The following is a 72089-nucleotide window of genomic DNA, read 5'->3' on the forward strand; positions in this document are numbered from 1 at the left end:
AACTCATTACAGTAAGTTTCCTGCCAGAGCAATGTTCAAAGTACAGCTTGGAGAAAGGAGTGTTGATTGCTCCCAGGGATGCTGGGCCATTATCAGGGGGAAGATAAGCTTGAGCTGTTTATCTTGTGTTGTTATTTTTTACTATGACATTTTTCAACATGCACAAAAGTATAGAGACCAGTACAACAAATTTCCACATCCTGTACCTGGCTTTAACAATGAGTAACTTGTGGTCACTTTTCACTCATCTGTACTCCCACCTGCTTCCCCCATCCCTTGGTTTCTTTTGAAGCAAATCCTAGACATTTTTATTACGGCATCCATGAATACAGAGTTACGTTTGAAGGAGGAAGTAGAAATGCATGACTCTTTCAGTACTAATATCCTACCCCCACTCCTTTCACTTTTTTTGCTGCCCAAAAGCAGTTATATACTGATTCCTGTCAGTGACCCCAAGCCTTGGTTGGCTCAGGGTAAAGACCCAAGACTTCACTGGATCCTGAGTTGACCGAAGGAAGACTGAGCTGATGTGGTGAAAACTCCATCCTGACCACATTCTTCTTATCCTTGGTCCTCATAAAACTGAGAATTATTTGGAGGCTTACTGAGCACTGAATGTTTGCATAAAATAGTAGCTACATTCCACACTCCCATGTACCCTCAGCAACCTTCAGAGAGTATGAGACTTGTCCTGCTGGCTGGGCTGACCCAGGGTTGCTTCTTGTCACTGCTTTGATCTTCACTGGGTTGGGAGCCTAGTTGGATCTGAACATCTGGCTTCTCCACTGCCCATCCCTTCAGCATTTTCTCTCTCTTCTTGAAAAGTACCAACATTCACGCAGTTAGTAACTCAACCCAGGACATTTCTCCTTGACCTCACTCCCTTATAATTCTGTCTACTCTTTTAAAGCAATCCACTATAGTCCACCTACGCCATCACCCTTCCATCCAGGCCACCATTCCCCTCTATCAAGCACTGCAACAGCTTAAGTATCTCTCTGCTAAAGCACCACATTCCCCACCTCGTTCTCTACGCAGCAGCTGAGTGATCTTTATAAAACCTCTGCTTAAAACCGTTCCATTGTTCTTAACACCTACTGGATCAAGACCAACCTCCTTAGCACAGCCAAGGTGGCCTTGCAAAAATGCAAGACCTCCCGCATACTTTCCGTTATGTCTCCTCCCTAGCCCGCAACCCAAACAGCTTTTCAGGGTCTGTTTTCTCGGGTCCGTGTGGTCTCACCGGGCCAGCTTCTTTTCCCTCATAAATAATGAAAGTGACACCTACTAAGCCCTTGCTAACTAACATGCGTTATCTCCTACGAGTCCACAACAACACTAAGACGTCGTTTTCATTTTGCACTTGGGGAAACTGAGGATGGGCACCTTACATGGGCCACACAGCTAGTAAGTGGAAGAGCTGAGACTAGGGTTCAAATTCGAAGCTCCAGAGGCCACGAGCTTAACTAGAGTCCCAGCCTGCTCGCATATCCTTCCATCGCGGCAACCACCGCTCTCAGCGGTCTACGCCTCCCCACTGCACCGGGGATGCTTCGGCGCCTGGGAGGGCGCGTCGCCTGGAGGAAGAAGGCTTCTGATTGGCCGCCTGCAGCGAAGAAGGGCGGTGGGGGGCGGAGCGAGAGTGCGGGGGCGTCGCGGAGAAATGACGCAACGCGACGGCTCCTTAAAGGCGCCGGCCAAGCGCGCGGCGGATGGCGCAGGCGCGTTCCGGGGTTTCCAGCTTCTGCTCTGAGCGCCGAGAGCCTGGTCGCGCGGGCGCGCGAGCGGAGTGTGCTAACGGGACGCGCGCCGGACGCGGGCGGCACGAGGGGTCCGGCCGGGCGGCGTCGGGAGACCCGCCGGCCGCGGAGCGGGCCCCGCGATGGCCGAGGGCAGCGCCGTGTCCGACCCTCAGCACGCCGCGCGCCTGCTGCGGGCGCTCAGCTCTTTCCGCGAGGAGTCCCGCTTCTGCGACGCGCACCTGGTCCTCGACGGGGAGGAGATCCCGGTGCAGAAGAACATCCTGGCGGCGGCCAGCCCGTACATCAGGTGAGGAGGGGGCCGCGCTGCCCAGAGCTCAGGGGCGGGGCGAGACGGGTGTGTCCCCGGAGTCCTAGGTCCCCAGCCCCCCACGACCGCCGGGGTCCCCCACGTTACCGCTCGGCGCGGCGTCCCTCTCGGCAGACACCTCGAGCCAGGCCCCGCGTGCCGCGGTCCCCCAGGGCAGTCCCCGTGGCTTCCAGGCCCGGCTCGTCACGAGACCCCCGCGCCTCTCGGAGTTGTCCCCCGGCCGCCATCCCTCCGCCCTCTCTCCTCCCAGTTCCCACCGCCGCGGCGACAGCCCGGGCCTCCGAGGCCCCCCAGACGCCGTCCTGGGTCGGCCCGGGACCCGAACTCGCGAGCTAGGCGGGGCCTTGCCCAGGGAGAGCCGCCCCCTCTCCCCGGCCCAGCCCCGCTGAAGTTCACCTCCGAATCTACGCGCGGCGGGCCGGGCGCGGCGCCGCCAACCCTCCTGGGAGTGCCCCTCCCCGCGGCGAGGCCACACAGCACCTCCTCGCGGGTGTGGGCGGAGAGAAAGCCGTCTTGGGTCTCCTTGGGATAAGTGAGCCGACCCCCAAGGCCCCCGGTCACACATGACTTTTCCGCTCTCGTGTGAGGGTTGCATTATAGACACACGTTTAAGTAAGCTGTAGCGAATTTTAACAGACTTGCTGCAATCCTCAGGATGCAGTCACAAGCCGAGGACTGTGAAATCCTACCGACTAAAGGGCCTTTTAAAACTTCAGTAAAACAAAGCTTAACCTGATTTGCCAGCTCGACCAACCAGGTTAATTAAAAGGTTATTAAGACAGTGCTTATACCAGTGTATCAGATCTTGCAGGAGGCTGCTGTATTTTCTTTTAGCAACTTTCTTGCAATCTAGGTTGCTCTTTTAATACAAGGGGGAAAATGCTAAAAGCTAGAGAATTTGCCCAGTAAGGTGGTTAAATATAGACTAATAATGACAGAGAATGCCACTAGAATTGACAGGTCAGAAAAAGCAAAATCATGTATACTGTATTCTTAATGCTTTGTCCCAGCAGAGCTCAGCACACAAACCACACTTTAACCTTGTGTGGGGAGAAGTGCTAACTTAGAAGCGGTTCAAGAACTCTGGTAGGGATTGTAGCTAGCAGCTTCTGGCTTCTCCTGGCTCTCTTTTGTAAATCAATTTGCACTCTTCCTTTGTGGACTTAAGGAGGGGGAAATCTTTGTTAGTATGGAGTTTAGATTGCCAAATATGACAGACGTCATAACTGGCAGCTGAGAGGTTTGAACAATCAATTTCAAACTGGAATCAGCAAACCCAAGTCTGCCCTGTTTGGGGAGATGGTTAGGAAAATTACATTAGATGCATTACTGTTGTAGTTCTTTAAATGGCGACCAGTTGGCTCAAAAGAAGTAAATTGTGGATCACCAAACATATGCTGTCTATTCATTTTTCTCCATAGCACTTAGTATTATAATATTCCCCATATTTTACTCATTTACTTTGTTGCTTTCCCAGCCACAAAATAGAGTGATTTTTCTTTTGTTTCCTGCTTTCCCCTCTCACCCTGAAAGAACAGTGCCTGTTATTTTAGCAAGTATTGAACGAATGCCTTCCTGCCTGCTTGCCTGCCTTTCTATCACAGCAGATTTGGACATTAGGGATTGGCTCCATTACGTTTCCATGATAGACACTCAGTTTCACCTAATTGAGAAGAGCACTGGACTCAGAGCTTGAAGACCTGCTTACTTCTTCCAGCTTTGACTCGTATTAGTTGTGAGTTGCTAGTGGATGACTTTTCTTGGCTTCAGCTCACTAGTCTGACAAATAAGGGATAAAATATGCCCACATTTCATTTAATCTTTGATCCATTTAAAAGAAATCTGTAATAATGTTTGGAACACCTCATGAGTCTGTTCACAGGTCTACAAAGATAGTACCCATTGAATTAGGGAACTCTAGTCCAATTCTTTCACTTTCTAAGAAATTGGGGGCTTAGTAGGTGTGAGTGACTTGTGTTCTGAGGTTACTAGTACTTACTGGTTGAACTAGGATTAGCCCCAGGTTAGTGGTGCCTAGTCACCTACTCTTACCATACCAAGTGACAGTGTTGCTTGCATTTCACTGTTCTTTGTGTAAACTCTATTGCTAGCTGGGTTATAATACAATTTAAAAGTTTATCAAGCACTTTCACGTACTGTCTCATTTTGACTTTCATTTTCAACCATCTTGTGCAGTTGGTAGGACAGATATTTTTTGACATTTTATGGATAAGCATGAATCAATCAATACGTATTTCTTCAGTGATGGATTAATTGCTTTAAGTTTATGTGACTGTTGAAGTGGTAGAAGGTCTTGGGGTTTTGGTACAGTTACCCATTTCAAATTTGACTAACCTATATTGCTACCTAGGAGCAAATAAACTGGCTAGTGATTTTTAATATCAATACCATTGAGCTTTTAACATGTATGGCGTTTTGTTTGGACAACACTTTAGAGAATTATATTGAAATGGATTTATATTCTAGAACTTGATGTTTCTTATTTTTCCCTTTTATGGCTTGAGCATTTAGATTTTATTTATTAATACATAAATTGGGTGTTTAAAACATTTGGCAACTTCTGAAGTTTTATAAAAATCTGATCTCGTTTAATGTCTGTAGTTAGCTTTGTTTGGTAACTGTTAGAAGTGGTCTGTGGTTGTGTGGCTTAGAAGCAATGATATATCACTTCCTGTGAGCCCAGCAAAGGGAGCCAGTTCAACTTTGTCATGCTTTGGAATTAAAGCAACTCATTTGGTATGCTTACTACTTAATATAGAAAAGTCTTTTAACCTAACTTGTTGGCTTAACCTTTTCCTGAGCTTTTCTTTGGTCTAGCATTTGTTTTCCTTCCTAGACTTAGCAATCGTACCACATTAGGAAGGCTTACACTATAGAAAGAGAAAGCCAGAAAACTCAGCTTCAGCAGCAAAGCCTTCATGATTAGCTAAAAGAGGTCTGACATTTCTGGGTTGTGTAGAGTATGCATCCTGCAGTCCTGCAGCCTTAGGGGACAGGTGCCCCAGGAAGGAGTCTGGGCCTCTATGGTCTCATTCAGCTCAATAGGTGCGATGCCGCTCCCTTTTCTCAAAGATTTCCCTCATTCTGATCTCTGGATGGCATTCTTTTATTTGGTTTGTTGAGAAAATTAAGTCTAAAAGTAGCCGACAGCCTTTAAAAATGATGAAACTCAATTCATGCATACAACGACCCAGAGTCTCTCCTTTCTCAGCAACCCTGAGACCTTCTGGGAAAAGCTCCCTGAGGCTAATAGGAAATTTCCCTTTCTTTTGACTATTGCAGTTTGCTTTGCTTAGTGTCGGAGGCTCTTCTGATTCTGGCACAGTCCCATCGATCTGATGCAAAGTTCAGACCCATTTCTCTCCTGAGCTGTGGTTCTTGGGGAGTGATATATGTGAAAGGGTTGAAAGTGATCACTGTGTGCTGCTGCAGGGACATTATGGTGACTCTCTGCGGGTTCCCAGTCCTGTGCTCACTTGTGAAGTTGAGGTTTTTCTAGGGACCTACAGCAACATTATTAGCTTGTTTAGCTTTCAGGTCTGAAGAATTAAAGGAAGGAAAGATTCGGAAGATTTTTAGATCCTTGATGAGTCAGCTAAGGAGTAAATGGCTGTTTTTGTTTTTATTTTTTGAGAGGAAGCTGATCTAGTGAGCATGGAGTGAGATACTGGGCCTTGAATCCAGCCTAGGTCATCTTGGACAACTTTACTGGGACCTAGTTTTCTTATCTGTGAAGTGAGGTTTGGTTGGGTTACATGAACAGCAAATCCCCTTTAAGTCCGGATTCAGCTGCTCTCTACTGTTTTTGTTTTTCTTTGTGTGTGTGGGTGAAGGAAGGAGGATCTGCTTCTGTTCTTATAGCTCTATTGTATCATTCAAAGTTTTGTCATGAAATGTTATAGCATTTCCCTTCTCCTGTCATACAGGACTTGGTTGGGTGTACTGCTGTATAAATCCAGCCCTGTAGAGTTCTGTTGTAACAAGCATTTATTTTCTGCTGTTAATCTGGGTATGTTCCAAGGCCTAATTATTGATGAGCCTGTTTGCCATTTAAATCTAAAATTTGACTCATAGATGATGCTGGTGAAACTACTTAAGGAGACTTACATGCTCTCTGTAGGAGGTCCAAGTTTTGTAGTAACATGGAAATTGTCATTACCCTTGTTTTGGACAACTGAAATTTGCACTGCAGTTTATTGTCACGTGGACACTGAAGTCCATGAGTATCATGTGCTATGGGCAGAGCAGGCTCTCAGTTCCCAGTCGCCTTTTCTTGATTCATTTGTATGAATAACTGAACAACCCTTTATCAGATTCTTTGCTTGCTTGTTAATGCTGAGGATACATGACTGAGGCAGCAGCATCCTCTACGTACTGCCTGATAAAGAAGAAAGTCCAGCCGGAAAGCAGTGTGATTTCAGAGTCATGCTCAGTTAATATCATGCTTTCTTTATGTATTTTTATACTTTTTTTCTACTTGTGCTTTGAGTTTATCGTCTTTCATATCTATAGCACCTCCAGAATGATTGCCATAAGGATTTTGAATAGTGATTATAGCCTGTAAAGTTCTTAGTGTGAAGTTTCTTGAAGCTGCAATTTCTGAGTCTTTTATTGAACCTTGCACATTCTTGAGATCACAGTGACTATACCTGTTTCTTGTCATACTCTCATGGTGATGGAAAGTCAGTTGGGCCTGAATATCTTTTAATGGACCTAGGCCTTGTATGTTTTTTATCTACCTACTATAAGGCATCCCTAACAACTGCTTAACAGATGAAATCTGTCCTGAAAGTCTTATGGCTAAATGGTTTAAAATGATTTCCTTTTCTTTGGTCTTATTATGTAGTTGCAATCTTGTTTGATTAAACCTCATTTTTATTGAGTTTTTTAAAAATGACATTAAAGTTCATTCAGTTTTAGATCAAAGAAGTGTTTTGTCTAGGCTTCTAAGAAAACGAAGCCCTTGTAAACTGGAGCTCTGTTTCAGTTTAACACAGATTACTCATGTCAGCCTTAAGATACTTTTTTGTTTCTATTAGACAGTGGTTGCCACTATAAGTAACAGTGAATGTTCTAAATCTGGAGAAGTTTTTGGAAGGTTTCAAATGGTGAAACAAATCAATAAAATTCTTGTTATACTAGTGACTAACATAAAGGGATGCGTAAGGTGTTTAGATTTACCGTAGAACTTTCTCGAGGATTATTTTGCATATTAGTGATATAATTGAAGCAAACCTAGCTCTAGTGATTCTTGGTAAGTCCTCACTCTTTTACCGATATCATTTTTACCTCTACCTGCTCTTATAGTTTATATCTTCTCCTATAAGTCTCCTTCAATGTTCTTGAGTTAATTTTTATTTTATGATTTAGAGATTCAAGGAAAGTACTCTTCCACATAAAAAACACTGGCTACTTAGGATATATTTTTGAATGATCTAGCCTAAGCATCCAGTTTACAAAACCACCTTATCCATTGCTTAAAGTAATAATCAGTTCTTCTCATGATATTAAAGTGAAACTTTAAATGCGTATATACTTTATAAAGAAAACACAATTAGGACAAATAAGGAGTCACTTGGCCTATGAGTACCGTGCAGTAAGTTCTTAGGGAGTTGCATCATCCTTCTGAAGGCTACAAGACTATCATTTTATGTACTGAAGCTGTAATATAAATGAACAATTTGTAAGTTAGAATTCTGGGTTAAGGGTGGAGATGTGAGGGTGTGGGGCATGACAAGTGGCAGGTTAGGGTTGCACCCTTGAGTCTCAGTGCTTCCCTGGGTTCTCTGCCTCCTAAGCCACAATGAGTCCAAAGTAGGAAGGAAGTCACATTTTGGGTAAAAGCGGCAGCTCTAGCCTTGGGGAGGGTAAAATGTCCCAACACGGTGCCAGAGCTCCTGCTTCTGGTGCTTGCAGGAGCAGAGTTAAGTCATCTTCCTAAGTACTCACTGCTGAAGAGTGACTTTGCCGTGGAATGATGATTGAATGTTTGCTGCGTCCATTTCTCTATGAGAGTAAATGGTGACTGCCCTAAATTGTCATAAAATTATTACAGGAATAATAGGAAATAGAAATATATAGTACTTTACCATTTGCTATTGTAGTGAAGGGGAGACCCCCCCACCCCATTCAAAGATATTAGAAAAATTGACTACTTAGGGAAAATAAGATGTTAGTGAGATATTTTGTTAGTCTTCGAGCAGTAAGGCTTTGAAGGTCAGGGCATACCATAATGGAAGATGGGAGGATTGACTTTTAAAAACTGACTGTTGAATAATGGAATCTAGACCGATTAAATATCTTTTGTTTTCCTTTTTGGAGTTAATGTGCTAATGGATACTTAAATGTATGTTTTCACTCATAGATGTTTTGTGATTCTCTCAACTACAGTGTATTTCTGTGTCTTTTTAAGAGCAATTTTTGAAATCATTTGGTGCTTGTCATTTTATGGTAACATGAGTAGATGTATATTACAACATAGTCATATTAGCATTCAACAGTAACCAGTTGCATGTGTCTCTGAATAATTATAAATTGTTGAGTATTGTTGATCTCAAAATATTTGCACTTTGGTCACTTAAATTGTTTGTATTGATCAGTCCCTGAATTGGGAGCAACATTATATTGAAAACTCAAATTTATGATATGAACTTGGTACGAGTCTCTTCTGACACATAGAGAACATTTAATAGAAAGGAAGCTGAGAGTCCAAGGACAGTGGGATTTGGAGAGAGTGAGAATCATTAGAAAGCACAGTCCCTGGTGGTCGTGTTTGCTGTTCTCTTCCTATAGTAGCCACCTTCCACTGCAGAGGTGGAGCCAGAGGCCACCGGACCTAAGACTACGTACGTGCATAGTCTTCCATTTGGTTGGTCAAGAGAACAGTTTCCCACAAACTTCCAACTTCTCTTCCTGCACAAAAGCTAGTGTGCGGATTGTAGACTTACTGAGGCAGACAAGAAGCTTCTCTCAGGTGTGTGCTGGGTTGATTTGTTCTCTTGCTTGGCCTCCTTAACAGCAACTGTCTTGTGTGAGCAAAGCTACCAACTTTGTCCCCTGCCTAAAAATGACAAACCCTGTTCTTGGGAGGGAGGGAGTAGGCGTCTCATTCTCATCACCTGCTGCAGTGGGGGCAGGAGCAAAGGAATAGCCATTTCCTTTATTGACAGGCTACTATTGTACTGATAGGAAAGGGGGGTAGGAAGATAGTCACCACCATCACAGTTGTTGGGACAATCTTCAGAAATGTCATCATGGCCTTAATCCTTATGCTGTAGGGCTGTGTACAAATAATAGATCACAGTTTGAGATTAGCATTGTCTAAAGTTATTGAAATGTACTGTGTGTTATTTCATCACAGCAAAGGGACCTTATGTATAATTAGTGTTGATTGTTCAAGCAGTTAATTACAGGTATAACCATTCAACAAATACGCAGGAGATAACTTAGAAAGTCTCAGCAAGTGCTAGGTGCTTGCGAGAAGGTAGGGAACAACCGACAGAGTCACTGCCTCCTCTGCTCAGTAGCTCCCAGAGTGTTACACCCTCCTGGCCTCTGTTCTGGATGTGTGCCTGCCCTGGGGCATATTCAGGGGTCACTTACAGACAATACGTGGAGACCTACATCTGTCTGTTTATTTTTCTACCTCTGTGAAGCTAGAGAAGGAGATAAACATACAACTAAAGATTTTTAATTTATTTTTGATGTTCATTTAATTTTTCAGTACATCCTGGTCTTATGGGGAGCATCAGAATCTCAGTAATGGGGAAATAATTCATTTGCTGTATTTTGGAAGAGAAGTTTCTGAAAGTCTGCTCTGTCTATTTAGTTGGTCATTTGGCCTATTACTCCTTTGTTAGTTATCCCAATTAGTCACATTTACAGAAACAGCTTTCTTAGAGTAGGGAGTATCAGTTCTTAGCTAAGGTTCTCCAGTGTGCTCTTTCATTCACTGAACTCTGCTTGAGTGTTCACATGTGGCACTGCTGTGAGCTGGAAAGATGGAGTTCCAGGGGTCTAAGTCTAGTTACAGAGCCAGGTGAGAAGTGAAGGGAGCACCCAGAGGATGGGCGTGACTGCTGCTGTGGGCTGGGTGAGGGGTGCCCTCAGGACTGAGATCTGAGGGAGGAAGACGCCGGGGCACCAGAAGAACAGGGAACAGAACCCCGGCAGGCCTGGAGATGGAGAGCACAGGGTGGGTGGCATCGAATCAGGTCAGAGGGGTAGGACCTTGTGGGCCCTGAGTTCAAGTTGGCATTTGTATTGCTTCCAAAAGGGATGAGGCTGCTGCCTCACATATCCCTAAAGAACGTATTGGAAGCTGGCTGGGGAGGTGGCAGGTGTGGGAAAGGGACAAAAAATCAATTGTATGACATAGTTTCATCCATGATAAAGACTTTAGGCTTTATCTTGAGAGTTGTGGGTGGGCAATGATGGGTTTAAGAAGGAGACATATCATCACGTTTGAACATGGTCTTGGGGCTACTCCTATGCAGTGTTGGACATACACTGTCAAAGTCAGGAGTGGAAGCAGCGACCATGTAGGAGGTAACTGGGATATTAAGACAGCAAATAGGAAGTCCTGGACCAGGGCTTGGTACAGAAGGTAGAGTGACATGGCTGGATTAGAGATATTTGGCACTAGGGCGTGTTGATGAGGAAAAGGAGTCCAAGGATGGCTTCCAGGCTCACTGTCAGAGTCTCTGTTGTCACCAGTAGACGATGCCTACTACCACTTGCTGTCGGTTAATAAAGTAGGGACAGTTTTTGTAAAGTACAGAGTCTACTCTCAAATTGTACAGGTTAGTTGTAAAAAAACAAAGTATAGAATAAAAACTGTTTTAATAGTGTATATACTTGTAGCTGTGAGAGTTGTGAGGGGCGGAACTTCTTGGGTGACCCCATATGGAGGAAGCAGTATTTGAACAAGGGCTTGAAGAAGATAATAGGAGCTGGGTGGCTAAAAGGGGCAAGGAGGATCATTCAGGGAGAACAAAGGTATTAGGAATAGCAGGTGTGTGTGTGCTCAGGGCAGAGAACACATGGCTTTGGCTGGACCAGAGGCTTCATGTAGTAATGGCAGGAAGTGTGGATGGACAGGAAGGTGAGAAGTATTCTAGAGTGCCAGGTCATTGGTTTGGATTTTTACACAATCATTAGTTGGTATTCATTAGAGGATTGTTCTAGCAGCAGGCTGGAGCTCACCTTTAAGATGGCTTTTGTTGCTTTGCGACTTTAGAACCGGGAAGGGATGAGACTGGAGCTGCTAGACTGAAATTAGACCTCAGGACAATGTCCTAGGCACTGGAGTGGGTCTCAGGGATAGGGAAGAAATCAACTGAATATTAATTGAACGTGGGAACCAAGAATGCAGCAGTATGAAGCAATAGCAGGTTTTGAGCCTGGCGGCTTAAGGAAGATGGGAAGATAACGATCTCCCTTAGATTTGTTGAATTTGAGTGTATACGTATATATACATTGCTATATAAACACCTAATTATACTCTGCTAGTACTTGACAGCTCCACAGAGTGCCTCTGATGTCTATGAATATGTTTTTCTTCTTGCATGTGTCTCTTGTCTCTACCTTTCTTGAGTTCCTATTCTTGTTGGGCAGATAAACGCATATTCATTCTTCAAGTATCCCTTCCTCTGTAACATTTTCCCAGCTCTGCCAAACAATCACTCCCTCCAACAGGTCGCTTTAGTACAAGGTGTGTACCTTCAGCATGGCATGTTCATTCATTGGGAAGAAGCAACAGATGGATGCCTGGGTGCTTTTATCTCCAGGGCCAGAGGCATTAAATCCATAAGTGGAACTTTCATATATAAGAGAATTGAGTTGCATGCGATCTGTAAGTATAGTCATGTGTTCCCTAACAACAGGGATACATTCTGAGAAATGTGTTGTCAGGTGATTTGTCAAACATGAGAGTGAACTACACAAACCTAGATGGCATAACCTAGCACACGCCTGCACTGTGTGGTCCAATCTATTGCTCCTTGGCCATAAACCTGTACCACATTCTCTATACGGAATACCATAGGCAGTGTGAACATAGTGGTATTTCAGTATCTAAACATACCTAGACATAGAAAAGGTAGGGTAAAATCATGGCCTTATAACCTTATGGGACCACCATTGTGTAGCCAGCCCATCGTTGACCGAAACATCATTCGATGACACGTGACTGTGCTGATGAAGAAATACAAGATCAGAGTCAGGATGCTGTACATACTGCTTCCAGATAAGATCGAACTTTTTGTGATAACATTTTACAGGTTAGCTGAATATGTTTTGGGGGTTAGAGAAGAGAGTGTCTTAATTTTGTATCATCGTAGATAGCATGGTCAGCTACAAGAAGTTCAAGTTCTGGTGCCAAGAAATCTGGGAAAAGAAGAGACCAAATTCTTTCTTCAGAAATAGTAGCTCCAGTGAGGGAACTTTTGTTCCAACATGACTAAAGAATTAATTGAGAAGCATTCATTCCCTTGACAACATTTTGGAAGGCATTTTCAGCTTCGGGTTGTTTGGAAAAGCTCATAGCTGTGGATTATAAATTAAGGAGGTGCCAGAACCAAGAAGTTGGCTTTAGGATTGGGTTGAAAGATGCAAAAAGGAGGCTAATCCTGGAGTTGCCTCTCATTTATTGAAAGAAACGGAAAGGGATGTGTTTGAGGCTGTCATTTTTGTTTTCTACTTGCACTATCTCGAAAAAGAAAAAGAGACAGTTTCTTAACATTCGCTTAAAGCTTCAGGTTGAACTACTTTGAACGGATGAACACAAAGACAACCTTCAATTCATATAAATTCCCACTTTCCCTTGGATTTCTTCAGTCTGCTTTCTTTGAAAAAGGCAAAATATTCTCCTCCTAACTGTTCACATTGGAAGAGAAAACCACGGAAAATGAGTAATAGTGTGAACCTGCTTCTGAAATGGGGTGCTTCTTTGTAGCAAAAAGGGAACCAGATGAGCCAGTTTTTAATTAGAAACAGGAGGCTTGTAAGAGTGCGCCCCAAGTCAAAGGGGCTTACTCTCGAGATGATTATTTGCATAGGGTCTCAGGGTTATAGAAGGAGCCTCTTTTAAATAGCCTCTGAAAAATAATGCCTAAGTAGAAACTCTGGAACTGCTTGACAGGTTGTGGCATGAATGTCTGTCTTATGTGTGCGTTTCCAAAAGGCCGGGGTGTGACCAGAACAAGGAACCAGGCTTGTTTCATTCAAGAGGAATTTTTTTGCTTCACAAGTTGCTGCATCATGATTCTGTCTTTGAATGCATCTTAAAATTTTAAGATGTTATTTTCAAACCTTGTCTTTTAAGAGGCAAATTTTTTTTTTTTTTTTTTGAGTTGGAGTCTCACTCTGTCACCCAGACTGGAGTGCAGTGGCCACTCCCGGCCACCGCAGCCTCGACCTGCCGGGCTCCGGTGATCCTTCCGCCTCAGCCTTCCGAGTAGCCGGAATTACAGGCATGCGCTACCACGCCCAGCTGATTTTTTGATTTATTGTAGAGATGAGGTCTCGCTGCCCAGGCGGGTCTCGAACCCGCGGGCTCAGGCAATCCACTCACCTCAGCCTCCCAAAGGCGTGGGATTACAGGCTGAGCCACCGAGCCCGGCTAAGAGGCAAATTTTATTGACTGCTTTACTTGCAAAATTACAAGAGCTAGATTTAAACATTTTAAAATCTTATTTTATACACACAAAAATTTGGAAAAATCACATGGGCACTTAATTAAGTATGTCACCCCCAGTTGATTTCTGGTTCTACTTCATGTGTAGTTGTGATCTTTGCCAACATATCGTTATGCCTCCTCTTTCACTTGAAGTCATTTCACATCTCTTTCTCGCAGTGCACTGCACAGTCCTCACTTTTGACAGCTGTTTGTTATTGCATCACGTTGCTCTTCCATCTTACGTGCTTTATCATTCTGTTGGACATTGTAATTTGTAGTTTTTTTCCCTTCTGAATGAGAATGCTATAGACAAATCATTGAAAAGGTTTGGGTTATTTTTCTTTGTATTTTTTGTGGGGCAGGCAAACCCGCCTTGGAGATCAGAAGATAAGAAAAGAGATTTGTTATTCTTGTCATATGAGACCAGGTTACTGTCCAGGACATCTATCTCATCATATAAAGCCCTGGCAGATGTATCTGATTTTTTTTTTTTTTTAGATCTACTACTTTTTCACTTTTGGAAATGATTTCCAAACATTGCTCTTTTGCATGCCTGTTAGACTGGATTTTAAAATGCTGTGTGTTTGCTGTTGTAAAAATATCCAGAGCAGGGATTGGCAGACTTTTTCTGTGAAGGGTCAGAAATATTTTGGGCTTTGCAGGCCATATGCAGTCTCTGTCATATATTCTTTTTCATTTTAACAATGTCTTAAAAATACAAAATTCATTTTTAGCTCAAAGGCATACAAAAACAGGCAGTGGGTTATATGAAGTTTGTCAACCGTTCATCTATGGTATTAGATTTTTAAAAGTTTGGACACATAAACTTTTTTTACTCTGAGCAACTTTTTTAACTTTTAGTGCTAATTAGTTGTAGGGCAGAGATTATTTACATGCCAGTTTCTAAAGAGCAGAGATGACCAATCAAGGCCTGGCTCTCACCTCCTTTCCCTACACAGATTCTCCCATTTCTTTTAGGATGTTCTGTTGTATGTTCTCTTCTTTCTCTCAAGTTTGCTTTTCCTTCTCTCCTGGCTTCTTTTCCCCAGCATAAAAGTCTGTGTCCATCTTTTCCAGTGCCTGGCACATAGGAGACATACAAATGTTGAGTGAATGCATCTGTTAAAAGTACAGAGGGAGCATGTATTCATTCAAAGCAACAGAAATCTGTGTTCCCAGATTGCAGTCCTCTAACAAGAACCAAAGAAACTTTCTACACACACACACACACACACACACACACACACACACACACACACACTTTTTTTTTTTTAAAGCAAAGAGACTCTGCATCCTCTTCTAACAAGTGAATGATTTCCTTGGCTTTGTAACCAAGATCCATGGAAGCATAGTCTCCCTTTCTGATGCACAGTCTCATCTCCTGTTTTGGGTTCACTCTGCAGCTAGACTCGTGTCTCATCACTCCATTAGAATGGTTTTTTACAAAATTGTGAAATATAATTGCCAACTCAAGTGAAAACATGTGTTTATCTTACTTGACCTGGCTGCTGTGTTTATCACTGTTGATCATTTTCTTGACACTCGGTTCCTCCAGGCTTCTGTGTAACCTTTTTCCCATTTCCCCTACAGTCTGTCCCTGTCTGTTCCTATATCTTGACCCCCAAGGCTGTCGATCCCACAGCCCACTACATGGCCACCTTAAGCCCAGCCAGCCTGGCTCCCTCTGCCCACAGAGCGTTGCCCTTTGTTGACTGTGTGGGTAATGTACTTTGGCCTCCCCAGGAGCAATTGGGGAGTCCACGGAGATGCCACCTCTTCCCTCATTCCTCAGCATCTAGCTGATGCCCAGGCCCCTCATTTCTACCTCTCAGGTCTCTGGAATCTCTCTTCACCATTGCCACCGCCCTGCTCAAGTGCCAGCTTGTATCAGTTCTGACTTGTGGCAGGCTGTCTCACTGGGCTGTCTGTCTCCGGGCCTGGTCCCCATTAGTCTTCCACACTGCTGCCGCCAGAGCGATGTTTCTAGAGTGTAATTGGATAATGTTTAAAACTCTAATGTCTCCAGAGACCAGGTTGATTCAGTGCCGGGGCGGGAGGAATATACCATCAGCCTGGAGCCTCTTGTGCTTGAAAGTACGGAGGGGCTCAAAAGAAGATGCATTGTGGAAGGATACAGGAGCCAACCTGAAGTGATTGCAACAATTTGAGCAAGAAAATAACAATAATAATGTTGGACCATAACCTATAGAATAAAATGAACATCTATGTGTCTATGCATGGATAAATGAGTGAAAGGAGAAATAAACTAATAAATGCAGGAGAGGAAACAGCTCTTTCTTACAAAAGAATTTCAGTTAGTAGATGTAGAAGTAATAGAAAATGGAGCATCATCACTGAAATACCACAGTAAATATTGTTGCAGGAAGAGCCACCAATGGATACTGAAATTAGTGGGTGAGATTTTGAGGAGAAAAAGATATTTGCATAGTCTTAAATTATCTCCTTTGACATATTTATTAATTACAAAGATAAAAAGAGGCCAGACATGGTGGCTTCTGCCTGTAATCCTAGCACTGTTGGAGACCAAAGTAGGAGGATCACTTGAGTACAGGAGTTCAAGACCAGTCTGGGCAAAATAGCGTGATTGTGTCTTTACACACAAAAAAATTAAAAAATTACCCAGGTGTGGTGGCACATGCCTGTAAGTCTCAGCTACTCAGGAGGCTGAGGCAGAAAGATCACCTAAGCCCCCAGAGGTTGAAGCTGTGGTGAGCCGTGATCTTGCCACTGCACTCCAGCCTAGGTGACAGAGCAAGACCTCAACTCAAAAAATAAAATAAAATAAAAAGAGAGAAAAAGAATAACTTAACAGTGGAGAAGCCCAACAGACACCACCTTAACCAAGTGACCAAGGGTAACGTCGCTAAGTAATAAGACACATCAGATCATGTTGTCCCTAATGTGAGACGGAGAAGGGTATGGTATCATCTCTGTAGTGCTCCTGCCAGAAATGCATAACCTCCATGGAATCCTAAGAAATGAAACAAGCCCAAGCTGAGGGGTGTGGTACAAAATAATTAGTGATCATCAAAGTGTTAGGGTCATGAAAGACAAGGAGTGACTGAATAACTGTTGCAGGTTAGAGACGCGACTAAGGGCAATGTGGGCTCTTGGTTGGATCCCAGAACAGAGAAAGGACTTCAGGGGGAAAAACCAGTGCTATTCTAGTAAAGCCTAGTTAGTAGCTCTGTGCCAATGTAATTTCTTAGTTTTGATAATTGCTGGAGGAAGGGTATACAGGAACTCTACATTTTCTATAAATCTAAAATTGTTTTAAAATTAAACAGGTAAAAAAAAAAGCCAGTTCCTAAGGAGCGGCTCCACTCCCCTCCAAGTGAATTTGAAATCTGTCTTGCATTGAGAAGTCCTTCAGGAGCTGGCTTTTCCTCCCCCCCCTTCCCCATCTCCCCTCCTAGCCCCCCCCACCCCCGACACACAACATGTCTACATTCCACTCTTCGGCCTGGTTAAACTATATGCATTCTCTCATTCCTTTGTCAAAGTTTTATACAATACAGAGCGAATCTCTACATTTAAGACATTTTATTTGGGAAATAAGAATTGCAATTTGGGACATGCACCCAGACTGGGTGGTCTTCAGAAGAAAAGAGAAGGTTGGGAGTTTTCTTAGAAAGAGAAATGTTACATGCTGTTAGAAGGAAAGCTCATGGCACTGGAGCTCTCAGGAGCTGTTAACTTGGAGAGTTACAGCATAGCTAAACCAGTCTTAGAGACATGGCAGGTTACTTCAGCACTGTTGGGTCAGACTGCTCTTGGGGTTACAGCAGGCTGTTTCAGCAACTGGGCTTGTGGACAGTTTAATTCGTGAAGCAGGTGCTGTGTGCCCGAGTGCTTTTTCCCCTTGACCTCTCAACTATGATTTAATTGGGTGCGGCAAGAATGACCCCATTTGCAATCAACTTTCACACCTTTGAATGCACAGTACTTCAGCGCCTTCACTGTCCCCTTTCTTGGTGTCCTTTCTCTCCTCCTTATGTGCCTATGAATTCTCAGGGAATACCCAGTTCAGATGCCCTCTCTGTGAGGTCTTCTCTGACCACTCACTCCCATGAGTCGATCTTTCCTCCTTGGCACTTAGTTCCATGGTGCTTACAGCTGTTTCCTTGTCGTGTCTCCTTGGTCTCCTCCAATCTGTGTTGGCTCCTCAGTCTTTCCTTGTCTTTCATGGTCATGGCTCTTTTGGTGAGTACTGGTCAATTATTTCATAGAATGTCTTCAACCTGGACTTGTTTGGCTTCCTACAGTTAGAGTGGACTTGTGTGTTTTTGGCAAGAACCCAACGGTAGTGGTATCATGTCCTCCTGGTGCCTCCTATTAGCAGGCCCACAAGGTTAGTTTTCCCCAGCATTGGTAATGTCCAGTTTTATCAGGTGATCCGAGAGGTGTCCATTAAGATACACCACTATTTTTCTGTTTGTGATTAATAAGTAATTCATAGGGCAAAGCTTTGAGATTATGTAGTATTCCATTCCTTATCAATTTTCACTCACTAGTTTTAACCACCAGGGGAGGAATATGCTTTGAGCAGGCTGGGAATAAAGGAATTTATGGAACACAGTGGGTACTTTATGTTGTGAATCATAGTGCTGGAGCTTCACAAGAGTGGGTAAACACCTAGATTTCTAGAAGTGATTTGTAGTATTTCACTTTGTTGACATTAAGTCCATGGTTAGAAGTGAAAATTTGTCAGCTCCCCAAGAGAGAGGACTACCAACTAGCTGCGGTCTGATTTCTAAATCCATGTTTAGTACCTAATATCATGCCTGTGCAGTTGGGGCTGTCCGCCAATGCCATTTTCACTGGTTTGGTTATGCTTCTTGGCTCTCCCTCTAGAGACAGCTGTGTTCATGCCTGGCACAGTTGTTACTCGCAGCTGGGCATGTCCACATCCCTGGGGCGCTCCATGGGCACTGCCTTCCCCACTCCCTGTCCTCCAACGTGTGTGCACTGCAGAAGTTTCCTTGTTGTCCTCCTGTTTAAGTTGTAATTCACACTTTCCGTGTTCTCTTTTCAGAAAGCATTATCTTCCTTAAGATACATTTCTCCTTTTTTCAAATCACATGGCTCTCAAAGATACACAGTTGCTATTCTTTCTTCCAGACAGGGATAAAATTTGCTCTGGTTACTCAGAGCAAAGCCAAATACAAAATGCTACATTATATTTCATCCTCAAAGTGGATGATGTGATATCCAAGAAAATGGAAAGTGTTTCTGCGAATTCGCATTGTTACATAATCCAGTCAGGGAGGCGGTCAGAGAAGGACAGAACCCTGGCAGTGGCCTCTTAGAATGGTTTCTGCATCCCGTGTTGTGAACGTGGGTCTGCTTCAGTTTTGTTACCAGGTTGTTGGTCAGTGGATGACACCTGGAGAGTCAGCCCTTGGTTTTACTGAAAACTTTCCTGATCTTAGGATTTTCCCATTCCACATGACTCCTCATTTTCCCAGCAGGGCACCTGTGAGGGTGAGTCCAGAGCAGGGCAGCCGAGTGGGACAAGGCTCATCCATACACAGAGACCTCCTTCCCCGGGCAGCTGGGGAGCCCGTTTCCCCTCTGGGCCTCAGCACAAGGGCAGATCATTGCACTGTGGACTTTGGGGCAGCCCTGAGACAGTCGGACATGGGAGCATTGAGTTCTTGAGCTGCTGACCATGGGGCACACCCTGGAATGGCGTGGGCGGACAGCCCAGCAGCATGGGGTGCAGAAGAGCTTGCAGCCATTCAGCTGGTGAATAACGCTCTCTCTCGACAGTGTGGCCGTTTGATTTCAGGCCACATGAGAACAGTCATGGAGGCTGCGGTATGAAAACCCCTTGTGCCCTAACCTGGCAGTGTGCTTGTTTATCAAGTCAGTAAATATAGATCAAGTGCCTACTCAGTACCTGACATTGTATTAGGTGTGGGGATAAAGCAGAAAGCAAAACAAAGCCCCTGTTTTCATGAATCTTGACTTTAAACATTTATTAGGTGGTGATAAATTCTGTGAAGAAAAATAAAGCAAGGAGGGGACTGGGGGCTTGTGGTTTGAGACAGGGTGGGCACCTCGGCAGCTGCTGGACAGTTACTGGGGCAGAGACTGAGTCTAGGGAAGAATTAAACTGGATGGCTGGCAGTGGGGGGAGGGTCCCAGGCAGGGTATATATTGGATAAGCTGGGGAACTTTTTTTTTTAATTTTAAAGGTGTGGGGTACAATTCATGGTTAGATATACAATTGTTTATTATACAGGTACACTTGTTGATGAGGTGTGCCCCACCCCCTCCCCCGACAGCTTCCACTCTTGGACCTGACTTAATTGGCCTGAGATGGGACCCAGAAATCTGCTTTTGTAAATAAAAACTCCCTAGAAGATTCTGGGAAGCCAGGTTGGGGAACTGCTCCTAAAATCCATTCAAATTGTGTGAGGAAAAGAGTTTTGTTGGTAAGTGGATAAAAACCATAATCTCCCTAGGGAAAGAAAACGAGCAGCAGAGAGGAATGAGCAGAGGGACATTCAGGGAAATCCCATCCAGCCCTTCTTGTAGTGAGAGGCAGCAGGCACCTGGGCCGTTTCTGTTTTTCCTTTCCCTCCCCTGCCTTGTCATCTCTGCTCTGAGGGCACCATTGTGAGGCTGACTGCAGTTCTTGGGCAGGTCCCCAGCACCACACCTGTGCCTTCTCATGTTTCCTTCCCTCGTGCTTCCCTGACTTGGCTTGCCTGTTGGCCTGTGCAGGCCATGCACTATGCTAAGACAGCTGACCTGTGGCTCCCAACCCCAGCCCACATCCTGCCCCTGCTTAGGGCTGGGCCCTGAGCAATGTCTGCATGAATACTTTTCTTCCATGTAGAGGGAATTCCTGGATGGCAGGAGCTGTGAGATGGATAGGTTCCTGTTTTCCCACCCAGAAAAGGCTAAGTGAGAAAAGGCCTTCTGTTAATGGAAACATTCACTGCAGATAGCTATTCGTTATGTTGAATGGGGACTTAAAAGAGCCCTAACACACACACACACACACACACACACACACACACACAACTTTAGTTTTTAGAGCAACTTTAGGTTCACACCCAAAGAGAGAAGGAACAGATCCGTTTCCTAGCCCCTCATCCTCACACATGATGACTCCTCCCATTGTCAATGTCCCACACAGAGTGAACTGTTTCTACAATTAATGAGCCTACATTGGCACATCATTGTCATTTGGAGACCATAGTTTACGCTAGGGGTCCCTCTTGGTGGTTGCATGTTTATGTGCGTGGACAAATGTATCATGACATATATCCACCATTACAGTAACCATCACAAGAGTAGTTTCACTGTCCTAAAAATCCTCTTCCCCACAGATCCATTTTGGATGCGCTTTCAGGAGCTCATGAAGACAAAAAAGGAACAAGGGATGGGGCATCTGTACAACAAACTCCCCACGGGAATGTAAAGTATTTGGCACAGGAGGGCAAAAGAAGCAGCCAGCACGGCCCCTCTTCACATGTCTCAGAGTCTGCTCCTGGGTGATGTGATTCGTTTGAAACCACATGAGTAATGCCATGAATCACCCACCCCAGCATTTTTGTAGATCTTGACTTCTTAAGCACATTCTTTTGCATTTTGAGTATGTTTATTTGCTTTTATTGGAGACAAGCTTTTACATCAGAAGGGAAGAAAAGTCACTTAGACTTTTCTCTGTCATGTTACGTCAAACCCTATTCAGTAATGTCTAAAATGATTCTTGGAAGAAGACCAGGTCTGATTATCTGGATTGTTGTGGCATTTGGACACATTGAACTTCTTTGGAAACTAGTTTGGAAGCCAGTAAGAAGACTATATACCCTGTAGGTTACTCTGGCTCTATTATAGTTACTTAAAAGTTGTAGGTCTCCTTTCATGGATATAAAACTCTGAATGATAACCAACTTCTTTATTAGCTAATAGCCAACAACCTTTTTTCTTATAAGACGTTGTTTTAGTGTGGCCAAGAAAAAGTAAAATCGGTTTTTGTTTCACTTTCTGTTCAACTTTGTTCAAACACAAAGTTTAAAAATCCTTGGCCAAAGGATAGGCGATTGGAAGAAAATGAAACTTAGACTGCATCATCTGCAAGAGGTAGATTATAAATCCCAGATGATGGATGGAGTTGGCTGAACTTCAGCCTCCAGGACCTGACAGTGGATCTCAGGGCTGAGTCTGAATCTGTGCAGTAACTATGTAGCCAGTTCCAGCAGTTTAGTCAAGAAATGGTCAGGGATGGGAGAAGTTTCAGATCTCTTACTTAATCTCTTCTCTTTACAAATCAGCCGACAGGGACAGAGAGGGTAAATGTCTTGCCCTAGAAACAGTAAACCAGGGAAGAATGTGATAGACATGACTGTAGCTGAACACCTGAGGCCCATTTTTTAAAATACTCTCAATTGTTTCTAGTTTTTTTTCTTCAAAGAGTGTTATGAAATTCTCAAAGTCATATTTTAAGATTGCTGCATTTTCTAGGAGAGTTTATAAATTGATATCACATAAAGAATATTAAGACTGCCAAATTTATGTATGACCTGTAGCTTCCTAGGGTCGGGATGGAGAACATGGAAAAGAACAGTTGCTTGATGAGCTGACTCTGGAAACAGATGATCAGTGCTTGACCCCAGAGCTTGGCTCTTCGTTGTTATGTTCCATTACTCATTCAGTACAGTTCACTGAATTCTGTGATATGTGGCAGAGGTAAAAACGATGTGCAAAATGAGAAAATTCTAGCCAAAAAAGGGAAAACTCAGGAGAAAATGTCTTGGTAGGTATTAGAAAAATTAAGGTATATGGAAGGAAAGAAATGTAAAACAGAATGTAACAAAAACTAAAGGTATGTAGAGATTTAAGTGGGGGAGTTGGGGGAATATAAAGACAGTGAGAGGGAAAATACGACAAGCTTCTGGGGTTACTAAATTAGGAAGGAACGATGACAATCCAAGGAATGCTGGGTGTATGACTGTGAATGACAGAGGCTGTGGAGCAAGACTGGGTCACGAGAGGTTGGGGGGCCTGCATGGCCTAAGACTGGAAGGGACTAGAGGCTGCCTTTCAGCTTCCGCCATGTTCTTGGTGCACAGATGACCACACAGCCTGATGCTCCTATGATGCAGTGTGGCCACAGGTGCTGGTCTGTGACCTGTCTGTCCCCTCTCTTTGGCAAGATAAGCACAGACATCCAGAGTAAGAATTCGGAAACTCTTGTGGTGGCTTGACAGTGATTATGTCTGTTGAAGCTAATGATAAAATAATAGGGCATGCCTTTCTTATGTCTTTTACATTTCATTTTTCTACTAATTAATTTTTGTTATATTCTACAAAATATGAATGGGGAATTAATCGGAAGTACAAAAACATATCAAAGGTAATTTGAGATGCACCACTTAACCCCTTGAGACTCAGACCAGCAGAATCCATATCACCTGAGAGCTTGTTACAAATGCTGATGCTCAGGCCCCACCACTGGCCTGAATCAGAAAAATCTAGGTTTAACAAGATCCCCACATGATATATATGAACATTAAGGTTTGAGATGCACTGGATCTTAATCCTTTCAGCAGTGGTCAGATATAATTATTAGAAAGGTCTTCCTTATTATTAATTCTAGTTCAGCTTCATTGTAACTGAGGTCATCGGTCTTTCATGTGACAGCACTTCAAATATTTAAAGACCACAATCAGTCCAAAAACTTGTTTTACAAATAATTGTTGAGCATCACCTTTAGTTTGTGAACTGCTGAGCTAGTTTATAGGATTACAATGACAAAGAGGCCTTTATCCTTAAGGGACGTACGGTTTAGTAAAGGAGATAGTACAGAAGTACCACAATAAAGGGCAGAACTTGATAATCCTATGCTATATCACAGGCAAGTTATTGATGAAGTGCTGGGGAAATTTATAGCAAGAAATTAATTTTTACCTGCGAAGAGGTGCAGGCAGAGGAGCAACCTGTGGCGGGATGGAGAGATCTAGAAAACCTTGTGGCATCAGAACTGGTCTTCCAGAGGTGGGTGGGAATGGAGTGTGCACAGGTAGTCCTGGGGAAGGTCAAAGGCAGGACAAGATGACGGGAAAGTTGGGGGCAGGTGAATTAAACTGTAAGTAAAGTTGCTATTTAACCTTCAGATGTTTGGGTACTTGGAGTGTACACGATTCATTTCCTCCTGGGTTCTGGGAAGGATCACAGTGTATAGAAGTCTGGAGTGGTCATGCTTATGTTTAAAGTGGTCTTTTTCTGTCCTCTGTCCTCTTAGCCATTATCTATCCTCCACTGCCTGCTGAGAGAAAATTGCACTCTTTAAAAGGGGTCCTCTTCCATTGTGAAAACATGTGATGGTAGGGTCATCTAAAAAATAAAATTAAAACCAATCTAGTCATGTGGGTCAAAATCAAAAGTGAAAGGAACAGTAAAGGTCTCCTGGGAACCTTTCACCTATTAGCCCACTTCTCCTTGCTCTCCCACCATGCACTGCATACACACAGGTACAGCTGGCTCTCAGGTGACATGGGTGACTTTAAAATAAGAAGAACTCACATGCTAGCTTGAAGCCCTTCTAAGCATGTTTTGGAGAAACTGCCTTTAACTATGTCAGTGCCTGTAACAGTATGGGTCTAGTCAGAAGAGAAACCACACAATAATTTGAACAAGAAAAGATAAGTATTAAGACTTATTAACTGCAACAGGAAATTGGAGTAATGAGGGGTTGACTAGTAAGAAGTAAAGAAAACTCTAAAAAGCATAGGAATAGCAGATCTATGGAGCAACTACCACTTTCAGACCTGACATGCTAGACAGGTTACACTCAAGGATCACTGACTGGCAGAAAAGCCACACTGGGGGAACTTACTGGAAATCTGTCCTCTGAGGTGCCTGGGAAACCTTGATGAAGATTGACTGAAATTTTTGTCTTCACTTTTTTTTTGAGTCGAAGTTTCAATCTATTGCCCAAGCTGGAGTGCAGTGACACACTTATGGCTACTGCAGCCTCACCCTGCTGGACTCAGGCGATCCTTCTGCCTCAGCCTTTCAAGTAGCTGGAACTACAGGCACGTGCCACCACACCTGGCTAATTTTTTTGATTTATTGTAGAGATGAGGTCTCACCAAGTTGCCCAGGCTGGTCTTGAACCCCTGGGCTCAGGCAATCCTCTCACCTCCGCCTCCCAAAGTGCTGGGATTACAGGTGTGAGCCACCATGCCCAGCTTGTCTTCACTTTTAATGAAAGTGTCAGGCTCAATATAAACCTAGATTATAGCAAGTGGAAATGAAGTTCCTCTAAGTAAAACCATCAGTTCAATAAAAACTGTAGAGGCAGGAACAGGAAATATGAAATACCAGGAGAAACCAGTTGTCTAAATGGCCTCTTCATACCTTCACCTACACTGCATATTCCATCTTGAAGTTCTCCAGGGCCTCCTCCTGGAGTCAAAACTGGACTGGCTTCCTTGGACTGGGACCTAGCAGTTATCCTGGCACCATCCTTCACCATTACCTGCATTCTCTTCACTTCCTGTTTTTGATCATGACTTTGTAGTATCTAGAATCTTCCACTTTCTTGATTTACTCCTTTGTTTTGTTGGGGCACATGTTCCAACAGCGTTCCGAGAAAGGTTGTGTGGGGCATAATTTGTTTGTGACTTTGTAAAGCTGAAAAGTGTCTTCATTCTCTTCTGTTTTTTTTTTTTTTTTTTTTTAATTTGCTTTCTTTATTTCAATAGCTTTAGAGGGTACACATAATTTTTGGTTACATGGTTTGCATTGTAGAGTGGCAAAGAAGTCTGGTATCTAAGTGTACCCTCCAACCCTTCCCACCTCTTCCTGCTGAGTGTCCAGCATCCATTATATCATTCTCTGTGCCTTGCAGATCCTTAGTTTAGTTCCCACTTATAAGTGAGAACATGTGGTGTTTGGTTTTCTGTTCCTGAGTTAGTTGACTTAGAAAGATGTTCACCAGCTCCATCCCAAGTTGCTGCAAAAGACATTATTTCATTCTTTTTGATGGCTGATCTGCCATTTTGATTGATAGTTTGGCAAGTTATAAAAATCTCGGTTGGAAATCATTTTTCTTCAGAATTTTGAAGTCATTTCCCCTTTGTTATTTAATTTTCATTTAAGAGCATGATTCTTGATCCTTTCTGTGTATCCTATTTTTCTTTCTGAAAGTCTGTAAGAATGTTTCAATTTCAGTACCCTGAAGGATTATGAGATGCCTTGAGATGGATCTGTTTTCATCCATTGTTATAAGTACCTCCTTGGTAGTCTTCTCTTTTCTGCTGGGTGGACATTCCTACTTTTCAGATGTCCAACCTCCTGGACTAATCACCTGGTTTTCTTAACTTATCTCTCCTATTTTCTGCCTTTGTCCTTTTGTTCCCTTCTCTGAGAGGTTTCCTCAACTTTTTATTTTGACCTTACATTTAAATTTTTTTCCAATTATTAAAATTTTGTTATTTTTTTTTTTTGAGTTGGAGTCTCACTCTGTCGCCCAGACTGGAGTGCAGTGGCCACTCCTGGCCACCGCAGCCTCGACCTCCTGGGCTCTGGCGATCCTTCTGCCTTAGCCTTCCGAGTGGCTGGAACTACAGGCACATGCTACCATGCCCGGCTAATTTTTTTTTATTTATTGTAGAGATGAGGTCTCACCTGCCCAGGCGGGTCTCAAGCCCACGGGCTCAGGCAATCCACTCACCTCAGCCTCCCAAAGGCGCGGGATTACAGGCTGAGTCACCGAGCCTGGCTTTCTTCTGAGAATATTAATGAGTATTTTTCCTTGAACTTTTCATTTTAGCATAATCTTTACTTCCTCTAAGTTGCCTTTTTCCTCCCCCTGTTGGTTTTGGTTTCTGCCTTTTGTCTTTGTTAGATGTCTGATGAGCCCTGTTTGCTCAATTTATTTTTTATTTTACTTATCTATTTATTTATTTTTTTGAGTTGGAGTCTCACTCTGTTGCCCAGGCTGGAGTACAGTGGCATGCTCACGGCCACCACAGCCTCGACCTGCTGGGCTCAGGCAATTCTTCTGCCTCAGGCTTCCAAGTAGCTGGGACTACATACAGGTGTATGCTATCACATCCAGCTAATTTTTTGATTTATTGTAGAGACAAGGTCTAGTCAAATTGTCTAGACTGATCTTGAACCCCTGGGCTCAGTCCTCTTGCCTTCACCTCTCAAAGTGTCGGGATTAACAGGCATAAGCCACCACACCTGGCCTATTTTTATTTTATTTTATTTTTGAGTTGGAGTCTCTGTTGCCTGGGCTGTAGTGCTGTAACACAGTCATGGCTCACCACAATCTCTATCTCCCAGGCTCAGATGATTCTTCCACCTCAGCCTTCTGTTACTACAGCTGAAACTGCAGGTGCATGCCATGGCACCCAGCTAATTTTTAAAATATTTTTGTGGAGATGAGGTCTTACTGTGTTGCCCAGGTCCTGAACTCCTGGTTGTTTGCTCAGCTTTAAGAGTTCTAAAACAGGTTCTTATCCTGTGTGCTAAAAACCTATGTTGCAAGTGTGTGAAGATATTGATGGTGTCAGTCTGTCTCCCCAAGAGTAATACATTTTCTATGTGTGATGTGGCTTGAGGAAGTTTCAGGAAGTGCTGCTTCAAAATGTCCTGGAAGCTCAGGGTTTCACTGCTGCATGATCAAACTGGAACGTTTTCTTGGGGCAAATTGATGTCTATGCCATTGGGCCCATACCTTTGAGTTGATCATATCCTCCAGAAGAGTCTTCCACTTTCTTGCTTAGAGGATGTAAGTCTGGCTTTCAGCATTTTTGGAGCAAAGTTGGGAGGGAAATTCTGATAGTCCGGCATTCACTATGTCAACATCCTCTTAACTCTCTCAGTTTTTGATACAATATACCTGCTCTCCAGCGTGCTTGTTACCCCTCTATTCAGACACCCTTCGTTTATGTGCTTCAGAATATAAGTCACTTCTCATCCTCGGGAGCTAGGGACAGTCTTATTAAACTGTACGTGGGAGTTGTATATACACATGGAGGAAGAGTCTGGAAATTTTGCTGTTTCTCAAGACTTTGTCAACAGTTCTATTTTTAGCTTATCTTATACCCCTCCTTCCATAGCTACCCCGCAGTACCAGTTCCTGAGCATTGGGGAGGTCTTCAGCTATTTAGGCTGTGACTGGGCTTTGCTCACTGCCAAATGAGGATTAAGCTTCCTCAGATATTCCAAGTCAGTTACTCTTGTCTTTTCTAGCATATGCAGTTTGTTAATATCATTTTCTGTTCTTTTTGTATTCAATCTACCAAAAGTCTGACTCTTTATTAACTTTATTATAGAAATCTGAATGCCAAGGATGAGTTTAAATGTTTGTTTCTAAGACTTCCTCCTGGTATCTATCAGTACTTGGATACCAGCGTTTGAAGGTGTGCTTTTCTTTTCTTGAAAATCATGGTTATTAGGTAGCAGTTAACATGATGCTACAACTGAGATTTAACAGAGTTGTAATTTATGCCAGCACCATGTTTCAAAGTTATTTTAAAATTTGACTTAAATATGTTTTTTAAACTTAAATTTTCTGGCAAAAAATATCAGGTATATGTTTTAGATCTTGGTAAGGTACAAATTCTTAAACAAAACACAAAAGGCATTGACTAGGAAAAATTGTTCTTCAAATTGTTCATCACTTTTAAAAAAGTCTTTTAAAAAACAGTTTATGTCTGCCAAAGGATTCATAACAAGAATATATAGATAACTCCTGCACCTCAATATGAGGACAATTAATTTTAAAAAATGAACAAAAGGCATAGACTGAGCAGATGTTTAGCAGAAGAGGAAACATGTGACCACAAACATATGAAGAGATAGTTAGCACCTGGGTAGTAAGGGATACCCAGAGAACAGCCCCAGGACATGCCCTGTTTCACTCACTCGGCAAAACTTGAGAAGTGGGACGGATTCAAATGTTGTAAAGTCTGTGAATCCACAGATGTCCTTGCACACGCATAGCAGATGGGGCTGTAAACTGCTCCACCTACTTTGGAGAATAATTTAGCATAATTCTACTCCCAGAAGTAAGTATGCAAGGGAAATTCTTTTACACAATGCAAAAGGAGATGTATACAGTAATAGTCATAGCAGTACTGTTCACAATATCTAGACCCGGAAACAACCTTGGAGGCCCATCAGCAGGAGAGTGGGACATTGCACAGCAGGCCAGTGTGATGTGCACACTTTTGTAAAATTCAAAACAACTTAAAATTTAAAATATATGTATCTTTCATGCATGTAATAATGAAAAAGAAAGCAGGGGAAAAAATTGAATGTGGAATTTAGGATACCAGTTCTTTAAGGTATGGAAGCAAGAAGGATGGATTGGTGGGGAGGAGAAGAAGCAGGTCATTGTCAAGGTCTTAGCTGTTGTTTCGGATGGCAGGTTTGGGATGTTATTGTAGGTTAATTAGATAATTAAATACCTTAAAAAATAAGCCTGGAGGGATTTCCAAGGTGAAATAGAGATTCATGCTCACATGGATCTTAGTGCTTTGGTCGTCTGTTTTGTTTTTTAAGATGTAGCATTTTGAATCCTGGGACCAGTGTTTTATAGTTGAAAGCTGTAAAAATATATAACAAACTAAATTTTCTAGGTGGGGGTTCATACACTAATAAATACCATATACTTTTATAGAGTTTTTAGTGCATAAATATTTATAGCTATTTCTGTTCTTTCATAGAAATTTTACATTTTTTTCCCTTTCTTAGGACAAAGTTAAACTATAATCCTCCAAAAGATGATGGATCAACTTATAAGATTGAACTTGAAGGGATATCGGTAATGGTTATGAGAGAGATCCTGGATTACATCTTCAGTGGGCAGGTATGATGAGAACAAAGGAAGGAGGACCTAAGTAGAGACTTCTTAAGCTCAGGGTGAGGGTCTCCTTTCATCCATTGTATGATACAGCAACACTGTCATCTCCATCTTCTGTCATTGTGTGCTTTGACGGGTATCTCCTGCTGGGAGTAGCACCCCATGTGTGTTCTTCTGGGGCTTTGCCCCTGAAAGAGATGCAGACAAAGTGAGCTCTTAGGCCAAATCCCAGTTTTTGGTTTCCCCATCCTAAGCTCCACCTTCCAATATGGGGTGGGAAGAGCGTGGGATGCTTCCTTCACTGCTGGCAGTTTGCTTTTGAGTCTCAAATCCAGTCTTGCTCTGTATCTATACCACTGGGGGTCCTAAACTTGTACCATCTCCAGAGCAGGGAAATAGGAGCTTCCTTGGGCATTATGGATTCGTTTGTAGAAAGCAAGAGTTCCTTGTAGATCATTCCCAAGAAAGGGGAGTCATGCACTTGACTGGCACCCTTATTATATCCATGATGCCCTGGTTCTGCTGCCTCAGTAGTACTAATCCTGCCCTACCCCATTCTTTCTCCCCGAGTTCCCTTTTCTCTCTGTGCTACTTACACGTCTGGAGACTTAATGATACACAGGGAAGAAAGGGCTTTCCTTTGCCTTTCTCCGGCCCCTTCATTCCCCATCATGTGATTTAAACTATGACTGGAGTTCGCCTAAGAAAAACCTTAGGTGTTAACCAGGGTCTTACTAGAAGGAGGAGGTTAGCATATCTACGTTGGTTATGTGAGAATGTGTTTCATCTTTATTCTCTTTGAGGTCTTGTTTCCTGCATCGCCTTTGTTCCTTCTTCATCACTCTTGTTTTACTTTTCCTTTTGTAGGGGCTGTTTCTCCTACATATTTTCTGAGTATTCTGAGTCTATTGCTTTCTTTGTCTAAATATATTCATTCTGTCCAGAGTCAAACTCAGTGATTCTCAGCCTTTCTGAAGTTTGATACGATTTCATGATTTTATTTATTTATCTTTTCTCTAATACTAGGAGGTGGGTGTATGTGTGTGATTGTTAAAAATAAATGAATTTAAATTAATTTGGGGACAGCCCTTAAAATACTAGAGATACTCTGTAGTATCACAAAACCAGGCCTGAGAGCAGCCCCTTGTATAACTTGTAAAGTCAATTCAATAGGAGTTATTAGTATAACGAGTCATAAGCCAATAAGAGCCTATTCATGTTCAGGCTTGGATGTGAAACTTGAAACCTTATTTACAGCTTGACTTCTGTGGTTCATTCCCAATATAAAACCATAGTTGCAATGTAAGTTATAACAAACTCCTGAATTGGCAGTTTACTTTTATTGAGATGCAATTTAGTGTTTTTTCATGTGCCTATATTTGAATAGACTACAGCTGTCTGCTGTCTTGTGGCTAAATATAATGTCATATAAGTGGAAAATTTTCCCTTACTCGTGGCTTACTGAACATGCTACTTTCCACATTTTTATTGCTCAGTTTCTAAGATGATTGGCAATTATGTGTAGTTTTTGTATCTGTGGTACAAAGTGTCAGTCAAATGTGGTAAAAAACATTTCTTGCTGTACTCTTCGTGAAATGTCATCTCCTTTATATTTCCAGATGAGGGTAAAGTGCCATGCTTTGCGGGAGACCACTTGGGATTGGGAAAGTATTTTAGAGACTCCTTTCTTTATTGTTGCGTGGAAAAGCTGTGAAGTGGTTGGAGGAAGAAGCATCAGTCAGAAAATTGGTGGAAATTAATGAAAAGTAAACGTTCATAATGAGAAAAAGACCCTTATGTTAGGGATTTATACCAAAAAGTAGCTCTGAGACCACGTTGTATCTGTTGGCCAGGCTGCACTATGTGGGGTGTTTGGGATTCAGAGTGAGGCTTCTGGGGCGATCCAGGGCCCTCTCCTTCAAGGGGCTGCCATTCAGCTTGGCATTCTGTTCAGCAGAAGTGGAACTTAAGGAATTGGGAAGCAAGGTCTTCACCGTTTCTGGTTGGTACGGGTGTTTAAAGAAATCACTCTCAACTTCTGACAGAATACAGAACTTTCCATTTCCTAAGCATCTCGATCATTAAGGTTTTCTCTAAATTATAGAAGTGAGCTGCATGGACGGTTCACCTTAGAAGGGTTATTGGTGGTTAGCATTGTTACAGCAACGGAAGAGCTGGGGACACACATTTGCTTGTATTGGCCCCAAGGCTACTTGGTGCTCTGAGACTCTCAAAAAACTGTGCTAAGTTGAGCCATATGAAATTGCCAATATTTGATCATCTTTGATCTAAAATAAATGGAAATTTCATGTGGCTCAGCCTAATAGATTAGTAGTTTGGGTTTTAAATATATACATCTAAGTACAAAATATTTTATTATGCTCTTCCAGATCAGGCTAAACGAAGATACAATCCAAGATGTCGTGCAGGCGGCAGACCTGCTACTGCTGACAGACCTTAAAACTCTGTGCTGTGAGTTTCTAGAAGGCTGCATCGCCGCTGAGAACTGTATTGGTATTCGTGACTTTGCACTACATTACTGTCTGCATCATGTTCATTACCTTGCCACGGAGTATCTGGAAACTCATTTCCGGGATGTCAGCAGCACAGAAGAATTCCTAGAGCTGAACCCTCAGAAGCTTAAAGAAGTCATTTCTCTCGAGAAATTAAATGTTGGCAATGAAAGATACGTATTTGAAGCAGTAATTCGATGGATAGCACATGATACAGAAGTAAGAAAGGTACCTGTCATTTATATCTAAATATACCTGTCATTTATGTCTAAAGTTGTCTTTTTACTTATTTTTAATCCAAATTATAGTTGTTTTATTTTTCTTCTCCACCATGAAAGACTTACAAAGTTGTGATCTAAAAGATACCCGTAGTCCAGATATGGAGGCTCATGATTGTAATCCCAGTGCTTTGGGAGGCAATCTCTACCCCTCAATAAAAAATAAATCAAATTAAAGATAGATACCTGTAAAACATGCTCTCATATATAATTACAGCGATTGGTTTTTCAGACCAGTCTGCGAAAGCCCTTGCCACACAACATATCAATGAAAACATTAACACTTCTAGGGAACATAATATCCTTTGCACATTGTTTTTAATGGAAAAGCACATTTCAAGCTTAAGCTGGAAAGTACAGAAATGCAGCATCCCCACCTTGCTTTTGCATCTTGCCTGCCACATCCTGGACTCTCCCCTGTCTGAACTTGGGGGCCAGCGACAGGTGGGGGTGGTACATGACACGCTGGCAGGGTGAGGGGCATGGCCTGCAGGGCTTCGGGTGTGAACGACACCAGACGGGGGGTGGGGGGAGGCGCGGGCTCTAGAGTTGTGTGACAGTGCAGTTCCAAGAGGCAAGCTTCTGGGAAAGAGAATCAGCCTTAGGTCCAAATTGTGAACACTGTGGGAGGGAGCAAGGTCATGGGACCTCATTTTCCCATCAGTCTTTATAAATAAGATACAAGCTCCAGATTGTAGATTTCCAAATGTATGATTGCACTGTTAATATTTCTTGGGAACTATTAACTGAAGTTTTGATCATTATAATTTTTTGAATTCTACATGCCTGTACATTTAGAAACCATGTTTGCAGTCTTAGTTATAGTTGGGACAGGTGGCGTTCTGCTTTCCATGTTGGTTGGAAAAAGGAAAGGAGATAGAAGAATGTCCAGTGTGCTCCCACTCACTGAGACGGCTGTGGGGAAAGCTGCTTTTTCCACCCCCCACCCCCACCTCCCACACTGCGTGCTTCTGCCTACCCTCTTCTTGCCTTAAAGTGAGTAGTATGCTTAAGGTTGACTGGTTGCTGGAGAAACAAGGCAATTCTTTGTCCTATGGTCAATCTGAACTGAGACTGTAGAGTCAGTCGGTGTTTTAAAAAGAGTATACCCTAAAGTGACTATATCAAGACCAAGAAAAATCTCCTGAATGTTCTAGGTAACAAACTAGTCGTTTAAGAGTTTTGGCTGTGTGCAGTAACTCATGCTTGTAATCCCAGTGCTTTGGGATACTGAGTCAGGAGGATTGCTTGAGGCTAGGTGTTTGAGACCAGCAGGTCTCCATGTCTACAAAAAGTACAAAACTTAGCTGGGTGCAGCAGTGTGCACCTGGAGTCCCAGCCACGCAGGGGGCTGAGGTAGGAGGTTCCTTGAACCCAGGAGTTTGAGGCTGCAGTGAGCTATGATCTGCACCACTGTACTCCTGCCTGGGCAACAAAGTGGCACCCTGTCTCAAAATAAAAAAAAAAAGAGAGTTTACATATGTAGAATACTCTAGTCAACTAGTTCAAATTTAATGATGACATAAAAATATATAATTCATATTAGACATGTTAGATATTTTTTAACAATAATGCAGAAATGATTATCTAGTACTCAGGATTTTCCTGAACTTCGACATTTGTATATTTTTCTTTTGCTATAAATGTTGATACATTATCTAAGCTGACCATATTTTATTGAGCTGCTGCTGTATATAATATTTCTATGAACATGACATAACTCATGGCACATCCAAATGTGTAAAATAAAGCAAATTATAGCCATTTTCAGTAGCAGGAAACTGCTGGGGGTGGGGGGTTGGGGGAGACGGGATTGGCAGTAGTGGGAATCTGTGAGGGGAGGTGCGAGGGACATCTCATCAACAAGCATGCCTGCATAATGAACATTTGTATACCTAACCCTGAATTGTACCCCTTATCTTTAAAATAAAAAAAAAAATTATAGCCATTTTTTCACTCTTTTCCTTTGAAATGGGAACCATATAAGGTGTAAAGAAAGCTGCTTGAAACTTTGCAGTGATAGTGATAATTATAAACTAGTGACTTTTATTTTATTTTTATTTTTGAGTTGGAGTCTCACACTGTCACCCAGACTGGAGTGCATGTTCCCGGCCACTGCAACCTCACCCTGTTGGGCTCCGGTGATCCTTCCGCCTCAGCCTTCCAAGTAGCCAGAACTACAGGCACTCGCTACTACACCCGGCTAATTTTTGATTTATTGTAGAGAGGAGGTCTCACCAAGTTGCCCAGGTGGGTCTCGAACCCACAGGCTCAGGCAATCTACTCACCCCGGCCTCCCAAAGTGCTGGGATTACAGGCTGAGCCACCAAGCCCAGCCATAAACTGGTGACTTTTAAATGTTACGCTTTTACTTATCGGACTCTGGGAGGTAGAAAGGCCAGAGACCAAGAAGTACATTCAAGCAGCACTGGCCTGTCCAACTTACCTAGTAATAATCTGGCTGTTAACAGTTTATTTTCCATGGGGTGGATGTATCTTTTTAAAGCCATGTGTTGCATTTCCCATTTTTTTCCTCCTGACTTCCTTCTCTCTTCTGCAGGTCCACATGAAGGATGTTATGTCAGCTCTGTGGGTTTCAGGGCTGGATTCCAGTTATTTACGGGAACAGATGCTGAATGAACCACTCGTGCGAGAAATTGTCAAGGAGTGCAGCAACATACCACTTAGCCAGCCCCAGCAGGGAGAGGCCATGCTGGCCAACTTCAAGCCCCGAGGCTACTCTGAGTGCATCGTGACTGTGGGTGGGGAAGAAAGAGTGTGAGTACGAGTATGGGCACGAGTTGTGTGGAAAGGGGCACATGGGGAAGGCAGTCCATGAAATGGGACTCATCTTTTCGGTGTCTGAAGCATAATGGTGATAGATTTTTTAAATGTTTTGAGCATCCTTTAGTATATTAAACTAGTGATGGTTACTTAGAAGCTGAATTATATGCAACACATTCACTACCGATCAATTATTTGTCTCTTTAGTTCCCGGAAGCCCACCGCAGCGATGCGATGCATGTGCCCTCTCTACGACCCTAACAGGCAGCTGTGGATCGAGCTGGCACCATTAAGCATGCCAAGAATTCACCATGGCGTTCTCTCAGCAGGTACCGTTCTGTGGCCAGTTGTACTTAAACACAAGGTCAAGTAATACCCCATTTCAGGGTTGGGCAGAATAACTCAAAGCCTTTGAAAGACAGAATTTTATTATCGCTGCATGGTGACATTCTCAGTGTAGGTCTAGCTCTTGAGACTGTGGGTAGGGGCAGGGTATCTTCTGTCAGTCCATGTCACCCCCAGATCTTCAGTACAGGGCTGTTCCTAAGAAAGTACTGGGGAAGCATTTACTTGGTGACAACTGTTGGAAGAGCGCGCTTCAAGGTTCCAAGCCCTCACTAGCGAGGAGGCCACACCTGGAGCATAGAACTTCTTTGTGCCTTGAGAGACCCGTTTTTGAAATTCACGCAGCTTAGAATTATATTATGTAGATATGTTACATAACGGCAGGCATTTTTTATGAGACTTTAGGAATTATTTCTTAAATTAGCAATGGCTTAAAGTTATCTTACAAGTTTAAAAACTACTCCATGTTGTTCAAAGCTCTCCCAAAAGGAGTACCCAGACAAGGCTGCCATGGCCATCTCACCGCTGCATGCTGCCTTTCTCTTCACCTTGATCTTGCCCCTTTGGGTTCACCCAACAGGTGCTGTTTCACACAATTTTAGAGACAGGGTCTTGCCATTTCCTAGGTTGTAGTGCAGTGTTTTGATCATAGCTCACCACAGCCTCAAACTCCCGGGCCAGGTGATCCTCCTGCCTTAGTCTCCCAAGTAGCTGGGACTAAGGAGCATGCTGCCATGCTGAGCTGATTTTGTGTGTGTGTGTGTGTATTTTTTGTAGAAAGACAGTGTCACTATGTTGCCTGCACTGTAAAACTTTTAAAGCTGCACTCTAGCATACCACACCATAAAAGTGGCTACGGCTATGCCATGGTATGGAAATGGAATCATTTGATGAGTCCCCAAATCATGGAAGTTATTGTCATAATGAAGAGCTAGAGGAGTGTAGCCAACAGGATGTGGGTCTAGTTTCCCTGTTCTGTCTTCTCAGAATTAACTTCCTTACATTTTCTTCCCATAGTACATATTCATGTTCATATTTTTCACACATACACACCTATCACAAAGGTTCCTATAGTGCTCAGTTTTGATGGTTTTCTGGAGGGACTAGTGTTTCAGAAACCAAACAACAAAGAGAGCAGCTGGGTATGGTTGTATTGACTGAAGCAAAAGTGGTTGAATAGTTCCTTTTGTTTGTCCAACTGCTCTGTTTCTTTTCTTTAAATTTTTTTGAAGAGACGGGGTCTCACAATGTTGCCTAAGCTGGTCTTAAACTCCTGGGCTCAAGCAGTTCCCCCACCTTGGCCTCCCAAAGTGCTAGGATTACAGGTGTGAGTCACAGGGCTCAACTGCAGATCATCCTTTTGAATTTCCTTTAATGTGGTTCTTTTGGTAGAAAGTTCTTAGTTTTGTTTGTCAGTAGATACCATTATTTTGCCTTCATTCTTTTTTTTAATCTTTCATTTTTTTAAGATTCAAGAGGTACAAGTACATGTTTGTTACATGAGCATATTGACCTTCATTCTTAAAGAATATCTTTGCTGGGTATAGAATTGTAGTGAGATATTTATTACATTTCACCACATTGACAATGTTTTTTCACTGACAGTTGTCAAGTCAGTTAAGTCAGTTGTCAGTTTAAAAATCTTTTTCTCTGGAGTCTACTTAAAATTTTTTTTCCCTGCCATTTTGCTACAGTGTACTTAGGTGTATATTTTATTTAAATTTTTATATTTGAGGATTTTTGGGCATCTTGACTCTGTGGCTTGACTTGTCACCAATTCTGGAAAAGTTTTATCTATTATGTCTCTAGATATTATCCCTGCTTTATTTTCCTGTCTTTCTCTGCCTTTGGAAGCCATATCAAATACCTCTGTACCTTTTTACTCCATCCTCTGCCTCCCATCTTTTTGTTATTTCCCATCTATTTTTTCTCTCCATGCTATTCTCTTGATGATTTCTTTTGATTTATCTTCTGTTCAATGGATTTTCTCTTCTACTCTGAATCTGCTATTAAAATTATCCATTGATTTTTTTTTTATTTCTAAAAGTTATCTTTAAATCTTTCTCAAAAGCCGGGCTCAGTGGCTCAGCCTGTAATCCCGTGCCTTTGGGAGGCTGAGGTGAGTGGATTGCCTGAGCCCGCAGGTTTGAGACCTGCCTGGGCAACTTGGTGAGACCTCATCTCTACAATAAATCAAAAATGAGCCGGGCGTGGTAGCGTGCGCCTGTAGTTCCAGCTACTTGGAAGGCTGAGGCGGAAGGATTGCCGTAGCCCAGCGGGTCGAGGGAGCGGACACTGCACTCCAGTCTGGGTGACAGAGTGAGACTCCAACTCAAAAAAAAAAAAAAAAAATCTTTCTCAAGTCTGCTGTTATTTCTATGTTCTATGTTTTCTAGTTCTATGTTTCCTAGAATTATCTTGAAATTAACTTTTTTAAAACATGATAACGTTGTTTTATCGTGTTTTTTGACTACTGTAATATTTCAAATGTTTGTAAGGCTATTTCCTATTGTCTGCTTCTGCTGCTTCTTTTCATAAAGTCTAATTTGTTCATATCCTTGAATATCTTTGGCTGGATGCTGATCATTTTATTAAGAATTATTTGTAGGAATAATTTGATGCATAAAGTCTTAGAATGTTAGAACTTAAGGCTTTGATGAAGGTACTTTCTTCTACAGAAGTTGTGTATTTGTTTCTGCCAGTTCCTGGAGACATTTCTAACTTGACACTACTGTAAATCAGAATTTCCTAGACAAGCAAAGAGGTTTAAATCTGAGTACTCACTCTGGTTGGACTTCATCCTGGTGGTGTCAAACCTAGGAGGGAATCTCCTGCCAGAAGTCATACCTTCTTTGGGCCCAGAGCTTACATTTCTGACTTTCTCATCTCCAGGACAAAAGGCTTAATGTTTCCCCTGCTATTGGCAAATGCTCTAAGAGCAAAATGGTGTTCGTGCTTGGTGACCTCTGTAGAGCCCCTTTTTCCCTTTAGTCTTGTATTATCTTGTTGGCTGCTTCTCTTGTATGAAGATTATATTTTAAATGTTTTATTCAGCAACTTTGGTGTTTTTTGCAGAAGAATAACTTAATCCACCATTATCCAGAACAAGAAGTTCAACGATTCCCAGATCTGAGTATTCCTGGGACCTGGGATTAGCTGGTGTGGACTGTGCTTGAGAAGTTTCATGAGAATCATAGGGCTTGGGTAATAGGTGTACTGAGATGACCCAGAGTTGCCTGGCACTGGGTGGGTGGGGTCAGTCTTCCTGTTATGCTATAGGGTGGTAGGAATCCACTCAAGATAGTCACAAGTAAAACAAAATGGTCGAAGTGACTCACAGATTTGGCTCTGTCACCAAAGATCAAATGAAAGTGATAAAAGTCCTGAATCCAAAGAGAAGAGTGTTGCCATCAGAGGTTTCTCCAGCTGCTGTCCATGTGCTATGGCATTTGTAGGTACTGAAGACTTACATTTTGGATTTCTTGTGTGTCTGATTTTTGCAGAGGGATTTTTGTTTGTTTTTGGGGGCCAAGATGAAAATAAGCAGACACTGAGCTCGGGAGAAAAGTACGACCCAGATACAAACACGTGGACTGCACTGCCACCCATGAGCGAGGTAGGACACTGGCTTTGTCGGATGTGTGTCTTTCTCCCCTGGGCACCTCAGTTTGCCTTGTGTCCAAGTGAGGGAAAAAAAGAAGCAGGACCCACCAGGCCTTCTTCCTAGCACCCTCCAGGCTCCCCTCCTAGCTCCTCCCCTTCCTTGCTGGTGCAGACCTCTAGACAGGCCTTCAGACCTTCCAGGAACGCATTTGCTGTGGATTCGCTTCCCTGTCCCAGCCATCTTCCCCTGACGCCTGATGGCCCACGTCCCACCTCCCTCGAGTGTTTGCTCCCGTGGCACCTGCCCGACGGGACCTCCCTCTGCCTCTCAGCTCCCGGTCCCCTCTCAGCACCATGTCTCACCTCCTCACAATCCAGGCATTTAAAGTTTTTACGGAAGCTCTCTGACAGCAGGATTTCGTCTGCTCAGGCAATTGTTTCATTTTCAGGCTACAGTAGGCATGTGGGGGCCCTGTGTGTTGACAGATGAATGTTAAATACCCAGGGTGTCTGCAGTTCCAAATAGCCTTAGCATGACCCTGTTCACCCACTACCTCTCCCAGCCACTGGGCAGTCCTGTTGCTGTGGCTCTCACATGTCTTTCACACATCAGCTTGGAAACAGTTGCTGCCTGTTGCTAGACAAAAATGATGTAATTGAACTAGAGATAATAGTTCTTTTTCTTGTTGTAAGCTATTATGGGTTAAAGAGTAACGATTCTGCTGGTGAGTTCACCTATTTTATATATATTTTATATATATTCCTTCATAATGCACAAATATCAGCTTTTAGTATAACCGCTGGCCTTTTGCATACAAGGATCTCCAATGTCTTTTCAGGCCAGACATAACTTTGGGATCGTGGAGATTGATGGGATGCTGTACATCTTGGGAGGGGAGGATGGTGAGAAGGAGCTGATTTCTATGGAGTGTTATGACATTTACTCCAAAACCTGGACCAAGCAACCTGATTTGACCATGGTTCGAAAGGTGAGAACTATGTCTTATGAGAACTGGTTTGTTTACAAATGGGACTTCAAAGTTAATGCTTCTCTATTTCCTGGCTTTGCCTTTAATACAACTGGTAGTGTTCCAAGAACGAGCATTACAGAATTCTGTCTTCCTTGGCAGCTTGCCCTCAGCCATCAGCCACACACCAAGATAGGAAGGTGAGCGTGTGTGCGCATTGACCCTGCTGTGGGCCCTGTGCAGCACCACCGTGTGCCAGGCACTGTGCTCAAGAGGTGCTCTGTGTAGGCACTGGCCTGAGCAGCAGGCAGGTTTCCCCCACCACTGCTCTTGAGCACCATACTGAACTGGAGAGAAGCATGGGTCTGCAGGAGTTCTGAGAGGGAAAATATGACTCACCTGGATGTCAGTCAGAGCGTGGTCTCTTTACTGGCATTCCCTGCTGAGGCAGGGAGCTCTCCAGCCAGCCTAAGCTTTGCTGTAGGTATTTAAAATCTTTGGGAACTGGAAGATACTTATAATATGTTCTCTCATGTGTGCCCTTTCAGTTTCATTATTTGGACAGGAATTGAGTGGCATCTCTTTCCATGGAATCTGAATTTGGAATCTTCAAATACTGGTGAAAGAACAGAAACCAGAAAGCTCTTTTAAAATTAGGATTCTTTACTTATCTCACTTAATGAAATAGTGTCAGATGGAGTAAGAGCTCCTTTTCTGAGGATTAATAATATGTGTCTTACCTCACATTTCTCATTTTTAAAGCCCTGTGTTGTAATATTAGAGAGCACCATAGTTTTACTATTAGAAATCATATCCTGCCAGGCACAGTGGCTCACACCTATCCCAGCACTTTGGGAGACTGAGCCGGAAGGATTGCTTGAGCCTACGAGTTCGAGACCAGCCTAGGTAACATAGTACAACCTCACCTCTACAAAAAAATTTTTAAAAATTAGCCAGGCATGATGGCACGTGCCTGTAGTCCTAGCTTTTTTGGGAGGCTGAGGTGTAGAGGATTGCTTGAGCCCAGGAGTTTGAGGCTGCAGTGATCATGCCATTGCACTCCAGCCTGGGTGGCAGAGTGAGACCTCGACTTAAAAAAAAAGAAAAAGAAATTAGATCCCTTCCTAAATATTTAAAGTTCTCTTTGGACAGGTTAGTATTTATTCATCTAACCTTAATAATAAATGTTGCCTTTTCCCGCTTTTGTTTTCCCCTTTCAGATTGGCTGCTATGCAGCTATGAAAAAGAAAATCTATGCCATGGGGGGAGGATCCTATGGAAAGCTTTTTGAATCTGTGGAGTGTTATGATCCAAGGACCCAGCAATGGACTGCTATATGTCCTCTAACAGAGAGGAGGTATGTGGATGTGGACATGGACTTTGTGGATTCCCTAGCTGCTCACTGGGCCTGAAGAATCTTTCCCTGGCTTTGTTCCTCTTTTCTTTCAAAGTAGCTGTTTATTTGACTTGGCATTTCCTGGAAAAGGAAAGCCCACATAGTCTGAAACTTCGAAGGTTGCAAAGTTAAAACTAGCCTGGGAGGATTTCAGGAATCAGGTCTGGAGTTGTAAATCCAACGCCCGACTTGCTGTGTGTGGCCTTTCAGATTTGGAGCCGTGGCCTGTGGAGTTGCCATGGAGCTGTATGTGTTCGGGGGCGTCAGAAGCCGCGAGGACATCCAGGGGAATGAGATGGTGACGTGTAAGTCCGAATTCTACCATGATGAGTTTAAAAGGTAATTAAGACGGCCCCACGCAGCTTCTGTGGCTTTTTCTTTGTACTTTCAAAGTCATGTTTTACCTTTGTTTAGTTCTATGTTCAGGTTACTTCACTGACTTACCTATTTATAAGATATGCCTAATGCAGACTACTTATTTATTTAGTGACTTCAGAAATATTGATAACTTAAAGGAAAATCCTCGAAAAAAATACAAATCAGATCTTAACATTTAGTTGCTTAAAATCATTTGTTGGCTCTGTACAGCTTTTCGGAAGAAGAATAAACGCCCTAGCTTGGCATATATGGCCTTTATCTATGTTTTCTGCTACTGTCCAACCCAGATGCTTCACACTGAGCCACTTTTCCCACCCAAACATGTATGCTTGTTTCAGATCTGTACTTGAATGCTATTCCTTTCTCCTAAAATCTCTCTTCCTATTGTTCATCTAGTCAGTCTGTCCTTTTTCAAAACTGCATAATTATCACTACTTAGAGAAAGCCTTTTCACATCTCCCAGTCTGATTTAAATTCCTCAGTCTGGGTCCCACAGCAAATCCATGAGTGCCCTCTTGAGTTTGAACTGGTGACTATAGCAACTCCAGGGCAAGGCCCAACCTAGTTGTCTCTGTGTCCCAGCTTCCAGCATCCTCCCACACCTGTATTAGACGCTCAAAAAAGTGTCGATTAAGTGACAGCATGGTGTCTGGGAGTCTTAAAACATCTGATGAGCTGCCATTTGTGTCTTGGAGAATAGATCACTCTTTCTTGACCTCCTCTCTCTCCTCCCCTCACACATTTTATTGTTATAACCACTGAACAGTATTTTTATTTCAGTGATACATTCAGATCCTACGGGTAGACTGCAAAGCTAAACATAATCTTGTTAGAGCAGGGATCCCCAACCCCCCAGGCCACAGACTGGTGCTGATTTGTGACCTGTTAGGAACTGGGCCACACAACAGGAGGTGAACAGTGGGTGAGCAAGCAAAGCTTCATCTGTATTTATAGCTGCTCTCCATCATTTGCATTATTGCCTGAGCTCTGCCTCCTGTCAGATCAACAGTGGCATTCGATCCTCATAGGAGTGTGAACCCTATTGTGAACTATACATGTGAGGGTTCTGGGTTGCACACTCCTTGTGAGAATCTAATGCCTGATGATCTGAGGTGGAGCTGAGGCAGTGATGCTAGTGCTGGGGAGTGACTGCAAACACAGATTCACATGAGCAGTGAGGTTTGACTGCACAGAGACCACAATAAATCACTTGCCTGCAGACTTATATCAAAGCCCTATCAGCGAGTGGCAAGTGAGTTGATGTACTTCAGTTGTAGAGCTGCATCTGACATGCTTGAAGTCAGAATCTGACACTTTTTTTAGTCTGTACATGTTCTGCCCAATATTTTATTTACCGCTTCTGTCCACACCTGTTTTTTATTATGGTTAGTTGTATAATTATTTCATTATATATTACAACATAATAATAATAGAAATAAAATACACAATAAATGTTATGCACTTGAATCATCCTGAAAACATTCCCTTCACCCCTCCCCTCCAGTCCTTGGGGAAATTGTCTTCCACGAAACCTGTCCCATCATGATGCCAAAAAGTTTGGGGACTGCTGTGTTAGAGCATTTCATTCATGTTACCAGAAGAGGGCGCTGTCATATAACATTTAATTTTATATTATTTTAGATTAGGACAGTGAGCAGTTACCAGAATGTCAAAAATTATATATAAATGTTGCTTAACCTTTAATTTAATTTATTTTAATTTTAGGATATTTGCACGGTCTTTTTTTTTTCAATTATAGGAGCAGACTATCTTAGGAAAATGTCTTAGACTAAGTATGAGAGCAGCTTAGCGGATATTTGCTGTAGTAGGGGTAGGGGGCAGAATTTCAAAGAACTTTCTCCATTTCTCATTCCTTAATATATGACTGTGGGGCTGGCTGGCCAGGAGAGGAAGGTTTATGTTAGATTCCTGCCCAAATGAATCTCAAGACTGTCTGATCAAATTCATTAATTAGCAGTGGCCAGTGTGTTTGGTTTCTCATAAAATAGTGATATAAGCCTTTTTCACAATGACCGAATTACTGTGTAAACAGCATGAGCTGGTAACTTGCCTGCTTGAAAAATCACATTTGCTTGTGTTTTTACCCTTTTCTGCCCTGGTTTTGATTGTGTAGGACTTAACTCAGCCCAGCAGGCTTCTCAGTCTGCCCTTGATGTGCTATAAATTACTAGAACCTTTGTATTTCTATCAGATTGTTTCACATTTGTGGTTGATGAGTTTTAAATATAACTATATTACTGGCTTTAAGTTCATGATTATTAAATGTAAGAATGTTCTTCCCTAGGTATGAAAAATCCTGCTGGGTTACAGTGTGCACAGGTAGGGGTGGAGGGCAGACTGAAAACCCATGCTCCTTCTCCACTGTGCAACCCATGGAGCCAAAAATCATTTGTATACTCAAAGCTGTTGGGGTTGGAGTGGAGGAAGAAGCTCCTCCTTCCTTGCTATTTAAAAGCACTTCCAAAGAAAATTCATGTATCTTCGGTTTTTTTATTTCTAAGCTCTCCAGTGTTAGTTTGCAATTAGAGAAGAAAGCCATTAGTTTCTGTTATGAATATATTATATAGGATTTTTACGTGTTTAGATAATATTAAACACATATAATACCAGCGCCATATATTAACTCGTTTAATCTTCACAGCAGCACTCTGAGGTGTGGGTACTACTATCATTCCTCTTTTACATATGAGGAAACCAGAGCCAGAGAAGTTAAGTCGCATGGCCAAGGATACAAAGGTAACAAGTGGCAGAGATGGAATTTGAGCTCTGGCATTCTGGCTCCGGAGTCCACCTTTTGACTGCCACACTGCATTGACTTAGAAATATAGGCTTTCCAAGGAAAAATTTAATAACATAATTTTACTATATAAAATTGGAATACATGAAGGTATAAAGAAGACAAAAATATAATTTGAAGACTCAAAAATAACCACTGTGTGTATCTTGATGTATTTCCTTCCAGTTGCTTTTTCTACAAATGCATAAATAAATGTGTTTAATTATAAAAAAGAAAGAAAGAAAGAAATATAGGCCTTCCCATAAATATCTATAGAGCAAAATAATATGTAGGAGTACCTTATTTCTTAAAAGACTGGCTGTTTCCAGGCGTGTTCTATTTGCGAACTATGGAAGCCGTAGCCAAAAGAGCAATCTGTATTCTATTGGAGACCATTTGGGTTGTTTTTAAGTAATCTCTTGTCTTTCCTGTCTTTGTTTCCTATTTTTAGGTTAAAACTTTCCTGGAAAAATGCCATATCTTACCCTTTTCTGTTTTTCTGGGTAAAAGCAAAACTGTCAGAAGGAAAGCAAAGAAATTGCCATAAATTACGTTCAAGTCATAGTAACAATACCCCCAGAATGACAGTTTCTCTATTTCTGTTCTTCATGTCCCTTCTCTGTTACTAACATGACTGTCCTTCTGGTCCTCCATGCACATGGAGGCTCATCTTAGGTTCTGTCTTGCTTGGTGTCTCATTGGTTGCTGAGTCTTATGTTTTTTAAACTCTATGGGGTTTTCACCTTCACCCATTCCCGTTGCTCTGCTGCTGTCCTGGTGCAGACATTCCTCCACCCGCAGTGTCTCAGCCCCAGCCAGGCTTCACAGATGCACCCACCTGTTTGTTCTTCTGGAAGGTGAATCTGACAAGAACTTCGGTCATGTCATTTTCCTGCTCAGAATTCTTCAGATTCCCAAGCTTACCTAATCAAGATAACCGCATCTAGCCCCTATTGCAGGGTTCCCATGATCTGAGGTTAAGAAACGTTGTCCCCTTTTCAGTTTCTTGCCTTCACCTGTCTGGACTCCACTCACTCCTTACAACCCTCCTGGGTTTGGCAACTCAGCCTAGAGGCCCCACTTTCATTTTTTTAGACAGTATAAACCATTCTTTGTAGTAGAGATCTGTCCGTTTCATCTTTTAATTCCTGAATGTATCATTGGAATACACATACTTGTCAGCTGGCAGAATCCCCGTCCTGGTTCTCTGACTCTTGGATTCAGGGTCATTATGGCAGGAAGGGCTAAGTTGGAATCCCTGGAACTTTCCAAGATAGAAAGTCAAAAGCAATACTGCATCCTGGCACAATTTGCAGAAATTATACTATCATCAAACACTAGAGAATGCAGGCGTGGTGATACATATCACATTCCCGCTTAATTCACTTAGAAAAAGTAGAAAAGTCAGATGGATCTTGGAAAGTGTGTACTTTCGTAAACTTAATCAGGTGAATAGACTGACCACAGATTCTGTCCCAGATGTAGCATCTTTACACAGCACAGTTCCTGGCCTGGGTATGCAGCTATTGACATAGCTAATGTGGGTTTTTTTTTCATACCAATTTGCACAGTCACTGAAAGCAGTTTGTTTTTGCCTGGCAGGGCCAACAGTACATATGTGCTGTGTTGCCCCAGGACTGAGTCAGCCCTGCTACCTACTCTGTGTTTGTCCACAGAGATGTCGATCATCTTGATGTTCCACAAAACATCACATTGATTTACTGCATTGTGCTGTTGTTGACTGCATTGTGCTGTTTGTATCTGATGGTTAGGAAGAAGCAGGTACTTCAGATGCCTTAGTGAGACATGTGACCTAGAGGATGAGAGATGAACCCACCCCTGACCACGTCTGCTTCAGTCATAGTTCAGTCAGGAGACAGAACCCACATCAGTAATTTGAGCAGGGAAAATATAATACACATAATTACTAACTAGTAATAGTAATTATGGTGGTTAGCTACTGAAAGAAGTGAAAGAGGACTCTGAAGAATGCAGAAATAGGCCGGGCTCGGTGGCTCAGCCAGTCATCCCAGCACTTTGGGAGGCCTAGGCAAGTGGATTGCCTGAGTCCATGGGTTCAAGACCAGTCTGGGCAACTTGGCAAGGCCTCGTCTCTACAATAAAATTTTTAAAAATTAACCAGGTGCGATAGCCTGCGCCTGTAGTTCCGGCTATTTGGAAGGCTGAGTCAGAAGATTCACCGGCGCCCAGAAGGTCGAGGCTGTGGTGACCAGGAGTGTACCCCTGCGCTCCAGCCTGGGCAATGTGAGACTCCACTTCAAAAAAAAAAAGAATGCAGAAATAGCTAGCATAGCAAGCACAGCTGCCACCGTGAGGGCAGAAGGCAAGCACCCGAGGAAGGAATGAATGGAGGAGAGTCTTCCCTGCCCCACAAGGCTGGGAGTCATCCCACTGGAGGGCAGCTGCCAGGGTGCTGGGGCTAGAGGCACTCACTGAAGGACACGTACCTTTGCCTCCTACATGTGGGTGGGCAGCATGGTAGGAGCAGGAGGAGGACATCTGGCCCAGGAGAGTGGCTCTTCCCCTCCCAGCCTCGCTGTCTTCTGCTCCCTCTGTGGGCAGAGAGCCTGCTGCTGATTCGGTCGTTTCTCCTTTGTGCCCTCTGTTTGGCTGATTTCTACACTTACCTATGGTATTTCCACCCCTTTATTTTGCTCCTTCTAGCTTCTTCAGGTAGAATTCGAGATCACTAATGGTAGATCGTTTTGCTTTTCTAGTGTGCAAAGTTAACGCTTTAACCACTTGAACTGTGCCCAGACATCTTGAGATGTTTTATTTTCATTGCCATTTGGTTTGAAATACACTTTCCTCCTTCTCCAGCCTGGATGGTTTCTGCTGACCTAGCTTCAAGTCTGCTGCTGCTGCTCTCCTCAATCTCCATTCAGTTGTTAGGACCCTCCAGTAGGTGTTTTAGCTCAAATACTGTTTTCAATTCTGAAAGTGTCGTGTAGTCTGTTTTTGGTGTTTTTAATTTCTGTGCTGAAATGTCCTGTCTCTCCATCACATGAGTATTTTTCTTCCCTCACTGAGCATCGCTGTGGCAGCTGTATTCAAGTCCCTACCTGTTCGCTCCAGTATCTGAGTCCTCTCAGAGTTGGTATCCGTTGATTGCTTACTCCTTTGAGAATGGGCTCTCATTTTTCTGGCTCTTCTTTTATTGAGTAATTCTGGATTGCATCCTGGACACTGCTAGTGTTGAGGCCCTGAACTATCTTGCACTGCCGCGGAGTCGCTCTGAGGGTTTTGCAGGCAGCTGACTGGGTTAGACTTAAGTAGTCACCAGCGGGGAAACACACGATGGGCAGCAGTTCAACCTCAATGCCATTCTTGAACTTGAGTTAAGCATCCATGGTTTCAGGGTCAAAGACTGGCAATGAGCAGATGCACTTGATTAAGGGGTGCTCCTGTACCCCTCTTCCTTCTGTGCTCAGCACACACTTTAGCAATCCTGGTTGCCCCAAGGTTCTTAATCCTGATTCCTGTAGCCAGAAACATGGCCAGGTTTTCTCAGGCTGCCTTCAGAGAAAGCTACCAAGAACAGGAGACATACTCCCTGTAGGCTGCTTACTCTCAGCACCTCTCTAAAGCCTGCCTGCTCTTGCTCAGTTTCCAGAGCCCCAGGCCGTTGTCTTTTGTCCAGAGTTTATAGCTGAACTTGCAGCAGCAGCCTCAGTTGTTGAGAACCTCTTCCACCATACTGGAAACAGACACCACACTGAAGCTCTCTGTTTCTTCCTTCCTCTCTCCTCCCTAACGGCTTGCCCTTCTCTCTCCCTCTGTGGCTCTCTTCCTCTCTTTCTTCCTGTTTTTCCTCTCTGACTTTCCTCTCTCTGAAGTTAACTGCTGTAGATCACCGCAGCTTATTTTTCTGAAACTGAACTGAATATTGATCTTTTTCACTTTTAAAAAAAATTTCTCAGCACTTGAATATATTCAAATTTTATTACTATTGTCTATAGAAATTTAACCTTAGCCATCTGTGCACAGTCTTCTGAAGCAGAGGAAGAATACTATACACAAATATTACACACTAAGAATAATACCACGTTTGACAACTGTTTCTTGATTCAGTAAACCCAACTTGACAAACTAGCCAACTCAGAGTGAATGATTACAATTATAGGACTTAAGTAAACTTATCACACAGTGAACATTACAAATAATATTAAAATGTTACAGACTTACAAAAGTTCAGAATTTTTCCCTAAGACTATATATGTGTAATATGTAATGTAATATATAGACAGGTTCACAACATAGAAATCTGTAACTTATAGCACTCTGAGGTTTTAGCAAAGCATACATTATAGACACGTTGGCCATACAATGCAATTTTATTGTGTATGACATAAATGACTTAAATCCAAGAGTCACATTCAAATATATCAAGATTACAATCCAAATACCTGGCTGTTGGAGAAATACATATTCTTTTTTATAAACTAAGTTGTGTAAGTACATTTTTAGTGTAGATGGTAATAGATCTATAAGGATTCTAAACTGTGGGTCTAAGGTGTATTTTGTAGAATAATTCACTTCTCCAAAGAGATGTGCATTTTAAAAGTAAAGTAAATATCTTGACCAAACAGACTCAGGGAATGGTATACAACTCAGTTTTATTACAAATCACAAATATAAGTTAATCCTTAGACTTGCAGATGGTTAAACAGAATGACTGTAAACGTCAGTAAGTTCTCATCAAGAATTACTTCTCATGACAACGTAGCATTTACAGTGAGTCCTATTATCTTCCACTATTACTGTTTTGCAGTATAGTTTAAGAAATAGGACATGAGATTTGTTTTGTTTTGGTTTTTTTGAGTCGGAAAAACACTCTGTTGTCCAGGCTGCTTAGGACCGACTCTGGAAGATCATCCACACAGTTCAATTTCTTTAGCTTTGTATCATTATTTCACGGATGAGTTATGTTGAATTCCAAAACACCATTGTGTTCTGATATACCTGTTCAGTAATATAGTCATCTGTGTTTTAATGTGGAAGTACCTGCAAGTCACCCCGTGAGACCACAGGCCCTGTGACAGATCTCCTAGAAGAGTAGTGCACCTTTCTGTTGGCGTAGTCCTGGGGGCTCTGGCTCTGCTATGGACAAGGCTTGCTGACATTCACTGGCCTTGCTTGACTCAGAGCCTGGGGAGAACTTTCACGCTCAAGTTTCGCTATGTAGGTTTAGCCGTGAAGACACAAAATGTGAACAGACCACTTTTATAGTTTGACATTTTTCTAACTTTTTCTTTCAGAGATCTGCTTCAAAGTGTCCATTTTCACTCTCAGGGTGAACTCTTAGATCTTTTCCTTTTCATTTTTATCAGAGACCTTTTAGCGGCAGGGACCCAAATTTGTATCCCAGTCCCAGCAGAATACCTGATCCCCATCATCATTCAGATGGTAGATGAGTCAAATGTTAGCTGATTGTGTTTAGAAAGATGATGGCTTGGCTTGGTTTCTGTGTTGCTACGTGATCTTGGGCAAGTCATTTTCTTTTTTTAATTGGAATTTCATTATGTCACCCAAACTGGAGTACAGTGGCACACTCACATCTACCAGAGCCTTGACCTGCTGGGCTCAGGTATTCCTTCCACCTCAACCTTCCAAACAGCTGGAATTATAGGTACGCACCACCACACTTGGCTAAATTTTAATTTATTTTAGAGATGAGGTCTTGCCAAGTTGTCCAAGCTGATCTCAAACCTCTAGGTTCTGGCAGTCCTCTCGCCTCCATCTTCCAAAGTGCTGGAATTACAGGTGTGAGCCACTGTGCCTGGCAAATCATTTCTTGGAATTCAAAATGTGGGTGCTACCTACTTTATAGCAGTCTGGGAACTGTGTTCATTGAAATAAAAGTGATGTTCTTCCGGAAACAATTTTATATTTGTATTTGGCATTGAGATGCTCTAAATCTGAGCCATTGGCCTTTTGGCTGCTTCAGAGAATAGAATAAGAGATAATGGGACATGCCCACATACTCAGTGCTCCCATGGCTGTAGGCCAGAACACTGTTAAGTCTTAAAGCCATTTAGATAAGTTCCCAAGGTCCTACTGAAGTTTGCTGTGACCTGGCTATGCCTGGCAGATATTAATGGGAAATTGTTTTTTCACGTTACCCTGAGTGAGCAGTATTATAATTCAGGGTCTAGATTTACTTCTTTAAAAAAGGCAAAAAATATTCTTTTATTTTGGAATAATTTTAGACTTGTAGCATAGTTGCAAAAATTGTCAAAAAATTCCCATTTCTACAAGCCATTCACTCAGCTCCTACTAATGTTAACATCTTACATGGCCATAGTACAAACATCAAAACCAGGATATTTACATTGTTCAGTATTACTAAGTAAACTGCAGATCTGCTGGCATTTTCACCAGCTTTTCCTCTTATGTCTTTTTTTCTCTTTTCCTTGGTCTGGGCCAGGATCCTGCATTGTGTTCACCTGTTTCCTTGGTCTCCTTTCATCTATGACGGTTCCTCGGTCTCTCTTTGTCTTTCCACCCTTAATATTCTCAAAGAGTATTGGTCTGTGTTTTGTAGGCCCTCGCTCAGTGAAGGTCTGTCTCATGACGCCTTGTGATTGGTCTGAGGTTGTCATTCTGGCCATGCCACAGAGCAGTGTCATGCCCTTCTTGGCGTCATGTCAGGGAGACCATCATGTCGGGGAGAACATCATGTTGGTGTGTACTTATTTACTGCTGGTGATGTTGACCGTGACTGTTCAGTTGAGGTGGGGTTTGTTGGATTTCTCCACTGGGAGGTTCCTGTTTTTCTTGTTATAATTAATAAAGCTCTTGAGGGAGATAATTTGAGAATATGTGAAACCCATTTCTCCTTAAGCTTTCACCCACTCCTCTCAGCATCCATCAGTAGACCTTGCTGCAGGAGCTTTTGCTGTGGTATTTACCTAATGGTGATCTTCTAGTTCCCTCATTCCTTCTCCATTTACTAATTGGAATTATTCTGCAAAGGAAACTTGTGACTTCTCCCTGTTTTAAAACGTTTGTCAATTATTAGCATGGGTTTGTGGATAGTTATTGTACTCCCTGAATTCTAAATCCAGTGACCCATCATTGACTCTTGCTCCCAGTGTTCCAGCCTGGCCATCGGGTGCTGCTTCCTAGCCGCTCCTGTATCCTTTAGACATGCCCCATCCTTTTTCAGGCACTTCCTATCTGGCACCACAAAATGCTCCAGACCCATTTTGTATTTTCTCTGCTTCAGCTCTGGAAGCAGCCACTCCTTCACAGAGCCCTGGATCCTTTTAGTGGTTATTAAATTGATTTTCATCTGAGGTGCCAAGGCAATTTAACGGGGAAAGAAAAGCCTAAAGCAAGTGCTGCTGGAACAACCAGTTATCTATGTGGAAGACAGTGAACTGTGACTCATACCACACACAGAAATTAACCTAAATGTTCAGAGACCTAAGTGTAAAAGCTAAAGCCATAGCATTTCCAGAAGAGAGCTTAGGGGAAAAAAAATCTTTGTAACATCAGTCTAGGCAAAGACTTTCTAGAAGGACACAAAAGCATGACTGTAAAAGCAGGAAAGGGTATACTGGAATTCATCAAAATTAAACACTTATGTTCTTCAAATATCCCATTAAGAAAATGAAACGGGGCCAGGCACAGTGGCATACACTTATATCCCAGTTAGTTGGGAGACTGAGTTGGAAAGATGACTTGAGTCCAGAAGTTTGAGGCTACAGTGAGCTATGATTGCACCTCTGCACTCCAGCCTGGGCGACAGAGTGAGACAGTTTCTTAAAAAAAAAAAAAAGAGAGAGAGAGAGAGAAGAAAAGAGAAGAAAAGAAAATGAAAAGGGAGCCTACATGTGTGGGGAAAAAAATATTCATAATATGTCTAACAAAGAACTTGTATCCACTAAATATAAGATTATTATAATTCAATAAGAAGACAGTAAAGCTAATTTTTAAAATGAGCAAATCACAGAAGAACATTAGATCGTCATAAACACACAAAGATGCTCAACATCGTTAGTCTTCAGGGAAGTGCATACTTTTAAAATGGCTAAGATGAAAAAGGCTGACACCAAGAACTGACAATAATATCAAGCAATTGTTATGCTAATTGGAATGCAAAATAATAGAACAGTTTGGAAAGCAGCGAGGTATTTTCTTATCAAGTGAAATATACCCTTACCATATAACCCAGCAATTCCATGACACAAGCCCACAAAAAAAGATATGTTCTTGACCAAATACATGGCTCATACCTGTAATCCCAGCATTTTGGGAGGCCAAGGTGGGAGAATTGCTTAAGCCCAGGAATTCAGACAAGCCTGGGCAACATAGCAAGACATAAAATTTTAAAAATTAGCCAGATATGGTGGCATATGTCTGTTGTCTCAGCTACTCAGGAGGCTGAGGCAGAAGGCTTGCCTGAGCCCAGGAGGTCTAGGCTGCAGTGAGCTGTGATTGTACCACTGCACTCCAGCCTAGACGACAGAGTAGACTCCACCTCAAAAATAATAAAAAAAAAGACTTGTCCTCTAATATTCACAATAACCAAAAACTTAAAGCTACCCAAATGAGCATCAGCAAGTGAATGAATAAACAAATTCTGTACATTCATATAATGAAATACTACTTAGAGATAAAAAGAAACAGGGCCAGGCATGGTGATGCATGCCTGTAGTCCCAACCACTTGGGAGGCTGAGGTGGGAGGATTGCTTGAGCCCAGGAGTTCAAGGCTGCAGTGAGCTGTGACCTCACCCCTGCACTCTAGCCGGTGACAGAGTGAGACCCTGACTCAAAAAGACAGAAGAAACGAATAACTAATGCAGTCAACAACATGGATGGATCTCAGAAACCTTGTACTAAGCAAAAGAAGTAGTTTGGAAAGCACATACAAGGGAGGACCCCCCAACACAGAATTTATTTATTAAAAATGCTGTATTTATTCTTACCTGTTTAAACTTGTCACCTTCAAAGTACTTTCCACCTGATGCAATACACCTATTGAGAAACTTCTGCCACTGTTCAAAACGGTTTGATGCCTTTTAGTGCCTCTGACAATTTTTTTTTTTTTTTTTTTTTTGAGTTGGAGTCTCACTCGGTCGCCCAGACTGGAGTGCAGTGGCCACTCCCGGCCACCGCAGCCTCGACCTGCTGGGCTCCGGCGATCCTTCCTCCTCAGCTTTCCAAGTAGCCAGAATTACAGGCGCGCGCTACCACGCCCAGCTAATTTTTTGATTTATTGTAGAGATGAGGTCTCGCTGCCCAGGCGGGTCTCGAACCCACGGGCTCAGGCGATCCACACCTCAGCCTCCCAAAGGCGCGGGATGACAGGCTGAGCCACCAAGCCCGGCTGCTTCTGACAATTTTTGTTTCACTTCTTGCAAGTACCTTTTTCGTCTGGGGAGACAGAAGAAAGACGCTCTGGGTGAGATCAGGAGAACAGAGAAGGTGGGGCCCAGAGGTCATGCCATTTTTAGCCAAAAACTGCTGAGCTCTCAGCACAGTGTGGGCAAGTGCATTGTCGTGGTGGAAGAACCAGTCACCTGTTTGCCACAACTCGGGCTATTTCTTCTGCAAATAAAAATCGTGATGCAACCTTCTCAAAACTTCCAGTTGAAAACTTTGGTTGATCATTTGATCCAGGGAATAAATCCCAAGTATAAGGGGCTTGCCCTCCAAACGATAATTTGGTTTTTTGGGGTCCCCCCCTCGTATTCTTTATGATTCATTGTCTATGTCATTCTAGCACAAGCAAAACCAGTATCTTAGTGACAAGGAGCGCATCCAAGGTCCCCGGCCATGGAGCGTGGGGTGGAGACTGGCGTGAGGCCTCATGCTGCCAGTGACTCCCGGGCTCTGTCGCCTCAGTCTCCCTGTGTGTTGTAGTCATCCTGTGACTTCCTTCATCATGTGTCCTGGCTTTGTTTTCAGGTGGATCTATCTCAATGACCAGAACTTATGTATTCCCGCCAGTTCCTCTTTCGTTTATGGAGCTGTACCGATAGGAGCCAGCATCTATGTCATTGGAGACCTTGATACGGGTAAGAGCGTGGTGGTGGTTGTGTTGGAAGTGTTCCTTGCTGATTCGGAGACACACTGTCTCACGTGCTTGTCTTTGTGGCTTAGGTACCAATTACGACTACGTGCGTGAGTTCAAGAGGAGCACAGGCACCTGGCATCACACTAAGCCCCTCCTTCCATCCGACCTCCGCCGCACAGGGTGTGCAGCCTTACGTATTGCAAATTGTAAGCTCTTCCGTCTGCAGCTTCAGCAAGGCTTATTCCGCATCCGAGTTAATTCCCCTTGAAGAGGGAGCCAAATGGGGAGCGAGGTCCTGACCCAGGAGCGCTGGGACATCCTAGCTTTACATGAGGGGAATGGAGACAGCAGCTGGAACTGACTGTGCTGGGCTCTGGTATGATCACTCTGGGGTGGGCCTATGATGCTTACGAACTGGCGCTTCAGCTCGTGTTTGGGAAAACACATAACAGTTGAATAACTACCCGGGTAAAATCAGTTCCTCCAGTTAGATGTGTCTGTAGACAATGGAGGCTGGTAAATATCAAAAGGAAAGGGGAGTGGGAATTGGTATCATGTAAAATATCAAAGTGAAAACACTGAGGTGTATTTTCCCAGATGGGAAGGCATTTCTAACTAACTGCTATGTTTAAGTACGTGGCTTTGGTAAACACACACAAAAAAATCCATATATGCAAATCAACATATCCAAACATGCCAAGATTGCTTTTCTACCGCATTTGGAAGGAGATATTATGCCTAACCCTGCCCACCAAGTTAAGGTTTTTGCCTAAAATGTTAGATTGGACTATATTCAGTTAGTCTCCATTATGACTAGTACTCTGTTCTAAGAATCTTTGAAAAACTATATTATGATGAATTGAAATGAAGATACAACTTCTCTTTTACAACATTCTGTCTTAGTAATGTAAAGATTCAATCAAGCGATGAGTCAGGCCTCAGCCCTCATGTGAGCTTGAAGGAAGTTGCCAACTTCTTTGCTAATTTCGATTAGGACATGTCACCTGTCCTTTCTTGGGTGGAACCTGTGGAGCTGGGGGGATTTTACGCTGTGCCATTCTGCCTTTTCAACTGAGCAAAATCATTTTATAAGTCTGAGGGTGGTAGTGAGTAGGAGATTTTATATAAGAAAGATCTGAGTCAGACAAACAAAGGTCTGCTGAGCTACAAAAAAACCTGTCCAAACAAAATGTATAGGGATCAAATCTTTTTAATATAATCTGCCTGAAAGCACACAAAGTCTTGTTTACTACTGTTTAGGATTCAAGAACAGTCTTGGAATGCAAATCTGTGTTAAGAATCTAGTCCTTGTAATAGAATTTTCCCAGTGCCATGCACTAGTAAGAGTTTGCAAATGATGTTGCAAGTATAGTTTGGCTGGTAGAATAAACTACCTCAACTTAATTTTATTCTGTTCATAGTAGAGCAAATTAACCTTTTCCTCTTTCCCTCCATTCCCCTCTCTTACTCCCACCTCAACCCACTCTACCCAACTTTCCACTGGGGAAAAAGTCTTTCCTTAGTGGAATTTATCTTGTAAGATATTTTGTCTTCCACTCCAGTTATACCACCATAGTGTGAAATCGGGGACTGCAAAGTGCTTGATTACTGTATAATTTGAATTTTATGCAAATCAAATTTATAATCAATTTAATATAGAGTACTTCATTTTTAATTGTTTTCTACAGCTTTATTTTCCTCTTAAGACTGGCTATAAGAAGCAGCATTTTTGTCTTAGTGATTAATACATGTATACATGTATCCTTTGGTTGTAAATTTGAGAACAGAATTTCTTCTAGAAACTTCCTATATGGAACATTTGCATGCTATTAACATGCATATATAACATCTCTGTGTTCTTCCACCCACAGACGTAGAAAAGGGTAACCTAACTGCGATTTTTATTTCTTACACCTGCTGGAAGTCAGTACAGTACTACAGAAGTTGCTGAAAGAGGTTGTGCCCTGGGGGTTCTAAGGAGTATTGTGTGTGGCATTAGCTCTCCATTGTGGCCGCAGGATAGGTGGTAAGAGAAGTTTTAAGGTTCTCACCCTTACAGGCCAGAGGCACTCGACCAGATGCGCCACACAGTCATGGACTCCAATCAGATTTGCTGCATCACTCCCACCCAGGCTTAGAAGTGTACAGTGTACCAGTTAACTGTTGTCTGCACATTTTCCCAATGATACTTTGGATATCTTTTAATCAAAGCAAACTGTGTGGCCTCTTCAAAGGAAGATAGATTTTCTTTTTACAACTAGATACTAGTTTTAGAGGAAACAAATCACTGCTTTGGTGAAGTATCCTGTACAGCAGTACCTCGGCATTCAGCAGCTGCATTTGGGAACATTCAAGTAGTCACTGACATCCTGTGAAAGCCACGGTCGTCAGCAATTCTCTTTTTTTAATTTCTGACATTTAAAGTTTTTTCCAGTCTACATCAGGCCTCTCCAAGGAGACAACTCATTATTTAGGAGTGAATGGCTTCCTGTTGCAATATTATCAGTACCTGCATGACTGGGTAAATTCATTTCATAGAAATCATGCTTTTAAAAATAAATTCAGTTCATTGACACTGTAGCTGCAGAAATTAGATAATGTTTTATAAAATAAATTTGCCACATAAATATAAGATGCAATAACTAACAAAAGCTGCTAAGTGCCAAACTATTATTTTACTATATATCAATATTAGAATATTGTGTTGGAGTATAGGAATGTATTTACTTTTATTATGTTCCAAAATTAATCATGGTTCTTTTTGTAAATTACAATTATTTCAGTATTGTGGAATAAATTTTAACTCATTTCATGCAGGTTTCTTTTTGAACATTCCACTTATGCCTTGAAACATCATTTCTTATAAATTTTTGCTATTTCTTTCTCCATAAGGCACTTTGACCAGGTGTATGTTGGAATTGGTGGCTCAGGATACGTCTTGAAATTTTAAATACAAATGTCCTTGGGAGAAGTGCAATTTATTTTCAGAAGGAAAGTTGACTCAGGTTAGAGTAAGTGAATATTTAAAGAATTTCTCCTAGGCTACCGTCTAAAATAGGTTTGTTTGTTTGTTTCTTTGTTTAATACATCCAAATATAGAATCTTTGTTTTCAAAGATTTAAGTGTTTAATTTAAAATGAAGTTGGGTTTTTTTTTGGTGTGTGTGTGTGTTTGATAGTGTGTATATCCTGTGAGAAGAAAAAGTGTGAGGGATGAGTGTGTGTGTGCATGTTGCACTGTATGACTTGATACGCATGTTTGTATGTGTTTCCTTTTTGAATTGTAGTTCTGAACTACATATATTACTGTCTCCTGGTGCTTCCGATAAATTCTTGAGCCTGTTGACCTTCAGTTTATACTACTGTGTTCAACTCATATTGAGTGTAAATACTGAAATATTTGTAGTTTATAATAAGTTTTACTTGGTGTTTGCATTTCTCTTCTTTAGCAGGATTAAAAACGGTGTTTACCAACTCATAGTTGGTATACTGTCGAGATTTGGCCTAAGAAATCTCTAAATTCCTTGTTTGGCTTAGTATTTCATTGCCATGAGGAGTTGATAGTAGTAGGCTTCTTGCAAACTCTTAACAACCAAAAAAGAATCTTTGGGGATGTGTTGGATGTGCTATTGTTTGTAATGAAGAGTTCTATTATATTGCACTACCACTTTAATGATGGTACTTTCTTCATTGAGGGTTTGAAAGTGTCCTTTTATAATTTATAAAATTGAGGGGATTCCCTAGGCAATGTATAGGAAGTATACTCTTTGTATCGACAAGGTAGAGATAGGACTGTCTTTGCTGTGGCTCCTAAATTACTCACGAGTAGCAAGTTAGGTTTCTAGAGAAATGTCTTGGCTACCTTGGCCCATTAGAGTTCCATTTGGTACATTTCTACCTCAATGTACCAAGCCAGGGATTCCAAAAAGCCTTCCAAGGAGTGCTGGAAACACTGCGGCATTACCTTCTAGAACACTGGCTCTCTTGATCAAGAGACCTTCTGTGGTCACCTGGAGACATTTGATGATTTGGGAAGAGAATAAGGTGGCATTCTCAATCTGTCGATTTAAGGTGCTAGAACCCCTGGGAATCCCCAGGAGCAGGGAAAGGCAAGGCTGCCCTTTCTCAGTAGCTATCCCCCAGCACAGGAGCCTGGAAGCTGCTGGGTCGGGATCAGCAAAGCCTGCCCAGGGTGTGCCATCGAGCACCTGCTAGGGATGTGCTACTGTTCTGGGTGCCTCACAGTGAGTCATGCCATTCCAGCCTCCCTCTTGAGATTGTCAGGTCAGGTGGGATGGGCAGGGGCCCTGTCTATCATCTGCCAATCAGCCTTTCATTTTATAGGTGGTCAGCAAGTGTTTGACAGATGAATCTGGTATCCTTGTGGGCAGTGTTCTTCACTGGATTGGAAAGTGCTTGATATTCTCCTTTAATAAAAAATGCTCCCCTGGAGTAACTGATTTTGCTGGATTTTGAATGAGAACATTTTATCCAGATGGACTGGCTTCCTATATGGAGCAGAAACTAGTATGGATTTAAAAATGCAAGTGCCTGTCGTACACAATGTACAATTCTGTGGTCTCCACATGTCCTATTGGAGTTTGGGGACCCTATGCTCCTCATACCTGATAACGCAGGTCATGTTTCATGTTGGATTTTACTTATTGCCTTTTGTATGGGGCTCAGAATTTTTTCCAGGATATACTGCTCTGATCCTCACATCTCTGGGATAGGCGAGGTGCTTTCCCATTATTCAGAGAATAACGACCATCAAGGCCCAGAGGATATGGCATCGTTTCTCCCTTTAGATGTGAGTAGAAGCCAAAAGCAGAAGCTGGGTCTGTAGATTGGTCAGTTCCCTGGTCAGCCTCCTTGACTCAAACATGAGTTTTCTGGGCCTACAAGTACTTTAAATCATAAAATAATCATTTGTAGTACAATTTAACTCCCAGACGTTTCCTTTGCCAATTTCACAGACAAGCACTGAAAGATCTTTGGTTTTCTTTGTTAGTTAGCTATAGGAAATTAAAGAATTTGCTAAGGCCATGAGAACAGAAGTATTTTGTTTGCAAAAGAAAAGCTGTTTTTACTTTCAGAGAGCTGAAACTTTGTTTATACTTCTCTCTCTTACCTTAAGTCATTGGTAAGGAAAAGAAACTATTTCTTAGAATGTTGAGGAAAATACTTTGATAGCTCTTTATTTTTCAGAAGTAATTCCATTGTTATTTCAATTGTAAACATATCTTAACATTGTCTTGTTGTAATAGTTCCATTTATGTGATATATAAGGAGTTCAGCCACATTTCCAAATTTCTTTGGTCTAATGTAGTTTAGAAAATTTGTTCTTCTTCAATTCTATTATTGAAGTTTTACAAGTGGTTGGATTTTTAAACTCCTTCCCTCTCTCATGAAATCAAATATCTTTTATTTATTTATTTATTTTTTTTTTTTTTTTGAGTTGACATCTCACCCTGTCACCCAAGCTGGAGCGTAGTGGCACAATCATAGCTCACCACAGCCTCGGCCTCCTGGGCTCAGGTGATCCTTCCACCTCAGTCTCCTCAGTAGCTAGGACTATAGACACATAGCACTATGCCCGGTGTTTTTGTTTGTTTGTTTTTGTAGAGATAAGTGAGGTCTTGCTATGTTGCCCAGGCTTGTCTCAAACTCCTGGATTCAGACAATCCTCTCGTCTCTGCCTCCCAAAGTGATAGAAGTGGGCATGAACCATCATACCCAGCAAAATCAAATATCTAATAAATAAAACTATCATATGATTATTTAGTCAGAAATGTCTGTTGTCTTTTCTTTTTTATTTTGAGATAAAAACTCATCTTTTAAGATGGCTGTGCATCTGAAATTTGGTCTCATTCTGCATTTTGATTTTATGTCCTCATGGCTCAACAAAGTCATTGTGCATTCATCTCTGCAGACGTTGGAAGTAAACCATGAATTGTAAATTCTTCAATCACTGGCTCGGCTCAAAGAAGGTGTGAGTAAGAAGAGGATGACAGTCCACAGAGTTTGGGGACATACTGTGTAAGATGAGATGGAGAACAGTTAGCCAGTCAACAGGATTCATGCACAGAAATGGCCATCTCAAACCATTGAAATCCCAAGTGTAGTTTCATCTTCTGGTTGGTGAATTATATTTATTAGGACTGTATCTTTAATATTTCAGTACAAATAGTAAGTTTAGTTAGCTTATTTTTATTGATTTTACTCATCAGTTACGAATAAAGTGGACTTTAGAACCTTGGGTTAAATTTTTTCAGGTTATACCAGTGAGCTTGGTTGAAATATGACTATAGTAGCTTGCTTTATCAAGTTTTCTGTTTAATTGGATGAGAATTATATGCATTTATTCCCTTGTTCTTTATGTTTATAGGAAAACCTCTGTTCTCCACTACCTCATTATGTAGTGTTGTGCTTGATCCCCTGCCAGTTGAGAAAAATTCAACACATTCTGTTCTTTAACAAAAGCCTGGAAGCAAGCAGTAAGCGGCCTTGATGAATATAGTTTCTAAGGCCTGTTTTCCATTTTACTACTTTTTAAAAATAGGCACTTTTATCAGGAGGAACAATAATTCTCCTAGAGTTGCTGCAAAGTGATTACTTGAAACTGAACTTGAACTTTAAAGAGTCTTTAAAAGGTATGTTGGGTTTTTTTTAACGCAGAAAAGTGGTATCTTTAAACCTCACTGCTGTGTAAAATAGAGGGCTAGGTTTCCATCCTTGTTGGGATCAGACAGGAAAATGTATCTTTCTGTAATTTGACCCAGTGTCAGATTTGGAATTTAGATGCTTGAGACTACCATTTTTCCGTTTTCTAGAAGGTGCTATTGCTTCCCCAGAATCTTTAATTTTGATGAATATCTATACTCTGTAAGTTCCTCTTCTCTTTAGTTCTGAAATTCATGCTTATTCAGAACTAAGCACTGGAAGCATCTTCTGAGTGCCGAGTTGAGGCTGGCTGAACCACATAGGGTTGCTTTATACTTAAAACCATGAATAGTCTCATTGGTTCCATGTGCAGATGGGACATCCCCCACCTTCCTCCTGCACATGCCTTCTCCACATCGTTCCATGCTCCTCGTGTCTGTCAATCTACCTGTTGCCAAGTCAGGAGGAAGGAACTGAGGAGGCTTTGTCAATGGTAGGCAAGCTTTCCCTTGCGAGAGTTATTTCTCATAGGAATGACCCAGTTTCGTACCATAGTCCTACATGGCCTGCTTAAGTGGAGGACTTCAGTGATCCTTAGTGGTCAAAAGCGTTACACCCATTCCTAAAAGCCTACACTTGGTATAACTTAAGTACCATGCAAAATCTAAAACCGAACTGTCCTTATGCATCAATAAGATTTCATTTTTGTGCTTATGCTCTTCAGAGTAAAGGGCTTGCACCTGGGTGCAAAGGGTGGTAATGCTTCTCCAGTGACAGTATGTGAACACCCTGTTGATTTAGCAGCAGAACACGAGGCATTTCCTGGAAGCAATTTTCATGAGAACCAAGGTTTACCCCTTAAACTTAAGCCCCAAACTTTCTTACTTGAATTATTTTGAGGAAATCATCTTTAAAGATTTTATATATATTTCTGAGCTAGCCCAGCAGTTAAGAGCATAGGCTTTGATATCAGGTATATCGTATTGAAGACTTCTGTCACTTCCTGCTCTGTGGCCTGGGAAAGCTCTTGAACCCTGACACTCAGTTTCTTGCCTGTAGAAGAAGAGGAGCAGGAGTGTTTACCTCTGAGGCAAGGTGAGGATTAGTGGGAGTGATACCTGTAAAATCTTGAGATGGTACCTCGCACACAGTGGTGGCCGCTCATACTGCCACCATGATGAGCTAGCTCTCAACACAGGAGGGGCAGGGCACTGGGGTGGCTCGGGAGCTCTGCCCACACTGAGCATTCTTGGCCTGGTCGCTTCTTCATTCTCGTCTGCTGCCATGTGATACCCAAGTTAACGGATATTTGTGTTCATAAAATCACTTTCTGGAACCTTGCCACTTTCTCCTTCTGCATCTCTAACATTTAAACTCAAGATTCTGGATAGCTGAAACATCCCCAAATATGTGTCTAGCATATGTAGAGTTGTTAGAAATAATTTTCTGTACAAAATGTGTCCAATGAAATTCCCTAATAATACTTAAGACTCTTTACAAAAGTTTAGTGTTTCTTTTTTTCACTAAAATATCGAAGGTAGTAGTCTATAGTGGTCAAATAAACTGGATATTTTCTAGATCTCTGTTTGAGATCAGTAGACCTAAACTATGCTTTCCTAACTTGGATTTTAATGAAACTTAAAAACAAGCAAACAAACAACTTTGTATTACAAGTATTCGTATGTGTGTGTGTATGTGTGTGTGAAGAACTTTTGTACCTTCTAATGCGGTTATTTAACAAAGTGGCACAAAAAGTGAACTCCTTAACCCTATAATGTCACTTCCTTTCCAGTTCAGACTGAGACTTGTGAAGTAGCAGGATGTGACATGTCCACCTTGTCATGATTTCAGTAAGACACTCAATAAAGTCATTCTTGATCTCTTTGTGAGTAAGAAAAGGAAGTAGAATGAGGGTCTCATAGAGGATGAGACGTAGGTTGAATAGTCAGACTCGGGCAACATAGGTGAGGTGGGTCTTCATGACCTGGGGTACGAGGTGGTCTAACAGTGTCATGGTCTATCAGTGTCCTGTTTCACAGTATCCCTAGTAATTGTATAAAAAACATAGAAGACAGAGAACGTGCTAGGCAGAGTGTGTTGGTTGTCAGGATCCATCCTGCTCCTTGAGGTCTGATGGCTAAATAAGAAGCCTTATATCTGGTTCACAAAAAGATTCTTGCTACATGAAAGAAAAAAGTGGCAAGGGAGGGATGTTGAGTGTTTGAGAAGAGTGGATGACTGGCCCCCAGCCTCTTCCTACTCGAGATTCTCACCGTGCCGACAGGCTACATTATCGTCCTTTGAGAAGCATTTCCAAGGGCCTCATTCTTCTGGTTCCATCTCCTCTCAGCCCAAGTCCACGGCAGTTCTGTCCCCTCCAGAAGGCAAGGGGGTGCCTCTCGCTCTGTGTCTCTCCTCACCCCGCCTGCCCTCTAAAAAGACCTGCCCAGAAACAGGGAAACGTGATCACGATCGTGACGGCTTTCTTTTTTTTTTTTTTTATTTTTAATTTTAAAGATGCGGGGTACAATTCACGATTAGGTATACAAATGTTCGTTGTGCAGGTACCCTTGTTGATGAGGTGTGCCCCTTGTTCCCCTAGCAGTTTCCCACTACTGCCAATCCCTTTCTTACAGTAATACGAAAGTTGTTCAAGGTCTGCTTATGAGTGAGAACATGATACTCGGTTCTTTGTTTCTGTGATAGGTCACTCAGTATTATAGCCTCTAAGTCCATCCAAGTTGCTGCAAAATTCATAATCTTGTCCTTTATGGCTGCGTAATATTCCATCATGTATATGAACCACATTTTTTTTTATCTAGTCCTCTTTCAATGGGCAGCACAGTTGGTTCCATGTTTTTGCTATTGTAAATAATGCTGCAATAAGTATGCGTGTGCAGGTATCTTTTTTCAAAGAGTGATTTGAGTTCCTCCGGGTCTATTCTCAGTAGGGAGTTTGTGAGGTCATATGAGAGGTCAATTTTTAGATCTTTTAGGAATCACCAGACTGTTTTCCACAGGGGTTGTACTAGTTTTACACTCCCACCAGCAGTGTAAAAGTGTTCCCTTTTTGCCACATTCTCTCCAGCATCTGTTGTTTTTTGAGTTATTGATGATGGCCATCCTGACTGGAGTTAGGTAGTATCTTAGTGTGGTTTTAATTTGCCTTTTTTGGATGACTAGTGAGGCTGAGCATTTTTTCATGTATCTGTTGACTGCTCGTATGTCTTCTTTTGAGAAGTGTCTATTCATATCTTTTGCCCACTTTGTAATGGGGCTGTTTGTTTTTTTCTTTTTGGCACATTTGAGTGTCTTGTAGATCCTAGATGTTAGGCCTTGGTGTGATGGCTTTCTAAATGGGGCACACGCAGGGTTTCACAGTTAGCCAGCTGTTTCCTGAGTCATCTTCACTTCTGAACACTCTTTTGTTTGAGCCAGTGTTGGCTTTTCCTCTGTGTCCATTGTGGCTATCTGAAGGTGTGGCTCAATGAATCTCATTGATAAAATAGGCCCTCTGCAGTGGTACCCTCTCTCTGCCTGTTAGTGGCCTAGGTGGAGGAAGGTGAGGTGGAGGTTGGCCATGTCTTAAGAGCACTCTCATTTACGTGTCTCCCTCTGTCCCTCTGTCCCACACTTCTCCAAGACTGGATTTTCAACTGCTTGAATTATGTGTCCAAAATGAAAAGAAAGGGAGAGAAATAGCTCTTCTGGGTCCCCAGGGATGTCACGTCCTGGATATTTGCCGCAAGATACCTATTGAGAAGGCGTCCTTCCGCAAGCCCCGGCCATGCCTCAGTACTAGCACTTTCCATGGCAGCCGGCCCTGCAGCATCCATGAGGACACATCCTGCTCCTTAGGCAACCATAGACCAGAACAGCACCTCCCAGACCTCCCCCCTGGGGAGCAGCAGGGCCCGCCTCTTGCCAGGCCGCATGCACTACCTCAGCACCCAGCAACACTCTGCGCTTGGATCGTCCGACCAGGAGAGCTCGGCCCAGTCACCTGCCACATCCATCACAGAACCACTGTGGGAAGTCCCCTCGTGTGTTCTGTTCTGTCCCTAGATTCCAGTTGGCCTTCGCTAGAGCAGACAGACATTGTTTCTTTCTTCCTGCTCAGCTCTGACTTAAAACACATACCCGCGCTTCCCATTGGGAGTGGAGTCGGAAGTTAGAACTTGTTTACAATCAGGGAGAGACCACCTTTTTGTGGTTTTTCAAAAGGAGCTTCTGCTTCAAAAGAAACTTCAGAAAGTAAATGTATGATTATTAACCTAGCATGTGTTCATTGAACTTGGCTCGTTGTGTCTCATTAAAAAAAAATTAGGATCTGGAACATGGAGTGGGCAGGAGAGCATCATGAGCTTATAAAGTAAATCAGCCTTCCATTTCTGTGGACTTTGACATTGCTTTCCCTCTAAATTTAAGTTCTACATGAAAACAAAACTAGTCTGAATAATAATCTCACATTAGGAAATGCATCCAGGGGCCGTCAGCTGAGGAAGGCACAAGCTGTGGAGCAAAACTTGGCTTCACGCATGAACCGTGGCCCTTCCTACCCACAGGGTTCTTTGCATTTAGAATTCATCTGCAACACGGCTTTCATTCCGTCCTTCCCTCCTGTACCCCTTCGGGTCATCGGTGGCATCCTATGATGTTCCTTTGTATCTTGTGTCATACCCTTTGTGAATTGTGGCAGCCGTAAAATAGTGACTGTGACTTCAGCATCGAAGCTGACCAGCCACTGCAGCCCGTTCCACAGTGTGTTCCAACAGCTCCCTGGGCAGACCTGGTTGGGTCATGTGTGTTTCTGGTGACTGAGATGTGTGTGCCCATCTGTGAGCAAATCCACTCATAACACAGCCTAAGTATGTGACTTCATCTGTGTTCTGTCACTGGTGTAGGTCTTCTGCCATGAGAGAAAATTAGCAAGGAAATTCCTTAACTCAAGAATGTGGATTCGATGTGACTCTCTCAAGTTCAGGGCTGCTATTCGCAGCAGGTCCCAGCCTAGCAGGTGGCCAGCGTCGCTCCTGCTGTTGTATGCAGGTATTGCACCAGGCACTTGAATGTATGACTGTCACCCTTGTCAAGACTGATATTCGGCACATTCTTGATTTGTCATTTTGAGGCTATTAATACCATAAGGAAAATTCCATAAATACCATGTAAATACCAAATTCCAGAATACCATGCCAAAATGCATCCCGTTAAACAGGTCTGTTTAATATTGTCTGGTATGGTACACGCAGAGTCGTTTTTATTTTAACTCCTACAGCTTTTCTTATCTAGTAAAACTCCAAGTTGAGAAGTCTGCCTAGATGGGTATTCAGATAAAGTTGCGTTGTGTGTGATAAAGTTATCCTCTCTTTAAACAAAGTCCTACTACTGAGAAGCAGGGATTTGCAGTGAAACTACAGAAGCTAAAGGAAAGACATTAGCTAGAAGGCTTAGAGTATTTGAAGTGCTGGAAGGCTGCAACTTGTAAAATTGTACTCCCAAGTTCAGTAGGAAAGTAGAGAAATTGTGCTATTGGTTTCATTGAAATGTCACGTCTCACATCCTGTGGTCCAAATGTGTTTGTTTTGTGGAGTAATTTTCTATTCCTTTACTGGCATAAAATTTAGCAAGGTCAGAAGTAATTTTTAATTGATAACCTTTTTTACAGAGTTGCTTTATGGTTTACAGGTAACACTGATGCAAAAAGGATATGCTCACCTTCTTAAATTAAATAGCACGCACTTTGTTTACATGCTTCCGTGTATTGTGGGGTCGATCCCTTTGCGTGAGCACAGGACCTGTGCTTGGGGACATTTTGCCATCGTGCTGTTCTCTTGTACCAAGGATCAGTGAAAGCGTTTTATCTTTTTTACGTAGTTTGTATTGACTGGGTTTTATAACTGTAAGAAAACAGAACGTTGTATTTTGATCTGAAATTTGTGTATGGTAAAGTAATTTTGTTTTATGTATTGGAAGTTCATTTAAAACTTGAAATATTTTCTAGAAGGGTACCGAACAAAATGAATCGTCTTTAAGCTGTTTAATTAACGTAATAAAATCATTTGATGGGAAAGGCATTCTAACTGTTTGTGATTTTTAGAGTTGTTCTTGCTAAATCAGCATTGTCAATACAGCTCGATTCAGTTTACGAGTGGATGTTGCCTTTTTTATCATTGAAATGGTCTGGGTGTCAGCTCCTGGCCCCTGGCTCATGATGTAAGTAAGATGTGTCCCTTGAAGCCACCCTCCACAGTCATCCCTGTCAGAACAAGTCCCCAGGCTATCTTCCTTGAGAACTGGTTTCAAATGGGCTTTCCTTAGAAGAGAGGGAAAATAGGTTAAGAGGAACAGAGGACCTTGATGCTAAGGACATCGTTATACGCTGCAGAATCCCATCTGTGGAACATGGAATTCTGCGTAATTTCCTCTTGCACCATGTCCAGGGACAGTAAGCCTGGTACAAAGATTGAGGGCAAGGGCACTTAAAAGTGAAAATGTCAGAGTCAGATCTTCACCGGCAGCTAGGGACAGGGAGCTCAGAGACTACCAGAATGTGCAAGTTATGTAAGGGCAGACAGGTGCATGTGAAGTCAGCAGACACTCCTAAAGCCACATGGAAAAGGAACTTTCCTCTTCGATAGCACACCACAGCATAATGCAGCATGGCAGCTGCATTTCCCTTTCCACCTTCCCTGACAAGGTTCTGTGGCCCTGTGGTGTGTCATCCTTGCGGGAGGAGGTTGCTGCGGGAGCCTCCCTCCAACCAAAACCAGTGCCCAAGACAGGCGAATACGTCTATATTCGGGGGAGGACCGTTTGCAGGTGCGGTCATGAGGGGCTGGCTGTCACCAGCCCTGGCCCTGTCGACTTCTCCCGATAGTGATATATGTCTCCTATTGAGCATCTGCATGACAGGGACCATCTTCAGCATCATTCGCGTCACCCTCACAAAAGCCCTAGGCAGAGGACACTACAATTCTCTCCACTGTACAGCAAAGAACGTCGAGCCACGTTTCTGAGTTAGGTTCCATAGTGGACAGCCTTCCGCTTAAAGGCCCAAGTCCTGGAGCCAAACGGCTCAGATCCAATCTCCACTACGAACTCATCTGTTAGCTGAGTCCTTACCCTCTCTGCCTCAAGTGCCCTGGGAACAGTGGCAGGACCCACAGCCGCAGGGTTGTGGCGAGAACTGAGTTAACACATGGTGGTGCTAAGAACCGTGGCTGGCACAGTGAGACCCTGTGCTGGTTTGTCCCTGAGCTCCATCAGCGCTGGAATTACTAACTACCCACTTCTGCACCCTGACTCCACTGCCAGCCCAGCCTACTTCTTACCTCCCAGCTGCATTCTGGAGCATAGAGCTGGGGCTGAGGGAACCCTTGTCCATTCGCCCCCTCCTAGACTGTGAAGGGAGGGTGGTCGGATGCTCAGAGAACTCCAGCCTAGGACTCTTACCATAGGGTGGTAATATTTCTATCTGGCGGGATGTACTTATCCACCACAACCCGAAAGGGGAAAACTGACAATCCCAGTGCAGCCTGAGAGCAGCCACGACCCGTGTTTGCCGAGCACAGCTGTGGGATGGGGGTAGAGGAAGGGGTGGTGTGGACTGCCTTGGCTGTCCTCCTCTCCCAACCTCTAAGCTGCCCAGAGACTGTCCAGGGCCAGCATCCATCCAATACCTCCCGTCCCAGGCCCCATGGAGGGTCCTCTGCGTTTGCTAAACTCGCCAATATTCAACAGATGAGAAGGTCACAAGCTGTTAAGTAACATGCTCCAAGTCACACGGCTCATCCAAGGAGAGCTGGGATTTGGGCCCTGGACCTGTGTCCTTTCTACAGCTGTTCTTTTTCCTTTATTTTCTTTATTTTATTTTTTATTGAGTCAGTCTCACTGTGTTGCCCAGGCTGGTGTGCAGTGGCACTACCTTGGGTCACTGCAGCCTCAGCCTCCTGGGCTCAGGCAGTCCTTCCACCTCAGTCTCCCAAGTAGCTGGATGCCACCACGCCTGGCTAATTTTTTTGTAGAGATGAAGTCTCGCTGTGTTGTCCAGGCTAGTTTTGAACTCTGGGCTAAAGCAGTCCTCCTGCCTCAGCCTCCCAAAGTGCTGGGGTTACAGGCGTGAGCCACCATGCCCGGGCTTTTTTATGCCTTCTCTGTGTCCCAGTACAGTGGGACCAGCACTAACAGCTTCCTCCCCTCCAGCAGGCCCCAGAGACAGGCCCAGAAGAGCCCAACTGTGCTCAGCGCCCCCCTTTCAAATCCTCACCTCTACAGCAAAAACCTTGATATTCCCTGGCCCTGTGGTGGACAGAATGATGCCCCCACCCTGCTAAATACATCCACACCCTGCTTCTGGAACCGGCGGATCCATCACCTGATATATCAGGCAAGAAGGGCTTTGCAGACGTCATTAAGGATTCTGAGATGGGAGATTCTTCTCGAGTCTCTGAGTGTGCCTTGGGTAGTCACAAGGATCTTCACAGAGGGAGGCAGGAGAGGCAGAGAAGAGACAGGACAACAAACATGGAGGTTGGAGTAATGTGGAGTCGAAGGCCAAAGAATGGAGGCGGGGCCGGGCTCGGTGGCTCAGCCTGTAATCTCAGCACTTTGGGAGGCCGGGGCGAGTGGATTGCCTGAGCCCACGAGTTCGAGACCCACCTGGGCAACTTGGCGAGACCTCATCTCTACAATAAATCAAAAACTCTCCGGCGTGGTAGTGCACGCCTGTAGTTCCGGCTACTTGGAAGGCTGAGACGGAAGGATCACCGGAACCCAGCAGGGAGCATGCCACTGCACGCCAGCCTGGGAGACAGAGTGAGACTCCAACTCAAAATAAAAAATAAAAAAAAGAATGGAGACGGCCTCTGCTCAAGTTGGAAAAGGCAAGGAAGCAGATCTTCCTCTAGAGCTTCCAGAAGAAGCTAACTCTGCCGACACCTGGGTGTTAGCTAGTGAAACCAGGGTTGGACATCTGACCTCCAAAACTGCGAGATATGACATGTGTGTTGTTCTAAGCCACCAAGTGTGTGGTAGCCACTCCACTCCGCCCTCTAGAGCAGGCGTGGGCTACCCATGGCCCACAGGTCACATGTGACCCAGGATGTGGCCCCACAAAATCTTTTAGCATCATGTGTTTTTTAGTGTTTATTTTCTTCATTACCCCCTGCGTGGCTCCATTTTTGAAGTTCAGTCATGCCTTATTCATGACGTCACTTTCTGGCAGCACACACATCATCGAGCCACTGTATTAAGTTTACGAAGCACACAGAGAGCAAAATTCAAACAAACATTTCTGACGAGCACCTTGAGAACTTACTAAGAATTGTGACCACTTCCCTCGGGCCAGTCATCAATAGGTTAGTTTTACAAAGAGGGCAAATTTTCCACTAGTTTTATATCATTCTCATTTTTCTAAGATTTATAATAAAATTTTTTTTTTTTTTTTGAATTGGAGTCTCACTCTGTCGCCCAGACTGGAGTGCAATGGCCACTCCCGGCCACCGCAGCCTCGACCTGCTGGGCTCTGGCAATCCTTCCGCCTCAGCCTTCCAAGTAGCTGGAACTACAGGCGTGCGCTAACACACCCGGCTAATTTTTTTTTATTTATTGTAGAGATGAGGTCTCACCAAGTTGCCCAGGCGGGTCTCGAACCTGCGGGCTCAGGTAGTCCACTCACCTCGGCCTCCCAAAGTGCTGGGATTACAGGCTGAGCCACCAAGCCCGGCCATAATAAAAAATATTTAAAGATAAGTCTTATTATGTATATACACTAACTATATAATTTTTTTTCTCTTTTAATTTTTATTTTGAAATCGTGGGGTACAATTCAAGGTTAGGTATACAAATGTTCATATATAATATAATTTTTGTGTGACCCAGAACAGTGCCTCTTTATATGGCCCAGGGAAGTCAGAAGGTCAGACATCCCTGCTCTAGAGCTTAGAATTTGATTTGCTGGCTGGGCGTGGTGGCTCAAGCCTGTAATCCCAGCACTTTGGGAGGCTGAGACGAGAGGATTGCCTGAGCTCAGGGGTTCAAGACCAGCCTGGGCAACTTGGTGAGACCTCATCTCTACAATAAATCAAAAAATAAGCCCGGCTTGGTAGCGCGTGCCTGTAGTTCCAGCTACTTGGAAGGCTGAGGAGAAAGGATCACCTGAGCCCAGCAGGTTGAGGCTGCAGTGGCCGTGAGCGTGCCCCTGCACTCCAGCCTGGGCGACAGAGACTCCAACTCAAAAAAAAAAAAAGAATTTGATTTGTCTGGAGAGCCTGCCTCAGGAATAGGAAGTGGGGAGCTGAGCACCCCCATTCCCAGGATATCAGGAAAGAACAGTGTTGGCCAGACGTTGCCACGGCTTTCTTTGGGCAGTGCCTGCTGGTCCTATTATGAGACAGTCGAACTCTGCCCTTTGGCAGGAGTCACTGGGCCCACCCGAGGGGCTGGCATCCTCTCTTCACCCAGGCCTCCTTCTCAGACACCAGTGAGGGCCAGGAGCCTTGACAGATCCTCCCGTCTTCCCCAGCAATCCCTGAAGACCCTCCTCAACTTCTGGAAAACCCACCCCCAAATCCCAGCACCCTTCACTTGGTCAGGCATCATCAATGTCTCTGGAAACCCCATCTTACCGCTCCCCCGCCTGACACCTGCTCCCATCACTGTGTCGAGAGTGAAGCCCAGCCTTTGTGC

The 72089-nt window shown here is 42.9% G+C and overlaps 1 protein-coding gene across 1 annotated transcript; it reads left to right on the top strand.

The window, feature by feature from the left end:
• Nucleotides 1-1695: 1695 nt before the first annotated feature.
• GAN (gigaxonin) lies at nt 1696-57565 on the top strand. The gene is made up of 11 exons (XM_008064980.2): nt 1696-2049; nt 29522-29636; nt 32021-32371; nt 34982-35199; nt 35413-35534; nt 39054-39166; nt 39993-40142; nt 41342-41478; nt 41728-41856; nt 54630-54739; nt 54825-57565. Exons 1-11 carry the CDS (start codon nt 1883-1885, stop codon nt 55004-55006), a joined length of 1794 nt encoding a protein of 597 aa, XP_008063171.1. The 5' UTR covers nt 1696-1882; the 3' UTR covers nt 55007-57565.
• Nucleotides 57566-72089: the final 14524 nt, after the last annotated feature.

Source organism: Carlito syrichta, unplaced genomic scaffold, assembly GCF_000164805.1.
Source record: "Carlito syrichta isolate Samal-C Ts95f unplaced genomic scaffold, Tarsius_syrichta-2.0.1 Scaffold308119, whole genome shotgun sequence".
Classification (NCBI taxonomy): domain Eukaryota; kingdom Metazoa; phylum Chordata; class Mammalia; order Primates; family Tarsiidae; genus Carlito; species Carlito syrichta.

Bases quoted from the DNA above. Each gene is read 5' to 3' on its own strand.
- GAN (XM_008064980.2), top strand. From the start codon at position 1,883: ATGGCCGAGGGCAGCGCCGTGTCCGACCCTCAGCACGCCGCGCGCCTG. The intron at 2,050-29,521 runs GTGAGGAGGGGG...TCCCTTTCTTAG, and splicing joins GCGGCCAGCCCGTACATCAG to GACAAAGTTAAACTATAATC. The intron at 41,479-41,727 runs GTATGTGGATGT...GTGGCCTTTCAG, and splicing joins TGTCCTCTAACAGAGAGGAG to ATTTGGAGCCGTGGCCTGTG.